The 72,089-nt window shown below is 38.4% G+C and overlaps 2 protein-coding genes and 1 pseudogene across 2 annotated transcripts in view; all 3 read right to left on the reverse strand.

Annotated features, from left to right (window-relative positions):
* Nucleotides 1–13,823: 13,823 nt before the first annotated feature.
* AMBN (ameloblastin) lies at nucleotides 13,824–30,131 on the reverse strand. Its single transcript, XM_047857605.1, has 12 exons — nucleotides 30,054–30,131; nucleotides 29,277–29,282; nucleotides 25,136–25,204; nucleotides 22,579–22,629; nucleotides 21,001–21,048; nucleotides 20,390–20,500; nucleotides 18,746–18,982; nucleotides 17,810–17,848; nucleotides 17,255–17,314; nucleotides 17,115–17,159; nucleotides 16,622–16,666; nucleotides 13,824–14,377 (listed from the first exon to the last, which is right to left on the reverse strand). Exons 1-12 carry the CDS (start codon nucleotides 30,129–30,131, stop codon nucleotides 13,841–13,843), a joined length of 1,326 nt encoding a protein of 441 aa, XP_047713561.1. The 3' UTR covers nucleotides 13,824–13,840.
* Nucleotides 30,132–34,703: 4,572 nt separating this feature from the next.
* Nucleotides 34,704–53,759, reverse strand: LOC125164866 (glycine cleavage system H protein, mitochondrial-like; annotated as a pseudogene).
* An 11,771-nt stretch (nucleotides 53,760–65,530) lies between these two features.
* The window catches only part of AMTN (amelotin), a 13,921-nt gene continuing 7,362 nt past the window's right edge, over nucleotides 65,531–72,089 (reverse strand). The window contains exons 5-7 of the mRNA XM_047857606.1: nucleotides 69,730–69,765; nucleotides 68,576–68,602; nucleotides 65,531–65,884 (exon numbers count right to left, since the gene is read on the reverse strand). Of these exons, the coding sequence (XP_047713562.1) occupies nucleotides 65,531–65,884; nucleotides 68,576–68,602; nucleotides 69,730–69,765 (417 nt within the window). The remainder of the gene's footprint in view (nucleotides 65,885–68,575; nucleotides 68,603–69,729; nucleotides 69,766–72,089) is intronic.

Consider the following 72,089-nt stretch of genomic DNA (forward strand, 5'->3'; position numbering starts at 1 on the left):
GAGGGTCTCACCGAGCAATGGCCGAATGAGCAATGACTGAATGTCAGCTGCACCCAGGAATGCCCCTTGGACCCTGCTGCTGCTGGTGCCCTGAGACTGCGGCCAGGTGCCATCCTGCCCCAGAAAAATTTCATGAGATAGTGTAGCAGCAGCTTTTCAGGGATTATGGAAAATAACAACACACATATGGCACCAGGCTTCACCCTTAACCACGTTGTTCCAGCACCAGCGAATGTGGCCGTGTTCTGGGGTCTGCTGGGACCAGGTGGCTTCAACGGTCTCTACCAAATGTCCTTCCAGCAGTGGAGCTGCTTTTCCCCGTGTGGCCCGAGAACCTCCAGACCCCACTCTGTTCCTGGGGATTCGCCTTTCCCACCAGAACACCGCCAGGTATCTAGCTGTGGGGTTGCAGACTTTGCGCTGCCCTTGTTTACAGTCTTAATGGAATTTAAACCCTCTTCTTTCTCCCTTTTAGGTTTAGTCCCTGCGGCTGTTTCCAATTTTCCACTTTCTCTCCAGCTGCTTTTGGGGAGGGGTGTTTTTCCCGTATTCTCCCCCACCCCAGTCTCTGTCCTGTCTCCACCTGCAAAGGCAGCTCCTTGCCCACCGCCAGCTTCCCTCTCCCCAGGTTCACCTCTCCGTGCCATGTACCTGGTGAATTCTGTGGTGCAGATTATTGTGTTAATCCTCCAATCAGTTTTCTAGGTGTGTAGGATGGTTTAGTCTGGCTGTATTTGATCTTGCTGTATTTCATGGACATGAGACACACAAAAAACTTCCATGCTGTTCTGCCATCTTGGCTCCTCCCCTTTCCTTCATGATTTTTAAAGAAAGTTTCTGTCATAGATTTTTCTTTTATTGTAAGGCTTTCTGAGGAGAGAAAATAATTTAAAAGAGATATCATACATTTTCAATTTTTTAAGAACTAGTTTCCCATTCAGGGGAAGTTTCCACCATGGAAAAAAGAGAAAAAAACATCTCCAAATCATAGAGTTTCAGAGTCAGATGATACTTTATTTAAAAAAAAAATTTTTAACGTTTATTTATTATTGAGAGACAGAGAGAGACAGAACATGAGCATGGGAGGGGCAGAGAGAGGAGGAGACACAGAATCCGAAGCAGGCTCCAGGCTCTGAGCTGTCAGCACAGAGCCTGACGCGGGGCTAGAACCCACAAACTGCGAGATCATGACCTGAGTCGAAGTCGGACACTTAGCTGACTGAGCCACCCAGGTGCCCCAGAAGATACTTTAGAATCACCTAAAGGGATGTGTCTGTCTTTCTGGTTTCACATACCTAAAATCTTGGGGTTCTTTGACCCTTCTCCAATTCCTGGACGAATCCTGCCAGCTTTACCTTCAAAACAGATCCAAAATCAGACGTTTTGCACCAAGTCCATCCACTGTGGTCCAATGTTACCATCTTAGTAGTTGCTCTGCTTGCTTCTTGCTCCTCTTCAGTTTATTCTGAAATCAGCAGCCAAAGTGATACATTATATATAGGTCAGATCATGACTCTCCATCTCAGTCTGCATCAAAGATGGTCCTTACATGGTCACAAGGCCATATGTGATCTGACCTCAGCTCTCTGATGTCCATCTCTTCCTACTTTCTATCCTTCCTCTGCTCCAGCCATACTGGTATTGTTACTTCATCATGATACCAGGTGTGCTTCTGCCTTAGGACCTTTGCACTGGCAGTGCCCTTTGGTTGGAATACTTTTTCCCAGAATTGACATAGCTCACTCTCTTGCTTCCTTTAGATCTTTACTCAAATGCTACCTTCTCAGTGATGCTTAACCTGATGAAAATGGTCACCCCATCATCTTCTCTAATTCCCATTCTGCTTTTTTTTCTGTTGTACTTATCATCAATTTACACATATTTTTCTAATTTAGATTTTGTTGTCTATCTTTCCTTTACAGTAAAAGTAGGAGCTTTTGTCTGTTTTTCCATTACTAAATCCCTAGTACTTAGATCATACTAGGCACTCAGTACATTCTTGTGGAATTAAATAAAATCATCCCCTTTATGGGGCAGATGAGGGAACTAAGGCCTAGAGAGATTAGGTGATTTTTCCAGGGTTTCATTGCTGGTTAGGCTCAGTGTTGGAGGCACTGACTTTCAATGTAGAGTCTATTTTGCCACGTGATATTTTGTTTTGAGCAATTCTTGGCAACTGTTAGTGTATTCCATGTTTGAGACTCAATACATTAAGTAATGATAGTGGGAGAGGCAAAGAGAGAGAGATAGAAAGCAGAGAGCCAAAGAGAAACAGAGAGGAAGAGAGGTATACACCCCAGGGTTTGTACATGCACGCACACACGCGTGCACACACGCACACACACACGTGTGCACACATTAGGAAGACAAAACAGAGACAGGAAGAAACACTCAGAGGACAGAGACAGCCCTAACAGGGTTCATGCCTCTAGCCATTCCCCATCCAAGGACACCCTCCAGCCCACCACACTGCTATCAGGGTTAATTTCACTCACAGCCGTTCGTGTCATAGAACACTCTTCCCTGGGAGCTACAGAACAAATGTGAACTCCTCAGCCTGGCATACAAGCCATCATCTGTCTTTTCCTGTTTTTATCCCTGACATCATGACACTTTTGCCATATTGTTCCATTTCCCCTCCCTAGATTTGCCAGATCTTCCCTCGTATTTGTCCATCTGCACGTGTGGTTTACTGAGCCTAGAGTTCTTGCTTTCCTTCCTCCACTTGGAAACGGAATCTCTGAAACTTCCTTCTTCTTTCTCGGCAGAGGCAGCTTTCTGTCCTTTGAATGCTTATCTAGATAGGAGCGTTTGCCACAGCATCTGAGTGACCTATTCGTCTTGGTGCTGTTGTGTTTCTAGGGACTAAACACAGTGCCAGAGCCTAGCAGGTGCTCAAAATGTGTTAGCTGAATTAAGAACATTGCAGCAGCTTAACTAAGCTTTTTATTTTAAGTTTATTTTTTTTATTTTGAGAGAGAGAGAGAGAGAGAGAGAGAGAGAGAGAGAGAGATGCAGAGAGAGAATCCCAAGCAGACTCTGTGCTATCAGTGCTGAGCCCAGTGTGGGGCTTGAACTCATGAACTGTGAGATCATGACCTGAGCCCAAATCAAGAGTCAGACACTTAACCAACTGAGCCACTCAGGTGCTCCTAAGCTTGCCTCTTACGATAAGTGGTATGAAGTAGGGGCCACATAGATGAAGCTGCTTCTATTAAGTAAAGCCAGGTATTGGCTTACTTAGAGCCCTCACTTGTGACAACAAATAGCAAGTTCTAGATTAAAGCCTCATTAAGTCAAAGTAGGCATTGGCAGTTTTTACCAGCAAAAAGTCTCCTTAGCTTTGCTTCCTTTCCAATGACTATGGTAATTATGCATTTTAAATACACTAATTTATTTGGTATATACTTACCGAGTACACACTCTGAGTCAGTTACTGTTCCAGGGTCTGGGAGCCCTGAGGTAAACAAGACAAACATATTCCTGCCATCAGAGAGCTTAGCTAGCAGAGGGCTGGTGGGGGAGACAGATTGTAAACAAATAGGAAACAAATAATTGCTATAGTTGTAATATAGATGATATTATCTACATCAGCAGTTCTAAAAGGATACCTAGCATTTACTGAGTGCTTAGTATGCAAGTCATTACCTCTCTTAGCGTTGAGTGTTTTATTTTGTTTTCAGATAAGGAAGTTGTGACACACACAGGTTAAGTAATGGGCTCATAGCCAGAAAGGGCAGAATTGGGATTTGAATAAGTTATACTGCTGTGTGGTATTTATTTATTTTCTTATTTAAATATTTATTTATTTTGGGGAGAGCACATGTGGGGAAGGGGCAGAAAGAGGGGGACAGACGACCCCAAGAGGGTTCTACCCTGATAGGCTGATGGCAGTGCGCTGAGCCGGATGTGGGGCTTGAACTCACAAACCAGGAGATCATGACCTGAGCTGAAGTCTTAACCGACTGAGCCAACCAGGCGCCCCTGGTGTGTAGTATTTATGCATGAAAGGATGTTCTCAAGTTCTAATGAAATCCAGGCACGGAGTCAGGGTTAATTTATGTGTTTTCTTTTATCTGTATAACACCAAAACCAAGAAGATGCCTCAGTCTGTGAAAGAAGGTGGCAGAGAATAGCAGACTAGAAATGTTGCATCCAGGCTGGCTTCCAATTGTGGTTGCAATTGTGCAACCTTGAGCAAGTTATGTAGCTTAATTAGCATTCAGCGTTTTATTTTAAAAAATTTACAAGTGTGTGCATGAGTAGTTTTTCTCTAAGGACATTTTAGTTTTGAAATCATTGCATTCAAATGTCACCTCCTCAGGGAGCCCTCCGTGACCACCCCATCGTTCCTTCTTTCTCTTTCTTTCCTCACCCTGCTTTAGTGTTCTTCACAGGGCTTATGATCACTTGATGCTGTATCACAGATTTGACACTCTGTTCAGTGCTGTTTTCCTAATGCCTAGAACAGTGTTTAATGCATGGTGTTCACTCGGATCTTTGTTGAACAAGTGTGTTTTCCAGGGGACTGACTAGGTGACAGTCCTTAGAATCAGGATGGAATCTTCCATAAAAATGTATGCTTTGTGCTAACGTCTCTAAAACCGCAAAAAAAAAAAAAAAAAAGAGAGACAAATGATATGTTTTTAAGAATCTGCTGTTAAAGGAAAAACTACATTTCATAAACTTGGCTTGAAAGTAGCTTGCTTGGCATATTTGGGCACTGGGTGTATATGAAAGAAAGCCTTAGAAATCCAAGACAGAGAGACAGTCTCAATCAGGATTCCTTCCTTCCTTCCTTCCTTCCCTCCCTCCCTCCTTCCTTCCTTCCTTCCTTCCTTCCTTCCTTCCTTCTGTTCTTTCTTCCTTCTTCCCTCCCTCCCTACTCCCCTTCCTTCCTCTCTCCCTCCCTTCCTCCCCCTCTCTTTCTTTCTTTTTCTTTTTTATATTAAAAAATTTTTTAAGGTGTATTCATTTTTCAGAGACAGAGCATGAGTGGTGGAGGGGCAAAGAGAGAGGGAGACACAGAATCCAAAGCAGGCTCCAGGCTCTTAGCTGTCAGCACAGAGCCTGACGAGGGGCTGGAACTCACAGGGCTGCAAGATCATGACCTGAGCTGAAGTCAGATGCTTACCGACTGAGCCACCCAGGTGCCCCTCTTTCTTTCTTTCTTTCTTTCTTTCTTTCTTTCTTTCTTTCTTTCTTTCTTTCTTTCTCTTTCCTCCCTCCCTCCCTCTTTCTTCCTTCCCTCCTTCTTTCCCTCCTTCCTTCCCTCCTTTCTTTTTTCCCTCCCTTCCTCCTTCCTTCCTTCCTTCCTTCCTTCTTTCCTTCTTTCCTTCCTCCCTCCCTCCCTCTCTCCCTCCCTCTTTCTCTTTCTTTCTTTCTTTCTTTCTTTCTTTCTCTCTTTCTTCTCTCTCCCTCCCTCTTTCTTCCTTCCCTCCTTTCTTCTTTCCCTCCTTTCTTCCTTCCTTCCTTCCTTCCTTCCTTCCTTCCTTTATTCTTTTCCTCCCTCCCTCCCTCCTTCCTGCCTTCTTTCCTTCCTCCCTCCCTCTTTCTCTTTCTTTCTTTCTTTCTTTCTTTCTTTCTCTTTCCTCCCTCCCTCCCTCTTTCTTCCTTCCCTCCTTTCTTCTTTCCTTCCTTCCTTCCTTCCTTCCTTCCTTCTTTCCTCCCTCCCTCTCACTCTTTCTTTCTTTCTTTCTTTCTTTCTTTCTTTCTTTCTTTCTTTCCTAGGTTGTTGCCTGTATTCTGTTATCTGGGACTCAGTCCTCCTTGCTTCGCAGGGATAGACTAGTCCTAGATAGACAGTCCTAGATAGACAGTCATATTGGAGTGATGTTCAAAGTATGCTAGACACTTAACTCTAGGGTTGACCTCTTTTATGTCAGTTTTTTCAAACACATCTTTAAATATCACCTGCGCATTTCTAGTTTGTGAATAAATTAGAATGTAAATCCCCATCCACTCTGGAAAAACCCACAGTCATTTCCTTCCCTGTGCTCACTACAGCTTATCTTTAAGTCATTATCAAACCGGTTGTTAGGCAGGTCTCTGGGTGGAAAGCTGCTGACCCCCGGGGAAAGATGAAAGTACAGGAGAGTGCTGGAGGCATCAGCAAAAGTATTATGACCAACAGCCTCATAATGACAGTTTCTCAGAGCTGGGGTTTGTTTCTAATGTCTGCCTTCTGTGCAGGGTGCTTGCCAGTGCTTCTACTTTCCCTCCTGTCTCTCATGTTTATGGAAGAAAGGAATTGTCTAAACTTTTAGTTTGGTCTCGTCTGCAAAATGCAGCATAGTCTGTCTGTGAATGTCATTTGGCTGCTCGCACAGGCTGTCTCTACAAGTCAACCCTTCAGTGCTGAGTTCTATGGATGGAAGCGGAACACAATTAGGGAGTCAGAGCTTCTATGTGTTTGAGACTTATTTTCCCAAAGAGAGTATATTCAAGTCCTAATGAAATTCAGATTGTGACTCGGGGTCAGTTTGGATATTTGCTTCAGCTCATGCATTACCATATACTGGTGTGTATTTGAATGATTAGACTTTTAGGCCGTCTGAGTAAGCACTGAAAATTTTTGGCAGAATTTTCTGTGTTCTCTCCACTTACTTTTTTCTCTTTCTTTCTTTCTTTCTTTTTCTTCCTAAGGAAAGATGACTCCTAGCTTTTGCTAGATTCTCAAATGGAAGTTCAACTGCTATGAAGGGTCCATGTGGGAGAGCATTGAGTGGGGCATCTGAAGGCCTCGGTTTTTCGGCCTCTGACAGCAACTAGAACTTGAAGAACAAATTGCTCTCTGGGCATTGAATCTTCTCATCCATAAATGAGAAGATCGAATTAAATCAGTGTCTTCCTAAACTTCATTCATCGACATAGTCATTTATACTGCCCCTGTGATTATCATATCTTACTATAACCTGTACTATTTACTTAATATTTTTATTTAAACACGAAAAGACATTTATTTTAAAAGGAAACTTGGGGCACCTGGGTGGCTCAGTCTGTTGAGTGTCTGATTTTGGCTCAGGTCATCTTGTGATTTGTGGGTTCAAGCTTCACATGGGGCTCACTGCTGTCAGTGCAGAGCCTGCTTTGGATCCTCTGTCCCTGCCTCCCTCTGCCTCTCCCCTGCTCATGCTAGCGCTCTCTCTCTCTCTCCTCTCAAAAATAAATACACTCTTAAAAATAAAAAGAACCGGGACGCCTGGGTGGTGCAGTCAGTTAAGCGTTCGACTTCAGCCAGGTCACGATCTCGCGGTCGGGGAGTTCGAGCCCCGCGTCAGGCTCTGGGCTGATGGCTCAGAGCCTGGAGCCTGTTTCCGATTCTGTGTCTCCCTCTCTCTCTGCCCCTCCCCCGTTCATGCTCTGTCTCTCTCTGTCCCAAAAATAAATAAACGTTGAAAAAAAAATTTAAAAAAAAAATAAAAAGAACCTCTGGGGTGTTTGGGTGGCTCAGTTGGTTAAGTGTTTGATTTCATTTCAGGTGATGATCTCATGGCTTCTGAGTTTGAGCCCCGTGATCGGCTCTGTGCTGACAGCTCAGAGCCTGGAGCCTGCTTCAGATTCTGTGTCTCCCTCTCTCTCTGCACCTCCCTTGCTCATGCTCTGTCTCTCTCTCTCTCTCAAAGATAAACATTAAAAAAATTTTAAAAAATAGAATAAAAGGAACTTCACTTTTGCATCTGTTAGTGGGAAACCAGAATCACTCAATATACATAAAAATAAAATTATTCCTGTACTACATAAAAATTATTGAATTTATTTATTTATTTCTCTAAGAGCGAGAGTGTTCATACATGTGTGTGGGAGGAGCAGAGGGAGAGAATCTTTTTTTTAAATTTTTATTTGTTTTTTTAAAATTTTTATTTGTTTTTGAGAGAGAGAGAGAGAGAGAGAGAGAGAGAGTGAGAGAGCATAAGCAGGGGAGGTGTAGAGAGAGATGGGACAGAGGATCCAAAGCAGGCTCCTGGCTGACAGCAGAGAGCCAGATGTGGGGCTCAAAGGCACAAACGAAGAGATCATGACCTGAGCCAAAGTCAGATGCTCAACCAAATGAGTGCGGTGCTCCTGGGTGCCCCAAGGGAGAGAGAATCTTAAGTAGGCTCCACACCCAGTGTGGAGCCCGATGTGGGGCTCGATTCCACAACTGTGAGATCATGACCTGAACTGAAATCAAGATTCAGTTTCTCAGTGAGCCACCCAGGCACCCCAAGTTTTTCAAAGTTTATTTTTGAAAGAGAAAGAGAGAGAGCATGAGCGGGGGAGGGATGGAGGTGGGGGGGGGGCGGACAGGGGATCTGAAGCAGGCTCTGTGCTGACAGCAGAGAGCCTGATGTGGGGCTTGAACTCACAAAACGTGAGGTCATGACCTGAGCCAAAGTAAGAGGCTTAAACAACTGAGCCACCCAGGCGCCCCTAGACATTATTATTATTGTTTTACATTGAATGTTTGTTTAACAATATCTGCCATTATCAGTTTTACTATTCATTCTTTCTGTACCTCAGACCTTCCTTCTGGGAGATAATTTAAAGCATAATGTAGTGTTTTAAAGTATACACTTAGAATTTTGTTTAATAAGAGCTTGCTTACAGTAAAAATAAAAAAAGATGCAGCTGCTCAATGACAGTAAAAGTAAAAAAAAAAGATTCAGCTGCTCAGTGAGCTGAGCCACCCAGACACCCCCAAACTATTGTCTTTATACTGGTGGCAGATGTGCTACTCCTGAGACACATGGGCATAATAGGTCTGTTATGTTTACTGCTCCAGATTAGCTCTCCACCCTCCTGTCTCCAGAAAGGTCCAGAAAATACTTTCTTCACTAGGGCATAATGAGCTCTGGGGTTTTCTCCTCTGTAGGGCAGATATGATGATGGGGTCTCAATGGGAAACATAGGATTCTGTGACAGGAGAGGCCCGATGGTGGTATTTATCCCTCAGATAAAGAGGATGTGATTACCATGGTAGGCCACAAGATGGAATAATAATCACAGTGCTTTGACCAGCAAGGATCTGTGATGATGCCTAGTAGATCATGGGTTTCTCGATAAAAATAGATGGACATTCTGTTAAGATGTGGCCTGACATGAGAAGACAAAAAGAATCTAGGTTCATTGAGCCTAACTCAAGTCACCTAGTGGGACTCACAGTGTCTTATCCAGTTCCCAGACCTACAGCCCCCCAGTCAAGGGGACATCGGGTTCCTGTGAGAAAAGACTACATGTGTATGCCGTAGTGTCCCTAAACCTTCTCCAGAAGAAACTGACACAGTGTTCTAGGGCATGTGGGAGGGAGTGGGGGAAGGGAAATACCCAGACTTCCAGCAGGTTGTTAGATGGTGGTCCTGAACAGGCAAAGCCTTCACAGTTTACCAATTAAAGCTTATAGAAATCAGATGAGAGATGGAATCTTGGTCCATGTCCATCTGACAGTGGAGCCAATGGATTTATCTTGTAATTCATTTTCCAGTCACAGAATGTATAGTGAGAATAGATGTATCTTATAACTGGCAGAATCCCACATAGATTCCTACACCAATGGAACACAAGCTGTAACGGTAGGAAGGAAGCTCCTGGAGCTGTGTCTCTTCTTGCAATTTCTCCTCCCCTCCCCTCCCCTCTCCCCCCCCCCCCCCACCAGATGGTAAGTCTTGTAGGGGGAATTGCAGAGATTAGTGTCACTACTGAAGTCTCGAGGGATACAGGGAAGGTGTCTTTCCACATCCTCATTTAACTCACTTGTTTGGCTGATGCAAAAGCTGGATGGGTCCTGGGAAATCATGGTAGATTACTGCAAATCAGTCAGCTGATGGTGCCAGTTGTAGCTGTAGTTCTAGGTGTGGCACCCTTATTGGAGCCAATCAGCATAACTCCTGGTGCCTATTATGTAGTTATTGATCCACCATATACTTGCATCCTATTCCAATCAGTAAGAAAAACCAGAAGCAGTTTGCTTTTAAAAGACAGGGACACTACAAACCTCAACTGTCTTGCCCCAGGGCTGTGTCACTTTTCCTACTGTCATAATACAGTCCTAAGGGTGCTGGATCACCTTCATATCACATAAGAAACCATGCCAGTCCATTACGCTGACGACACAGTGCAACAGGTTTTGATTAGCACGAATAGCAAGCCAGAAGGTGGAAGATAAATACTGCAAAAGTCCACAGGGCTGCTGACATTTCTAGACGTTTGGTAGTCCTGGGCATGTCAGGATAGCTAAAGTGAAAGGCAAACTGTGGCAGCTCCCAGTACCCCACAAGAAGAGAAAAGCACAATACATGTGGGGCTTCTTTGTGTTTTGAAGATAACATGTAGCACAAACTGTTATCACTTGAATGGCTGTCAGTGTTAAGTGAAACGTAGGGCAAGAAAGGTGTCTATTCAGTAACAGAAGCTTCCCTGTCACTTGTGCATTAGGACGCAGGGACTCAAATGGATGGGAAGTATCTGTGGCTGCAGGGAACCTCTGGCAAGCGCTGGCAGAATAACAGCACAGAGCTTTAGGGTTTTCTTTGTGAAAAGAAGTTCTTGCCTTGCTACTGGACCCTGGTAGAGACAGCATGCCGGGCTATGCGAGCCAAGTGATTATGCTGAGTTGCCTATCTTGAACTAGGTGGTATAGGATCCGCTGAAACCATAAAACTGAGTATAAACAGCAGCATTCCACTGTAAGTGGGAACGATATATATGACGCCAGGTTTCAGCAGGTCTGGAGGGCTCAAGTAACTTGCACAAGTGATTGGTTCAGACGTCCACGTACTTTCTCTTTATGACTCTGATGCCTTTCCTCAATCCACACAGTTAGCCTCATGGGGAGTTCCATATGACCAAAAAAGCCAAAAACAAAATACCCCCCCCCCCCAAACCAGATGTCCAGGTTTGCCCTAGCTAGTATTGGTTTATACCTGTTGTGAACATTCATTTATCATTCATGACACCACTTTTTGTTGCCAAAAGTGTCCCAGTTTGGGGAATCAGTCCTGTGACCACCCATCTATGATCAATTAATGGAGAGGAAAGAATGTTTGCCGGTTTGTGCATTTCTGTACTGTATTCCAGCATCAGCTGGAAGTACACGGTTAGTGCACCACAATGCCACTCGGTGGGCAGGACCTTAAGAGGTGTGTCTGGTCGTCTATTTTGTTTGGAAGAGGAGATGGCTCGAGTTACAGATTTACACTGACTCAGCACAGCACCAGATTGGTCAGCTGGTCCGGGACTTAAAGATAATAAAATTGGAAAATTAGTATTAAGGAGGTCTAGAAGGCAGGCTATTTGGATAGGACTCTCAGGATGGGCTATAGTATGAACATACTTGTTTCTCATGTAAATGCCCAATAGAGGGAAGCCACGGCAGAGGAAATTCTCAATAATGAAGATGGTTCTTCCTGTGGGTGACATTTAGCCTCTTTGGCCACTTTGGTGTTTGCTCACTGGAGCAGTGTTTGAAGTGGATATGGTGGCAGGGAAAGAGGTTATTCAAGGGCTCAACAACACTGTATCCCCGCCTTGTCAAACTGATCTAACTATTAACACTGTTCAGTGCCCAGGCTACAAATGGAGAGGCCACCTCTGAGCCCTTGATATGATTCACCAGGGAAACCAGCATATGTGATGTCACAAATGCATGCTCTGGGGACACCTGGGTGGCTCAGTCGGTTGGTTAAGCGTCTAACTTCAGCTCAAGTCACGGTCTCACAGTTTGTGAGTTCAAGCCCCATGTCGGGCTCTGTGCTGACAGCTCAGAGCCTGGAGCCTGCTTTGGATTCTGTCTCCCTCTCTCTCTGCTCCTCCCCCACTCATGCTCTGTCTCTCTCAAAAATAAAAAAAAACATTAAAAAATAAAAACAAACAAATGCATGCTATGAATTATAAGGAAGAAGTCAAAAGGCTAGCTGTGGAGTGTGAATGGAAAAGCACACATTCAGATAATGGGAACAATTCCATTCTATTCTTTACTGATTGTTTTGCAGGGTTCTCTTTCTGGAAAGAATCAGCAGGAAAAGGTGGAAACCACTATGACTCAGCAATTTTATCCCACCGCTATCCATCTCATATAGACCTCACAACAACCATGTGGGGTGAGTTGGCTTGCAGCTCCATGATGGAGATGAAAACTCAGGTTCGGGGAGATTGGGTCTCATTCCCAAAGACTCAAAGATGACAACATGTGGTGTCTGTCTGGACGTGTTTTACTATCCTGCTTTTTAGGAGACTGTCTGGCTTGCTAAGGTGGGACTCAGTGGGCACCTGTTGGCTACGGTGGGGCTCATTTTCCAACCCTCGCACCTTTGCCAGAGCCGCTACAGGACACAGTTTTAATCTCCTGCAGGTCTCCTCGGGCTCTAGCCATAGGGTAGGGGTGAGCGGAGCTCTGCCTGAAAAGGGGGAGATGTTAGGGATGGCTGCACGGTCCTGCTGTGGTTCCTGGAGTATCCCAGGTCCGGAGGCATCAGAGCTCATCTCCTGGGCTGTATCCCCAGAATCTCCACCGGGGAGGGACGGGAATCTAGATCCTGGAGAGGCTAAGGCCTGGCTGGGCCACCTGGGAGGGGGTGGACAGAATGGGGTGGGAGGCTACTTTTCACAGGTGACCAGAACTGGCCTCGGAACCTGTCAAGTTAGGCAAATAGCCCTGACTGAATACCTAGCTTTGGTGACAAGTAGCAATCATTTGCTGATTCCCTTTTTTACCACAGTGTACTTCACAGGAATGAGCTAAATCTCACGTGGCACCCACATGACTCTTCTTGTGTTTCTTCCTCTTGGCGGCCTTATTCTGCAAACGGTTCTGAGAAAACTTGTCTGATCCCTCCCAGCCCCCTCCAATGCCTCTCCGGCTGGGTGAGGCCATCTCCTCTGTGGCTTCGGTGGCACCCTGTGCTTGGCATTTTCTTTCTTTTTTTTTTTCCTCCCCCCTCCCCCCCCGTGCTTGGCATTTTCATAGCACTTTTCATGTATGTTGTGGGTTTTGCAGTATTGTTGTGAGATAATGTATGTAAAATACTTGAGTTGGTTCAGAATGGCTGTTTTTGTCATAAAAACAAAAACTGTGGTTGTCTGTCTTCTTGTCAGTCATGCCCAGTGTAAGCTGTGAGGGAAGGGACTGTGTGCCCGTTGCCTAGCACAGTGCCTAGGACATTGGTAGATACTCAATAAACTTTCAATGAAAGAATGAACAAATTATATAAAATGGGTTAAAGAATAGCAAAGGTAGGGAATGAGCATGCCTTTCTTAACCATTTGAATATACGTAAATAATAAACATATAATTCCTGATATTTTCAACGAGAAAAATTCTTTATTTAAAATAAGCTAAGTGTTTTTACTAGATTAAATAAAATACTCTACAATGAGAATTTTAAATCCAATATTACCAAACCCACTAATACCAGTCAGGGATTGTTCACCCATCCCTGTTTAATAATGTTTGAATGGTGTCTCTCATAATTCTGAGAATATGTGCCTTTGCTTGGAGAAAAATTTCCAAAGCAATGTCGCATTTCCTGGATATGACGGTGTCATGCTGGAGAGAGAAATTCTATAGTTGCCAAGACAGCTAAGAAACAGTGATTTTCACATGCAGAGACCCTTAAACTTGCTCTGATGACATTAATAGTATTTCTAAATCACAGAGAAAGCCAACACATTTTATTTCAATAAGAGAATGAAAGCACGAAGGGGACCTACACTATTTCTAGCCACTTGTATTTATTAATATATGCTCAGCATTTTTAACGCCTTTGCTGCGGCAGGGTAGTAAGTGTTTCAGTAAAGAGATATACTATAGGGACAAAGCTGGGGAGCTTGTGCATACAGAAAGTAGCTGATAATCTCAAAGCTCTCAGGGCTCTTGGAAATGCCACACATCATGCATGATCTGGGGCTGCTGGGCCTTGTTTTCTGGCATGGATGTTTGCTGAGTGTCTGGGATGGCTGTGGTATCCGTGGGCGTTTCTTCCAGGGGTGTGGTCACATCGGCACCATAGGTCTCATAAATATCTGCTAATCCAGGGGTCATCAGTGGGTCAGCTTCTGCTGGGGTGACCCTGGGGGGTCCCCCACTCTGCCCTGCAGGACCTCTTGCCAGGCTGGGGTCGTTGCCCTTTGGGTGAGCAAGAAGCCCTCCCAGGGCACCAGGTGCTACCTCTGGAAGGAGAGCTGGGTTTTCCGGATCGGCCGGGTTGACATCCGGCCTAGGGGAGCCTTGTGCACCTCCTTCGCCCTTCTCAGGGCCTTTGGTTCCGGCGACTGGGGTGTCAAATTCCAGAGTAAAATCCCCACCCATGGCTGGATTGTGGGGTATCCCGCCAAGGTTAGGCCTCATGCCTCCAAATCCTGGGAACATGGCTCCATAGGCCATGGGGCCTCCTCTGCCTCCCTGGAAATAGACCATTTACCAAAGGTACCGTTATCACCTACCAGTAAGTATACCACGCAATCACAATTGGTCAGATTCACCTAGAAATCATAAAAAACTGTTAGGGAACAAAGAATGAGTTGACAGCTTTGGGTAAGCACATTTCTCACTAAACTGGCTTTGAAATATAAAGGAGAGGATTTTGCACTTTTCTGGAAAGGTGGAAGGCAGGTGGAGACCCTTTGCCAAGTCTGAATGAAAGCAGGAAGGAGAGGAGTGGGGAAGCAGGGCAGAACCAAGTCTACAGGCAAATGGAAGTTCAAATTTAATGTTAAGAAAACAATAAGCAGCCAAAATAGGCAATGCCATCATAAAACAAATGAACAAACAAACAAAAACTGGTCCATTGCTGAGTTTGTTGAGGGATATTTTAGAAAACCACCTCAACATCATTTCTCAAATGAACAAAGCCCTCTCTAAGATTTTCCTTTTCTTTTTCTTTCTTTTTATTTTTAGAACATGTGTCAGAAAAAGAAGCTTGATCTCTCTGGAGGAACTGAAATATTTTCTTTCTGTGGACGGTTAGAATTGTAGAACTTACCAGGTCTCTTTTTTTCTGCCTTTGCTGCCCCAAAATATCCAACCTCCAATTTTGGGCTACTTACAATGTTTGTATGGCTTTGTAATTTGCATGTTAGTAATATCATTTAATTAATTGCTTACAGTTTTTACTCATTTTAAATTCTATCTTCAATTTTTTGGTGACCTTTATTGGGGGCTTTTCATAAGCTACTACAAAATCTTTTAAGCATGAGGCAGAATATAAATAATTAAAATGATAAGATGATAATTAACGCTTACTTGAATTTTCAGCCAGTTGTGTTGGTAGTATGTGGATACCGCATTCTTTTCTCCTACCTTCTCTTGGCTCTCCACTCTCTAAATCTCAGCTTCTCACATCATCTCCTTGAGGGATGGCACTGCGAACCCCTTGCCGGGGCTAACTGCCTCTCCCCTTTACCTCTCTTATAGGTCTGTTTGCCCTTATCACAACATTTTGACACTATCTGCCCTTGTATCTAACTTTCCCATTGATTAGAGAGTAAACTCCTTGAGAACAGAAATCTTATATAATTTGTCTTGCCTCTATAGTGTCTTCCTATGCATCTAGTTCATAGAAGGCACTCAAGAATGTTGGGATGAGAAAGGCACCTGGGTGGCTCAGTCAGTTAAACATCTGACTTTGACTCAGGTCATGATCTCGCAGTTTGTGAGCTTGAGCCCCATGTCTGGCTCTGTGCTGACAGCTCACAGCCTGGAGCCTGCTTTGGATTCCGTGTCTTTCTCTCTGCCCCTCCCCTGCTCTCACTCTGCCTCTCTTTTTCCCTCAAAAATAGATAAACATTAAAAAAAAAAAGAATGTTGGGATGAGAGTTTTCTTTCGGTGATAGCATATTTATAGTATTTATTCATTTGATAGGATCTATAGTTGATAACAATTTAATTTAGTATGGTATTTGTTTTCTTTTGTTTTGTCCTCTAACAGAGGTAACAGGTGGAAGTTTCTGGGGGAAAATATGAAATTGTGCAAGTCTACTGGTCTCAAAATTTAAAGTTGTCATATGCATGGATAATAGAAAAAGAATATGCTCAAATTAACTTATTAACGCACTTTGAATTTTACACTAATCACCTTTTAAACTTGGTTAGTTTTCTTTTTCTTATCTGAATATAGTTGACACACAACGTCACGTTAGGTTCATGTATACATTGTAACAGTGTTGTGCGGTGACAGATGGTGGCTACACTTGGGGTGAGGATAACATAATACATAGAGTTGTTTTCTTTTTCTTTTTTATCTCTCAATGTCGAGGTCTAAATTATTTGCAAAGCTGTTGAATTTGTTGTTTTGAATTTATTTGGTCCGAGAAGAAATGGGAACTCTGTACAAATCATGCGTGTCTTTTTTTTGGTTTGAAGCATTCAATGATAATGGCCTTTCAGGACAGGTTTCTCCTCTGCTCATATTCGAGAAACAGGGCAAAATCTTATGTTCTAGAATGGTCATGACTCAAATGACTGATGGAAATGTGGCGAAATCTTTGCATGTTGCCTAAGAATCAAGGTTTTGGTTTCTGAGTGGAACAATCTGAGTCCTGTGCTGTATATTCAGTGACATTTATGGCCAATGCCTCTTGCAGCAAGTCTTTTGTGACTGTTCTGCCCTGACCACTATTTTCATAACAGTTTGAGGACATTACTCACCGCCATTTCTTCTGAGCTCATGATGCCAAGTCTGGCAGGAGCATTCTGTTCAAAAAGAAACAGTGCATCTTATTACCAGTCAGTAGGTTCCTATTATCCCATTAGCTACTCAAGACAAAGTTAAAAGTAAAGTAAAAAGTTAACTTTTTCCTTAAACCTTAAAGTTAATGCCATGTCCAACGGCAGGGTAAAGTGTAGAGGTGAGTCATTATTAAATGCATGGAGCCAAGTTGGATAATTCAGATAGAAAATTTAACTTTCCTAAATGCTGTTGTATATATGCGTGTGTGTGTGTGTGTGTGTGTGTGTGTGTGTGTGTGTGTGTGTCTGGCTAGAGTTACTCAAATAGAAAGTGTGCCTCCTTGACATTTCAGTTGCTATTAGGCACTCAGAGAATATGGAATCTTTTGTGTGAAGCCTAGATTTTTATAATTATAGCTCTTAAGATAATATTTAATTTAAAATGATATTTTTTTGTAGGTTACAGACTTACCAATTGATTTGCTCCATAGGACATGTAAAATATTCCTGGATAAAGCTAAATATAAATACAATAATCATCATAAAATGCATTTTCCAAGGAAAAATGTTCAAGTAAATTATAAGCAGAGGCATATTTTTTAAAAAGCTTACTGGAGAAGGTTTATTTTGTGGCATTGGTCCCCGAGATATCAAACGAGCTATTTGGAACACCTTTAAGTGATAGAAAAACAGAATTAGTAATTCATTTTTGCTATAATACAGGCAAACCTCCCATTACAGCCATTTCTAAGTGATATATGAAATGCATTTTCAGGTGGATTAGTCTAACAAATAAGTATTTAATATTTAAGAAAACAAAGGAACCCATTATACTTCATATTCATGAATGAATGGGGCAATTAAACATTTTCACTCTTCTTTTTTTTTATTTTTAAAATGTTTATTTTTAAGAGAGAGAGAGAGAGAGAGACAGAGTGCAAGTGGGGAAGGGCCAGGAAGAGAGAGGGAGACACAGAATCTGAAGCAGGCTCCAGGCTCTGAGCTGTCAGCACAGAGCCTGACACAGGGCTTGAACCCACAAACCGTGAGATCATGACCTGAGCTGAAGTCAGACGCTTAACCCAGTGAGCCACCCAGGCACCCCTCTTCTTTCTTGAAGTATAGATATTTTTCTTAATAAAGTATCTCATTGAGATCTGTACTTACTGATGGGCCTTGTGGATCAGCAAAATCCATTCCTGGTAGCTGCATCATAGATGAATATTAAAATTACTAAACTATAAAAGTAGAACTGGACATACTCTTAACTTATTTGTGACTATAATAAGCAATCTAAAATGAATTTCCTGATTTTCGCTTTCATTTAGTCAGGCAGGACACAAAGTCTGTCTTCTCTTTTTAATTTTTTTAACGTTTATTTATATTGAGAGACAGAGAAGGACAGAGCATGAGCATGGGAAGGACAGAGCATGAGCATGGGAGGGAGACACAGAATCCGAAACAGGCTCTAGGCTCTGAGCTGTCAGCACAGAGCCTGATGCGGGGCTCAAACTCACGAGCCGCAAGATCATGACCTGAGCCGAAGTTGGACGCTTAACTGAATGAGCCACCCAGGTGCCCCAGTCTGTCTTCTTTTTAAAAAGGATGATAATATCTATCTTTATAGGATTTTAATCAGGGTGACATGGGGGAATGTCAAATGCCTGCAGCATGCTAGTTACATGGTAGCTTCCTTTTCTTATTACTGCTCTTTTCTCTACATTATTGCATGATTGTTTTTTCTCCACCAGATAGAAAAATAATAATCCAAAATACTACATGCAATGCTGTGGGATAATCAGTCTTCTCAGTCCTTCCAACGCTGAAAAAGATCCTGATGATAGGAAGCATAGACTTCTCTGGGCTGTCCTATTTCCCCTGAAAGCTTTCATCTTATGTGACTAAGAAACTAAGAGGCACAGGATCTTTTTAGAATCCATGCCTTGTTTCTGATGGCAAAGGACAGATATGTCAGCTGCTTAAAAACATATTTGTATTGTCATAAATTATGCCTGAAAATTCCGATTATTTAAATATGCTCTGCAAATCAGTTTTCCTTCCAGTTAGTGGGCAATCCTGATTGGACTTTTGAGAAAGAATTACCTCGGCCTTTGGTGGCTTATCTGATGGTGCCACCTGCTGTTCAAGCATTGGCCCCTCTGCTTGCTGCAAGGGCGGTTGTCCCTGGTAAACTGGAGGCTGAGGTCCTCCCTTCTGGGCTGCGTCCTGGATGGCGGTTACAATAGTAGGCTGGAGGAAAGGTTTCTGTCCTGGCTGTTGAGGCTGCAGGGATGGCTGCGATGGGAGAGGTGGGGGATGTACAGGCAAAGAATATTCATACTGCAGAGAAATTTGAAAGGAGTGTCAGGAAGCAATAGCTCACTGAACTGTGGTGTCTAGAATTTCTAAAACAAAAGGGCTTGGGAAGCTTTCTACTTGCAAGAGAGTCTGGGGGAATTGGCCTGAAGCTTATGTTCATTTAGGAAGCACCAGTTTATGTAAAGTCAATGTTTTTGGGGCAGTCTTTTGTGTGGCTGTCTCCTCCACTTCCTTTGGAACTATCTGTGCTGAAGAATATGGAAAACTATTGGACTTCCTGGTAGAATGGTTGTTTCCTCCTCTGAGTTCCCAAAGCTGCCTCTAGGTATGTCTCTTTTACCACTTTTTCACTGGATTACAATGGTATCTTTGCCCACCATCAACTGAGAGACAATAATATGTCTTCTTTGACTTTATAGCCCTAACACTTAACATGGTTCCTAACACGTGCCTGGCACTTGGTAAATAATATATGTTTTGAGTTAATGAAAGGAGAGAAGTGATAATTAAGTAAAATACCAATCAAATTCCTGCATCATGGAGTCCATTTTGGAAATAATCAAGTGGAGAAATAGTCACTACTAACATTATTTATTGTCCCACTAAATGTGGCTTGGTGAATAACGTTACTTGTGAGCACTGGAATCAAAAATTCCTATTAAAACAACCATGTTTATTTGCTCCTTTTTGAAATTAACTGTGGTGGATGGCTTCCTGTTATTTTTAAATCATTTGCAAGCTCCTCAAAGTGGTATGGAAATCTCACAACAATCTGGCTCTGCTTTGCCTCTTCAACTACTGCCCATCTCTAAACTCTATGGCTTTTTATTACCGATACCTCATAATTTAACACCTTGTAATACATTGTCTTATCTTATCTCCCAATCAGATCTGAAACTTCATGAACCTTGGAGCCATTTTTAAATGTTTTCATTTTCACTCCCAATCTATAATTTGGCTTATGCATTTATTAGGCACCAAAAAAATAATGGTTAACTGATTGATGTATTTATTGATTACTGTAGGGTTCATGATATTTTAACCAGGACTTTGGCATCATTTTAAATGTGACTTTGAATAATTATTTGGGACTCTTGACTAAGATGAGAATTGTCCAGGATATAGCCTGCTTCCATCTTGAAGATAGTTTCTCTCTTGTTATGACTCATGTCATTAACATAGGCCTCTTATATTTTGGAGGCCATATCTTCCTATTTGAAATAAATATACAAATAAGTTGAAAGTTTGGACCACTTTATTTTAATTTTTCCTAAGTACTAAAAACAATTATAGGTTTTGACTTGCTAATACTTGGATAATTTTTTATTCATTATTATTATTATCTGTCTGTAGCTAGTATATGATAAGTTAGAGAAGGCAAATATTGTTCAGCATGAAGTTTCAAGCACATTGATGCAATTAACCTACCTGTTGAGTTTCATGTTCCCTTGGTCTCATCCATGGGAAAGAAGAATGTGGTGGCAGGAGACCATGCATCCACAAAGAATTAAATGACTTCCCAAAACCAAATCTTGAATACTAAAGACATGTAGGGGGGAAAAAAGAAAAAAAAACACATGCTTTTATTTCAGTAGTGGCTTAAACTTGGTTTTCATTTTCTACAAAATCCATAGAAAGTGTGGAGACAGCAAAAGTGTGACATCGGTGAATTTAATGTGGACAGGTAAATGCTCTCTTCCAATAGACTTACTTTCCATCCTAAGATAGACTGCAAGATTCCCATAAACTTACTTGAGATTTAGCTTTTTAAGCACTCATATTTTGGGCTGTTCAATAAAATTGAAGTGCTAGAAAGGATTTTTTTCTTACTCAAGAACATTAAATATTGTTTTACCTACCATCCCATCCAAGGGTCTTATTTTGTTTTAGGTTATCTCAATTACTCATTTATTCTTTCAATACTTAGGATAATATCTATTCACAAACAAATTTTATGAATTACAATGTTGCTATTAATAATATCACTACCACCACCACCATTAATTCTTGCAATAAGAAATATTTGAAAATAAGGTTACCTGAGAAAGCATATTTAATCCCTGCAAACTTCCCAACTGTCTCATTGTCTATCAAGAAAAAAGGTGGGTTAGTGTTTGCCACATATATTCCTTTTCATATGGTATAACCATTTTCTTTCTTTAAAAAAAATTTTTTTTTTTTTTTAGAGACAGAGACAGAGAGAGACAGAGCATGAATGGGGGAGGGTCAGAGAGAGAGGGAGACACAGAATCTGAAGCAGGATCCAGGCTCTGAGCTGTCAGCACAGAGCCTGACGCGGGGCTCGAACTCACGGACCGTGAGATCATGACCTGAGCCGAAGTCGGACGCTTAACCGACTGAGCCACCCAGGCGCCCCTGGTACAACCATTTTCTAAATATATGGTATTAGCACAAAGTTTCCAGTGGGTCAGCTGAATAAAATAAAATAGACACAATCATCACTGAAGAGTGGAAATGTTAAATGTGGTTGTGCCATTGTTGTTATTGCTATTAAAATAGTGAGTTTGCTTTTTATCATTAATCAAATAAGAGAAAAAGGTATCATTTAAAGGTCACATTAAAACATTGGAAAATAGCTCATTCAATTGAAATAGAAACTTAATCATGAGAACATTGTTTCATTGACGCTTTCCTCCCTTCCCCATTTAATTTACTTTGCCTTTTATAAATCCATCCCCAAACAGGCAAACAAAACAAAAACACGACAAAACAAAGCACCCTTACCTCCTTCCCAAATAAAAAAGGGCTCAAAATAGTAAATGTAAAACACACTGGGGAAAATGGTGAGTATCTGGATAGATGGTCAAGAATGCTGCCAATTCAACAGAAAGTCAATTTCAATTTAATGGGAAGAGGTTTAGCGTGCTTTGAGTTGTTTTTAAGCTAGAAAATGAGAAAAAAGTAACTCTGTGAGCTTCTGTTTGAAATAAACTTCTAGCCTATTGCCCCCAGATTATCATGATATGAATAAACTTTGCAAGGTCTTATGAAAAATTTATAATCTCATAAATGTTTTTTTATTCATAACTGTTAATATTTTCTTTTGACATGGTCAAATGTTTCCAGTGTGCTGAGATTTTCTAAACAGAGTATTATTAGTTACGAGAACTTCAGCAAGACAAACAGGCTATGAAGCAGGTGCCACAAAACCAGGTTAATGTTATTTACAGGAGTTCTTATAAACAACCACATTTTGTGGGGTAAATTCTCTTCAGGGGAACATTGTCATATAAAATACTATAAGGTGATGGAATTAAATGTAAACCATTTGTGGCTTCAGAACAATGTGTTTTAATTAATGTAGTAGTTATATTAATATAGAAATTATATAATGTATACATAATATATTAGATATTAAATATTAGTATTGATCTGATTCACACACAGATGACATTCTGAAGAGTAAAATATCTGAGAGTTTAAAATTGCAGTAAAATGAGAAGATGAGGTTCTAATAAACGTCATATGCTTCTCTGGAACTTCTCTAGAAAGCCACTGACTTCTGACTAGGAAAACAGAACCTGCCCATGGTGTTTCTCTCTTACCAAGACCATACAAATGTAAAGACTACATGTAAATACTCTGACGATACATACCTCCAGGCTCAAACTAGCCATGCCTGGTGTTCCAGGTTGCTGAGGAAACATCTAGACGGAAATAAGAATAATTTTGAGATATCTGGTGAGAACCTTCCCTAACTGCATACTGGAAATAGAAAGCCTAGCCCAGTGCATAAAGGCCAGCTGAGGGATTTTGACTTGAGTTTTTAAGCAGAATAAAGAAAAATTTAAATTAATTGGGGGAATTAACATCATATTTAATGGCTTTGCTCCCACATGAATCATCTACCCTTTGTACCTTAATGCAGAAATTTTTGTTTAACTTTGAGATTACATTGAGCACAAATACAATGTAGGATAAAGCTACAAAATAGAAAACCAAGAATACTTTGTATTCTTAAAGAAATTATCCTATAGGTAAGCAAAAGGGACAAACTTAAGGTCAATTTTCTTGTGGTTTTGCCAAGCTTACGTGTTTCTGGTTCATGGAATGTGGCATGGAATCATGGCATTCAGCAAAGAGCACATGCAAAACCTAACCTCCCATCCATTCAAGGGGTTTCAACAAATGCTCCATCATCATTTATGAAAAATTATTTTATGTATAAATCTATTGATCTGTGTTTATATTTTTTGATCATATCCAAAATATACACTTTAAAAAAATTCAAGTTTTATTATACTTAATGTATTCATTTAAAAGTTGTTAAAAATATAGTTATACTTACAACTAGATTTTTAAAGTGTAAGATATCTTTCTTTCTAAAGCAATCTTTGTTAATATGCATAAATACCAGTAGAAAAAAAATGGAGAATGGAAGAGTAAGAATTAGAGTACTTCGGATTTTGAGGGTCTTTGGTTCTTTGGAAATCCTTACTTTCCAGGGTCCCAGGTTCTCAATGCCTTCTTTCCTTCATTTATACACAAATATTTATGGAGCGTCCACTAAATATATTGGGATTTTTTTTTCATGAGTAAGAAGTTGAGGAATAGTTTCCTGAGTGCGTTATCTACCTTCCACTTTCCGCTTTTTTATACAAGTAAAATCTTGCCCTCTTAGTCATGGTGCAAATTGCTCCAAATAGTTCAGTTTTGGAAATGGATAGCAGAAAAAGAGTTATAAATGTGTAGCAAATACTCTAAGCAGAGAAAAAGATCAGTTGTGTAGACAGGAAGACTGGTGTGTGTGTGTGTGTGTGTGTGTGTGTGTGTGTGTGTGTGTGTGTGTGTAGTGAGCAGATTGTTCAGCATTTTGGGGGACTGTGAGAATAAAGCCTTCCTTCCTCCCAGTGGCCAGTACACAAATAAGGTATCTTGGACAGATTCAACTACAAAGTATACTTTCCTTTCCATTTACTCCAAGTCATGAATTAACAACAAATTTACATGAATGTAAATGGACAGAGGGTACATTTCCAAGGAGGGAGTAAAAGTAGAACATCTAACTTGACAGGCAGTCAGTCAGCAATCCTAAACAATTGTCATGTCCTTCAGGGTGGACCTGATTGACACAGGTGTGGGCCAGCATAAGTTCCAGGAGTGTCAAGGTATTAGACAGTGGATGGCTGAGGCTGACCCCAGGGTAAGTATTATACAAAAGTAAGCTAGGGTGGCAGCTTCACTTTTTCTTTCACTTAAAGTTCTTGTTGAGTAATGGAATAGAAACTCTTTTTATTCGCAGAGTTGAGGCTTTCATCCTTGTAGCCAGTTTTTATCCCCTTTCTCCCAAACATTTAACTTTAAGAAACCCAAGTAGCTAATCTTTTTTTTTTTTGTCAGAGAACTGAAATATTTGAAAGTTTATTTAAGTCCAACTATGAGTTCCTCAAGACAAGAGATCATGTCAAACTTATGGCTCCAATGCCCAGCACGTTGCTGGATACATGTCAGGTGTTCGGTCAATATTTGCCAAATGCATATGGCAGCAGAACAAAGTCTCCATGAAAATAGAAACACATACTATTGGCTGGTAGAGTTCAGTACCCAGAGGATTGTATTCATGAGATCATATCAACATATGTTAGAATGAACCAGGTATAGGACTATAACATACAATTAGCCCCATTGCCATAGCATGTTTTGATTTAAGAAACTTCAACTCTCAGTCATATAATATCTCCCCCATGAGGCAAATCTGTTGGTTAATTACTTAATTACTAGCTTCAAATGGAATTACTTAGCTCTGTTTTGTAACCACCATAATTTGGCTAATATTATTCTTTTAAAAATGAAGAAAATGGACTTTACTTTTTTGGAGAAATTTCTTCTCCATTTCAATTGCACAACGGCAGCAAGTGGTTATAATAAAACTGTGCCATGGCATTGCAGAGGGTACATAAGTCTATATTTGAATGAATGGAATAAGACTTCAAAATTTTCTTCAGAATATTTTAATATCTTTTTGAATAAAAAAATTACATTGACCTACTGCTTTCAGATGGTAAGCTGATGTCTGGACACCTATGACCTTTGACTCAGTAGGAACTCTACCACTGGATTAATTCAAATGAGTCCATGCATGAACTTCAGACCATGTCCTTCCGTACTGCTTAGCATCCAAGAATCTAGAATATCTAGAAAACTATGACTTACCGGCACTGCGGAACTCATTTCCAGGAGGCAAAAGATCAGTATTAGGTCCTTCATTTTAGAAAGTGGGATCTGAAACAGAATTGGGTTGGAGAATTAAATCAGATGAATTTTTATTTCAGAATGGTTAAAAGGCAATATTTTAAATGAGCCACATCTCTGTTCTTCCAAAACAATCAGTTTCAAGAAAACAAAAATAAAAATAAAACACAATTAAATGTTTCTAAACTTATTTATGCTTACTAGTTTTTGGAATGAATTGACAATCAATTAAAAAAAATCTAAGTGATTTTTTTTTTATGGAGTTACAACCTAAATGAACATATAGGAACAACCTTTGTGCTGTGTTCTTTAACTGCTGTGTTTCATTTCATAAGATGAATTATGAATTTGAAAATCTGTTCCATTATGTGAAATTTTGGTCTATTAAGTATCATTCACAGGATGTTATACTTTCTCTCCAGAGTACATTTTGAAATGCATTTGAAGTATAATACAATGATTATTTTATAGCAAACCTTTATTTGCAGATATATTAGAATGTATCACTCTATGTTTCAGTTATCCAGATAAACATAACAAAACTTATCTTTTAAAAAACAAGAATGAGGGATGCCTGGGTGGCTTAGTTGGTTGAGTGTCTGACTTCGGCTCAGGTCATGATCTTCCAGGTGAAGCCCCACACCAGGCTCACTGCTGTCAGTGAAGAGTCTGCTTCAGATCCTCTGTCCCCCTTTTTCTCTGCCCCTCCCCCACTTGTGCTCTCCCCCCAAATAAATAAATATTAAAAAAGTAAGAATGAACTGAATATTTTAAATGCCTTTGATATTAGTGGGAAATATGTCTCAAAACTGAGTTTTCCTTTTTCTAAAATGAATTATCTCTTTAAGTTTATTCTAGAAGTTGAAAAGCCTCTTTACTCTTATATGAACAGAAATCTGCCTACCCAAGAAATTTGCTTGTCTTCTAATGCCTTTCTAAATTAGGCGCTGTCACTAATAATCACAAATAGTAACAAAAAAAAAAAAAGAAAGAAAAAAAGAAAAAGAAAAAGAAAAAAAGTCTATAGATTAGTCTTTTTTCTTAGCTGGTAAGATATTAGGCATGTCTTCTCTGGAACATGCTAATGGTTTACAATAAACTATTATTCAGCTTCTGGTGACAAACAAAAATCCTCTGTATAAAAGCTACTTGGAGATAGGAAAAAAGAACTTATAGGAATCACATGGAAATCATAAAATCACATTTTACCTTCAATGTTGACATGCACTGTGTTCTCAGGGCCTGGTGATGCCAACCAAGACAGTTCTAAGAAAAGAAGATTAAAATTTTTTCTGGTCTGTGCCTAGGACTCGCTCTGTATCTCTCATTCAGGGAAGACCAGAAACCTTTATTTAAAGCGCCAATCCACCAATCAAAGTGAAGCAAAACGGGGAAAAAAACCAAACTCTGCTCCTGTAATTTAGCCCACACCCTTTTATTGCATGCAAGGACATTGGCCCAGTAGAGTCTCATTATTTTTAATTGTAAACCAACCCTTGTATTTATTCAGAGAACTCAATTGCAGGGAGGACAGTAAAGGAATAATGGACATAAGCTCTGAAGACAATCATTTTGGTGAGCTGAAGGAAATATATGTAAAATAGGTGCAAAATTAACCATTATCTATTTTGTTCAGGTTTTTATCTGCAGATAAACTAGTGACCCAGTGCCAACATTCTCAAGATTTTCACCCTCATACTTGTTATAGTAAATGTATCTTCCCTCCCTTACCCCAACACTCTAGAAGGAAACATAACAATGTTCTGAGATTGAAAGAGAAAATGAAAATATTAGATGGATAATGAGTACATTATAATGTTTTCCTCAGAATTTCCTAGATAGTTTTTTATCTGAAGATAATAGACTAGAGTTAGCCAAGCTTTTGTTAAGAAATTTTAATTGGACCCTCTGAGAGAATCATTTCAGGTAAACCTTTGGTGCATGTTCTTTGGGGAAAGAGGGACATAAGTCAAAACATTCTCCGTGAACCAATCAGGTCAATGGGCACTAGTTTCATTTCACTCTTTATTTTATTTTTTTTTTAAGATTAAAAAGATGCTTATTTATTTTTGAGAGAGAGAGAGAGAGGAGGAAGGGGAGAGAGAAAGAGAGAGAGAGAGAGAGAGGAGCACAGGATCTAAAGTGGACTCTGTACTGACAGCAGAGAGCCTGATGCAGGGGTCAAACTCATGAACTGTGAGATCATGACCTGAGCTGAAGTCAGATGCTTAGCAGATTGAGCCACTCAAGCACCCTTATCTCAATCTTTAGATAGACTTATTTTCAGGCATTTAGTACCAAGCCAGGTTAGTCATATCTGTGTCACTTAAAAGGCTAATGTCAACATGGATGAGTTTTTCTCCAGGAACAGATAAAGATGTCTTGGATGTGGATTGGACTTAAACTGATTTTGTTATTTCTCTGCCCCTCCTTATCTTTCCAAAGGTGTGATTTCAGATGTGGTAGGGGTAAGAATTTAAGATTGGTTTCCTAAGAAGGGATGAGTCAGTATACTCTTTAGGGGAATAGGGATCTTACCAATTACAGGGAACACCGAGGAAGCTGGTATTTTGGAGAAAAGATGTCTTCATACCTAAGTGTAGGCTTAACATCTTCAAATAATGATATCCAAGAAATTGTTCCTGATAAAACCCATTTCCTATTGATAACAGAATTATTTTTAGGATGTAAAGAAATAAGGAATGTAAATATGTTTTGTAAATAGTAAAATGTTTTTGCAAAAAAAGTATTATTTTTGACCCCACCTTTCCCATTTGTCTCTATTCCAGTTCTGGTGGTTGATCAAGTCCTCTAATCTCTCTGAGCCCTAGTTCCTTCCTTTGTTATATAAGGATGATCATTTACGACCATAGGTTTGTTTTGAAGATTTGGTGAGATGATAAAGATACAGCGGCTGCCATATAGTGGGTGTTCAGTAAGTGGGTGATTTGTTCTTTGAGTGGGAGAAGCTACATGAAACACCACAGAGACACTGTGTGTGTGTGTGTGTGTGTGTGTGTGTGTGTGTGTGTCTGTGTGTGTGTGTCTGTGTGTGTGTATATGTGTGTGTGTGTGTGTTAAAAAAGAGGAGCAGTGGCAGTTAGGTGTATGAGTTCCAAAGAGGGTAGAGAAGGGACTTGATGGAAGGCATTTCGTCTGCATAGAAATTGATGCTGAATCCATGGGATTAAGCTTCCTAGTTGACTGTTAACCAGGAAAATGGGATGTGTGTGAATATGTCTTTTACAGTTTATGAGCATGATCATGATAGGCTAATGATGATGTTTTCATAGAATTCATATATTCTGCCTTTCTCTTAAGCCAAATACTTAATATACTATAAATGATGTTGCTTCTACCCTTTAAAAATGACCTTCACACTCAGTCCTGGATTACTGTCTTCCAGATGTTTGCGTTAGTTTCTTTCTCCTCCACTTTCCTGCATACCCACATCAATTTATCTTCCTAAAATATTGGTTTCAGCATTTCACAGCTCCACTCAAAAACTTTTTAAGGACCCCTAAAGCTATAATGTAAATTTCACCCTCTATAACTAGACAGTCAAATTAACATGTCCATTCACCTTTCCGATTTCATCTCCCATTTTATGCAAGACTGTACATTGGGATAGTAATCATGATTGTTGTAATCAGTTGAAGTAAACATTTTGCATCTGGTCAACAGCTTTTAAAAAAAATCTTTTAATGTTTATTTTTGAGACAGAAGAGAGAGACAGAATGAGAGCGGAGGGGGCGGGCAGAGAGAGAGGGAATCAGAATCAGAAGCAGGCTCCAGGCTCTGAGCTGTCAGCACAGCTGACATGCAGGGCTCAAATTCATGGACTACGAGATCATGACCTGAGCCAAAGTCGGACCCTTAACTGACAGAGTCACCCAGGCGCCCCAAGTCAACAGCTTTCTATTTTTGATTTATGTTACTGGGAAAGTTAGCAAACATAATCCTAATACATCCTGATTAAAAGGAATTTAATTACAAAGAAATCTGTAAATTAGCCTGAGCATATCAATGTGTAGCAGTGATGATAGACATTAAGGAAGTACTACAGCTGATGGCTACTATGTCATGTTGATCAAGACCATACCTTTACCTAAAAAAAAATGAGAGTAACAAATTAAAAAAAATGCTGTGTCCGGAGTATAGCAAAAATAAAAAAGCTCAGAATGGCAGAAGATCTGAGATACATGAGGGGACATGTACAGAAAAACTTATAAAGAAAAAGCTAGATAAAGAAGATGCTGTGGAAAATGTCAGTACAGTAGCTGGAGCACAGCTTTTGAAAACCCTTCCACGACATTAATCATGTGATACTGGGTGAGCCACTCAACTTGAATATATACAGTATTTTTGTATAATTATTTAATCTGTGAAATGTGGTCTACCATAGGATGGCATTAATTTAATTTTATTTAAGTTAAGCATATTAATGAATATTAAGTGCTCAGCACACTATTTGGTATGCAGAAAATATTCAGTGATCATGAGTTATTGTTCTTGTTGAAATAAAGAAATCTATGGTGCATATCTACTTCATATTGGACTATAGGCCTTGGCTGTGACTATTCTAGCCACCAAAGGCAGTTATGTTAGTTATAACAATGAACTAAAATATATCATTCTTATGATTTTAATTGCTAATGAGCATGTTGATTGCATGGGACAAAACATGGACTTTGATTTTTGCTTTGTTCTCACACATGGTCCCTTTCAACCTTCTACTCCAGCCAGACTTGTTTACTCAGTCTCTCCAGAATGTGCCATGGTTTGTCTCTTCTTGAGGCTTTTATTGAATCTTTCTCTCTGCCTAAACTCTTTTCTTATCTCTTCACAGCTTGTTTTCAAAGTTCCAGTCCATTTTTACCTCTTTGGTGACTCTTTCCCCCACCATTCCACTCCACTGTGATGTTCTCTTCTCTGACTCCAAATATTTGTCAGTCATTCGACAACCATTCATACACTACATTGTGGCAAATTGCTTGTTATAGATCTTCACGTTTTACTTTGCACATGATCTTCTAATTTTTTGGATAGATTATCATATTTTTTCAAACACATAAAATTTTCCTGCGGGAACAGAAATCACTCATTCCACTAAGTTGTATCCTTTGACGTTATATTCACATTATAATTGGTAATATTTGGATAGTATATACTGTGGGCAGGCATTATTTTAGTGTTCTACATATATTAATTTATTTAATCCTCCAAATGACTTTTTGAAGAAGATACTATTCTCCCCTTTTTATACAAAGAGAAAACTGATCTACAGAGAGGTGAACTAAATTACCCAAAATGACAGTTAGTGAGCAGTGGGACCAGAATTTAGACACAGGCATCTTGCTCTTATGCACCATGCCAGAACGAATGAGTCATTCAATAGTAGATGACATTGATCAATCAATCATTGCTAGATACAAAGGAGTATAATACAGTACACCTACTTGTCAGAAATTTATCAGCAAATAACTCAAGAGAAATACACAAAAATAGTCAATGAGACAGATAACAAACCAACAATAATTTAATTAAAAAGCCTATATAATATCAAAAAGGATAGTCCCACATGGATTAACTGCTAAAATAATAATGCTATATAACAGTGATTCTCAATTAGGGATGATTTTGCCCCAACATGGAACATGTCTGCGGGACAAGAGGCTACTTCTGGTGGTTACAGTTTGCTGGCAGGAAGAGGGGGTGGAATTTGTTAGTGGCATCTAGTGAGTAGAGACCAGAGATGCTGCTAAACATCCTGAAATGTACAGGAAAGCCCCTCACAAAAACAAGTATACAGCTTGAGATGTCAATAGTTGTGAGGTTGGGAAACTGCTAATAGAAGAATGCTCTAAACTTTTTGAGGTTGGAGAAATCCTTTGAGGCTTTGGGGTCAGGTATGAGGAGGATAGGTTCATGCTGAGCCTTGAGGGAAGGCTATTTGTCAAAATGCCCAATCAGTAGCTGATGACTGAATCAATTGATAAGTATTAAGTTTTCCAGGGAAAGAATCTGATGGAGTGTCATGCATTAAGCTGGAATGGAAGAAGAGTGGAGAGTATGGTCATGTCAAGGAAGGCCAAGTTTTAAAGTTGATTTTGTATGTTGGCATAATAAAAGGAATAATAAAATTTTCATGGATCTTACACTAATGTCTACTGTATATAATATTAATAGGTTATTTTATTGACCACTTAACATGTACCACATGCTGTGCTTTACATTTTTTCTTAGTTCGTCTTCATAATGCACTTCATTTTATCCTGAGATAAATACTGTGATGACTGGATTTAGAAAGGATAGAATGTCCTTCGGGAGTCAATCTCCAAAGACCATATTCTTGACTGCTAGGCCACCGCATTGACTGTTATTATTTAGGGTTTTATAGAGCCCATTATCATGTTGGTTTGGGATAATGTTTATATCTGATTTTTTTAATTTAATTTTTTATTTTTTAAAATTTACATACAAATTAGTTAGCATATAGTGCAACAATGATTTCAGGAGTAGATTGCTTAGTGCCCATGACCCATTTAGCTCATATCCCTTCCCACAACCCCTCTCATAACTCTCAGTTTGTTCTCCATATTTATGAGTCTCTTCTGTTTTGTCCCCCTCCCTGTGTTTATATGATTTTTGTTTCCCTTCCCTTATGTTCATCTGTTTTGTCTCTTAAAGTCGTCATGAGTGAAGTCATGATTTTTGTCTTTCTCTGACTAATTTCACTTAGCATAATATCCTCCAGTTCCATCCACGTAGTTGCAAATGGCAAGATTTCATTCTTTTTGATTGCCACGTAATACTCCAGTGTGTGTGTGTGTGTGTGTGTGTGTGTGTGTGTGTGTGTGTGTATATATGCCACATCTTCTTTATCCATTCATCCATCAATGGACATTTGGGATCTTTCCATACTTTGGCTATTGTTGATGGTGCTGCTATAAACGTTGGGGTGCATGTGTCCCTTCAAAAGAGCACACCTGTATCCCTCGGATAAATGCCTAGTAGTGCAATTGCTGGGTCGTAGGGTAGTTCTATTTTTAGTTTTTTGAGGAACCTCCATACTGTTTTCCAGAGTGGCTGCACCAGCTTGCATTCCCAGGTCTGATTTTTAATCTTACAAAATATGGAAAATAAATTTTTGTGAAATCTATTAATACTTGTTACCATATAGTCTTATAGCATTGGAATCAAATTTGAATTATTTTCCCTCTAATAATATAGTGAAAGTTATTTTGAAAACTGCAGACAATATCAGAAATTAGTATTTTTATTGGCTTCTATTTGTTTCATAATCAAGAGCAATAACCAGAAAAATAACATGGTGATGGTAATAATTATATGAATATAAAAGAAAGACGTATTAGATAGGATTTTACTACCTTATCAAATGATTTCATTTTTTTCTCTGACAGTACTTACACATGTTAGATTCATATTCAGCATAGTTATGATGATAGTGTAGGTATAATTTTATATTAGGCTTTACGCTCTATGAATATTAATTAGCTACAGGGATAAATCTTATATTTTAAATTATGTGAGTAATAGCTCCTCAGACTGATGCTCAAGACTCCTTTTTATTTTTTTAATTTTTTTCCATGTAAACTTCATGCCTAGCACAGAACCCAGACATGAATTCATAACCCTGAGATCAATACCTGAGCTGAGATCAAGAGTCAGATGCTTAACCTACTAAGCCACCCAGGTGTCTCAAGACTCTTATTTTTTTTTTTTAAGATTTTTAAAAAATGTTTATTTTTGAGAGAGAGAGAGAGAGAGAGAGTGAGTAAGTATGAGCAGGGGAGGGGCAGAGAGAGGGAGACACAGAATCTGAAGCAGGGTCCAGGCTCTGAGCTGTCAGCACAGAGCCCCATGTGGGGCTTGAACTCATGAACCACAAGATCATGACCTGAGCTGAAGTCGCACGCTTAACTGACTGAGCCACCCAGGTGCTCCAAGACTCTAATTTTTTGATCTTTGATTGTTTCTCATTTTTCACCATAGATATTTTGGTTAGTAAATATTTTAAAAAATTATATTTTGGATTATTTTCTTAGTATAATTTACCATGAATATGATTCCTTGTTCAAAGCATGCATAATTGTATGACTTTTTTTAAATTTTATTTTTAATGTTTATTTTTGAGAGAGAGAGAGAGAGAGAGAGAGAGAGAGAGACAGCATGAGTAGGGGAGGCACAGAGAGAGGGAGACACAGAATCCGAAGCAGGCTCCAGGCTATGAGCTGTCAACACAGAGCCTGATGCGGGGCTTGAAACCACAGAGATGTGAGATCATGACCTGAGCCGAAGTCTGCCGCTTAACTGACTGAGCCACCCAGGCACCCCTTGACTCTTGATAAGTATTGCTGAATTATCTAAGTTGATATGCTACCAACAACGTATGTATAGCAATTCACTTGTCAGAATTTGTTCACCTAATTAATATTTTTCCATCATTTAATAGGTGTAATACAGTGTTTTGTGGTGGGTTTTGTTGTTGTTTTTGCTTTATATTTTTATTGATTGAAGTATAATTGACATGAGACATTATATTAGTTTCAGGTGTACAATGTAATGATTTGACATTTGCATATATTGCAAATGATCACCATGAGAAATTTAGTTAATATCTGTCACCATAGTTACATTTTTTTCTTGTGATGATAACTTGGTGCTTTCTTTTTTTTAACAAAGAAGCTGAATGTTTTATTATTAAACTATTTATCTTCCTGCAAGACTGTTGCTTCACCATATAAAAATAGTACCAGCAAGCACAGTATATTGCACAGTCAAGATAGTATCATTCTTTTTTTTTTTTTTTTTAACATTTATTTATTTTTGAGACAGAGACAGCATGAACGGGGGAGGGTCAGAGAGAGAGGGAGACACAGAATCGGAAGCGGGCTCCAGGCTCTGGGCCATCATCAGCCCAGAGCCCGACGCGGGGCTCGAACTCACGGACCGTGAGATCGTTACCTGAGCTGAAGTTGGACGCTTAACCGACTGAGCCACCCAGGCGCCCCGATAGCATCATTCTTTATCTGATACTATACAACTAACAAACCTTTCTCCACTGCCAGTTACTTCCAATGGACTGGTCATTTAAGTATTTTGACCCTAATCCAAGGTTTGATGTAAGCAAGTTACAATATTCCCTAAGGCTTAAAAGTCATCCTTGAATTACAAAATTTTTATTCTTTTTATTTTTTGAATTACATAATTTTTATAACTAGTTTTTGACCACAGGCAATTTCAGGATTCTGAATATTATAACTGGAGCCTAGCCTAAAAATCATAGGGTGTTGCAAAAAAGATGCATATTGTGTTTATCTGCAATCATAAGTTAAGGGGTGTTTCCTTTCATTAGCATTGTTGCAAGTAGTTTCTTTTTCCACTGGTACTGCTAAAAATTGCTATTTTAAATCCTCTATGCACCACTAATTTAAAACAACTATGCTAGATTAAGTTGTTTGATGCTAGTTTATTTAGGGGTTCCATTTTCACTACTCAATAGATTTTACATGTGTCTCACCAGTTCTGTAGGATTACTGAGTGTTATCTTGATCAGTCAGACATCTTGATAGCAAAATTTGTTGACAAGTGCTGGATTTTCCTCAAGAGCTTCATTAATTTCAGTTACTTCTCCTGATGGAGGAGAATAGAGTTCACTAGCAGCTTTCACACATTCCAATGCACCACACTCATCTTGTTCGTTCAGTGTGGTCCCAGCTTCAGGCAGGCTACAGTAAACAACCTCTCCCAAAGCTTCCTGTGCAAAATTGCTGATTCCCACTGTTCTGATACCATTTTTCTGTTGTTATCCATTCATGTCTGTCTGTCAATTTACGCGGGGAGAGCAGAGCTTGCAGCGTCCTCGGAAAGCGCCGACCCTCAGCCCCCAGGGCCAGGGCAAGAAAGGGTGTGGTGGTGCAGAGGCTGCGCCCTGGAGGCAGGCTTGGGCCTGCACGCCCAGCACCGCTCCCCCTGTTCGCAGAGGTGTTTTAATTTACATTTCTTTGATCGCTATCAACTTTAAATATTTTCCTCACCTATTTATTTACCACCATATTTCCACTTTTTGTATTCATGTTTTTGCTTATTAGCCACAGGAAATTGATGTTATTAACTTGTATTTCTATATATCAAGAAACATTTATTTCTTTAATTATTTTTTAAATTTTGTAACATAATTTATCGTCAAATTGGCTTCCATACAACACCCAGTGCAAGGAGCATTTATTATGCAACACTTTATATAGCATACAGATTAATTTCTTGCCATGTTTGATGTAAATTCTTTTGATAGACATTAAAAAATATGTAAGTTAAGATGTCTTTCATATAAAGGCTTTATATTTCACAGTGATTTCTTGCTGTTATACTTTGTATACACGTAGAATCACGCTGAGCTCATTTTCTATCCCTTTTGCCTTCTCTGCATGGTGGATTCCAAAGTCACATACCTGGACTGACCGTGAATAAATTTGCATTGATCCTTTGCAAACATGGGAGTTTATAGCAGAAGTATGTGCAACGGATACAGCAGTTCTTGGCAGCTTGCCAAGTAACACCAGCTTGCTTTGTATATGAAAATGATGATTCATTTGTTTCTCTTCTGGATTATTACCTGCCAGGTGATAGCCATTATAAACCCACTTCACAAGGACTTTTGGAAGAATGGGAGAGTTGACCACAAGTCAATACAGAATGACTTCAGGTCTTCACACATTGACCTTATGTAATGACATCAGAGTCAGTTTTACTGTAGAAATGGCAATTTTTCTCCCTGCTCAGAAGAAGTCTCTGGTGTATATAATTAGAAAGCAAGTCAGGAAACATATCCCGTGCTAGTCAGTTACTCAGTTTGTTGAAGAAGATTTATTAAAGGCTTACTGCAAACAGAATATCATATTAAATTTAATGACAATAAAGAGATACCCAAGCTCCTGTTCCTCAAAAATGTCATAGTCTAGTTAAAGACACCATACTTGACACTGATACATGAATTAGCCTTATTATGAAAAGGCTTATCATGTAAAAGAAGATAAGGTACAGAGTGCTTAATTGCTAACAACGTGGGCTCTGGGGTCAGCATGGTCAGGCTAGGATAGAGATTCATAATTCTCTAGCTGTGTGTCTTGGGCAATTCCAATAAAGGAATCTACATAGGAGTAAATGAACAGTGTCTGGTACATTGCAAGCATGCAAATAATGCAAATTATTGGTGTAGCATAAATGTTAAAGGGATGTCATATAAGGAGGTTATTAGAATGGGAGAGAATTATAGAAGCAGTCTTGCAGAGAGTGAGTTTTAAAACTAGGATTGCAGGGGTACCTGGGTGGCTCAGTCTGTAAAGCGTCTGACTCTGGGTTTCAGCTCAGGTCATGATCTCACAGTTCATGTGTTGGGGGCTCTGCACTGACGGTGGGGAGCCTGCTTGGGCTTCTCTGTCTTCTTCTCTCTCTGCCCCTCCCCCCCTCAAAAATAAATAAACATTAAAAAACCTCTAAGATTGCAGATAAAGAATACAGACTGACAGTAATAAGGTGAAAGACCTTTCCATATTGAAGGAATGACCAGTGAAAAGAAATGAACTGGTTGCATTGAAGGTGAGAGACAAGCAGATTGGCAGAAGTTAAGTGATACTTGGGAATCTAGTGAAAAATGTATCCAATTGATAGGATGTGATATGATCATGATGCCAAACATACTGAACCTTGGTTTTTCCTTTAAGAAAATGAATAAGGTAATAACTGCCTAGGAGAACAGTGAGGCAAATTAGCTCCTTTTCTTTTTCTTTTTTCTTTCTTTCTTTCTTTTTTTTTTGTTTGCATATAAGTTACTTATAGCCAAAGGCTGATACCATGAAAATGAAAACTTTTATCCTAGCTTTTGAATCTTTTTTTTTCTCGAAGGTGTAAAAATCCTATACTTGGATACATACATTAAAAAACTAATGTATATGAGAAGAATAGATTGTATTTATTAAGTCTTTTCTATGTTCAAGGCCCTGGATGTTTATTTCATTTTTACTTATAACAACTCCATAAGGCAGATACTATTATTGTCAACATTTTATAGATGAAGAAACTGAGTTCAGTGGGATTGAGTAATTTGCCCAAAGTCACACAGCTAGTAAGTGGCAATCTGGATTTAATGCTGATCTGTCTGAAGCTGGAGCCAAATTGTACCAAACATTTAACATTTCTCTATGAAAAGGAGCTGAACATAAAAAATGAATTATTATTAACTGGATGTTTGAATTTCATTGCAGCCTAAATGAGAGGTTGAAATTGCTCACGCATTCAACAATTGAGCATCTAATGTGTACCAGGCACTGTTCTAGGCACTGAGGTACCAAAGTGACCAAATCTGACAAAACCCCCTCATGGAGCTCACCTACTAGTGGGGGAGAGAGTCAGTAAACAAGGTGGATAGGTAACATGTGTAGTCTGGTAAGTGCCAAGGAGAAAGAATTAAGCAGGAAAGGGGCATAGAAATTGTTAGGAGTGTGTGTTGAAACTTTAGGTAGGGTGGCCATGGAAGGACTCATTGTGAAGAGACCACATGAGAAAGAAATGAGGGAGAAGTCCATTCTAGGAAGAGGAACAGCCTGTGCACAGACAGAATGTTCCAGATGTGTGTAAAGATTGGTGAATGAACCCAGTGAGGGCTGAATGACAGAGTTGTGAGAGATGAAATCAGGTAGGATCTCATAGGTCACGGTCAGGGCTTTGGCTTTTACTCCAAGTGAAGTAGGAAACCAGGGAGAGGTTTTGAGCAGAGGAGGGACGTGATCTGATCTTGTAATGGGACAATTCTGGCCAGGTTCAAGAGACTGAAAGGGGCCAAAGGCAGGAGCACAGAGACAAGTTAGGAGAGACTACAGTAATCCAGGCAAGAGATGGTGGTGTCTTGGATCATAATAGTAGCAGTGAAAGCGGTGAAACATGGCTAGACTCTGATATTTTTCGAGGTAAACCTTATAGAATTTACAGAGTAGATGTAGGATGTGAGAGAATTAAAGGGATCAAGCAAAGGGTAGCATAATATTTATCCAGTGGATTTATACCTCACTAGTTCAAGTGTCATTTATCTTTATTTCTTAAAAACTTTTTTTAGCGTTTATTTAATTTTGAGAGAGTGTGAGCAGGGGAGGGGCAGAGAGAGAGGGAGACACAGAATCTGAAGCAGACTCCAGGCTCTGAGCAGTCAGTGCAAGGCCCTATGTGGGGCTCCAACTCATGAGCCGTGATATCATGATCCGAGCTGAAGTCAGACGCTTAATCGCTTAACTGACTTAGCCACCCAGGCACCCTAAGTGTCATTATCTTTAAATGCAGCTATTTATAGCATATTCAAGAACTCAGAAATAAGCAAAAAATTCTTCAAAGCCACCCAGACAGCACATAGTGCTAAAGCTCATGTCCTTCCAAGAGATACTTTTAGTTCCTTTTTATTCTAATTTGAGTTACAGTTCAAATAAACATCATCATTTTATCATTTTTAGATCATAAGAAATTCAGAAGGAATGGAGAGATTATTTCCAGTTTTAGAAACCTTTATAGTGACCAGAAATAATAGCTGAGAACAAGAACAAAGGTAAAATACAAACAAAGCCAAAACATAAAAAACATAGCCTGAGGACAGAGAATCTAATGTTTCATAATGCTTGAGAAGCCGCTGTTAAAATAGGAATGCACATTTGTAATGGTCATTGTACCATTATAATTAGGTCAGGTAATGTTTTTATCTTTTCATCTAGAGAGGTCAAATTACAGATGTTTTGCCTCTAAAATAATGGAATGTGTTGGGGTTCTTTATCCTTATCACTTTCGAGGGCACGCACAGCAATATTCTGGTAGATAAAAAGAGCTCTGGGCTTGAATTATGATCTCCTTTCCTTCCCTGCAGAGCTGGCTTAACAAACCAGAAGAAAATGATGAGGCCTTTTTTTACTCCCCCATCCTTTAAAATTGGAACCTAGAGCAAGCATGTCGGCAAATTCCCTGTTTTCTTTGTTCTGAGTCCCTTACTGATACATTCTATTTTTTATTTTATTTTATTTTATTTTATTTTATTTTATTTTATTTTATTTTATTTTATTTATTTCATTTCATTTCATTTATTTTATTTTATTTTTTATTTTTTAATTTTTTTAATTTGTTTTAGAGAGGAGAGTGAACACAAGCAGAGGAGAGGGCAGAAGGAGAGAGAGGGAGAGAGAGAACCTGAAGCAGGCTCCATGCTCGGCTCAGAGCCCGACGTTGGGCTTGATCCCATGACTCTGGGATCATGACCTGAGCCAAAATCAAGACCTGGGTGCTCAACTGAGTCACCCAGGTGTACTATCTTATTAGCTCATTCTAAAGGCTCACACGTGCCCTGGAGACTCCTAAGACCAAATTCTTTAAAATCTTTCAGTTTTAGGTCAATAACTATAGACTAATAAGCCACAAAAATTTCTAGCTCAAAAGCCTATCCACACTGCTTTGAATTTGAAAGGTGGAACTTTGCCCCTTCTTCACATTTCTCCATTTTCCAAAACTCATTTCTCAATTAGTTGAGATGAGTAGAGCAGGAAGTGGATCCACCTGAAAATTCACTTGTGTGGAGGAGCTCATTCTCTGATAAGCCCAAGGAATGGAGCATTATGGATTACATAATGGATATGAAGACTTATGGCGCACACAACTACTTATTTCAGATTTAATTTTAATTTGGGTTACAGAGAAGTAAATTTCTGAGAAGTGATTTCAACTGTTTCTAGGCAGATGTGGTTTACAGCAGGAATTGAGGAATCTTACTGTGACACTGAGACCCTGTGTTTCACAGGGTGTATGAGAATGTTGGGTCACATAATTAAATTTTTTTCAAAAGTTTCCTGACCATAGGAGTCTTCATAGGGATGAAGAGTTTGGAGAATTTTACTGAGTTTTAGATGGATCAAGGTAATGTTTGGTTGATGTTGGCCTCTAAACCGACTGATCTGCAAGTGTAAGAACGACTTTTTCCAGAAAGCAGCTAGGATTTCTTATTTAGACAAGACAAAGATCCTGTTGCTCTCCTTCTGTTGTCTCAGCATTTCTGGCTGAAACACAGAAGTGCAAAGAGATACATAACTGCAGGCAAAAATAATAGAGGAAGTACACATGATGAATCACAGGTTATTTGCTCCTCTAACCAGCAGGATGTATTTATCCTTGACTGGTTGTGCTGTGCTTTCCAGGATGTAATAAAATCTAGCACAGAATGAGGGGGGCAGGGGACAACAATCTATTAGATTCTACTTTTACTCTATGCCTTGTACTTTTCCATATTACTATATTTATTCTTCGCAAGAACCCCAGAAGGCAGGTATTGTTATGATCCCTGTTGTTTGGATATAGAAATAAGCATCAAGGAGCTCATGGCCATGCAGGTAAACTGTAGAATCAAATTTCCAGTTTAGTCTGGGTCCAAAACCCACAGCTCTCCCACTGTAGACATGTAGCTTGACTTAATAGGGTTTGCTTCAATATTTGTTAAAAAAATGACTTTTTGAATAAATGAACTAATATCCAGCCACTCTGGCCACTGCAGACAGATCTGTCTGAGATGAAGGGAAAGGATAGACCTGCATTTACTCAAGGCATAGGGCAAAGATCCTTCGTCCTCAGTATCGTGTCTAAGTACATTCGAGTCACCTCTCCTTGTATCTTCTCATATCTGTGTGCAACCAGATTGATCCTTCCATCCCCCTAGGAGAAGATGGGGTGGAAACAAGAAAGTAACATTTTATTAAATGTCTGCTAAACGATAGACAATGGACAGACACTTTTCTATGTTATTTCATGTAATACTCATATCAGCTTTATAAAGTAAGCGTTATTGTCATCATCTTTAGAAATGATAACACAGGCTCGGAAAGGCTAAGGAACATTCCAAAGATACATATCTGAAAAGCATGTCAGAATTTGAATCCAGGTCAGTCTGATTCCCAAATTCACACATGCTATTATCACACTGCTCCTCCACAGGAAATTAGGCCTGAATGGGTTATATTAATACAACATTAGTTACTTTGACATTTTAATGTGCTTTGGATGTTGATTCATACTATTAATTCACAATATTAATTCATAGTAGTTGTTAAAACATAAGGAAGCCTAGACCCTTGCCTTAATTACTTTGATTTTGGTAATGGGTTCCTCTACAATTTTTTGAGAAAACAGAACAAAACAAGACAGTTTCTACTGCACTAAAGTGTGGAGTTGTAAGTATTGGTGTAAGTGTTCTGCACATGTGTGTGTTGTGTTGCCAAACTGCTTTTTTCAGTATGGTCTTCTCACTCATTTCTTAGCTGAACTTCATTATTTTTCCAATCCTTCAAGGCAACAAAACTTACTGATTTGTTTTGGAAGGGCTGGTTAGACTGGCAGTCTCTGATTAAAGACTCAGAGAAAATCACATTATGTTCAATCTACATTTATGTCTGATAGGCAATTTCTGAAGGTGTCTCTGGGGGTAATTACCCAGGGAAAATATAGGCTAGAAAAACCAAGAAATGGGTAGGCCATCTTTCCCCAAAAACCAAAGAAATGAGCATTAACAGAAAGTAAACCAGTAGAGTCAGCGTACCTTAAATTTTAGGGTTCTTGTGATTTAATTAAAACTGGCACTGTGTTTTAAAGAGCATGACCTAAAAATATTTGTTAGATAAATATATATTAAGGAATTATAAAATGTAAAGTTGCCACGTGGTTTCATTTCTCCAGATGATGTCTGTGGAAGTTGACTGTTGATAATGATTATAAATGATATAAACCAATAATAATGAATATTAATGGGCTCTTGAGATGTGCTAGGTGGACATGCATTGTTGGAAGTTCTAGCAAATAGCATCTATCCTTCCAAATGATAACAGTGACCAAAACTGGGGTGCATCAGAGCAAGTATCTCCTTATCGTCTATACCTGGCTGTCTTCCCTAGTGTATGTTATCTGCCTTGCTTGGGTAGGCCTTGTGGCTTTTGATGCCTGCTCTAACTCTTAAGAGCGTTTCACTGTAGTGTGTTGGATAAGTGGCTGAATTGTCTTTCTGCTCTGTCCCAGAGCTTACTACAGTGTAAAGTCTGTGGCTCTCACTGTCATAAACCATAAGAATGAAATATGCTTCTTAATCAATGAAAGCAAAAGAGGAACAGATGCATTTTCAGGGCTCATGGAGATGGGATGTCATCCTGTACCTTGTAATTGCTCTGGCATCTGCTGGCAGCTTCAAGACTTTTAGGGCACTCTAGCTCTCTCTTTTAGTGGCAGTCACCTGTAGGGAGACACAGCTATTGCCTGTGCTGCACTGAATGATTCAGCTGTTACTAACTGCGTCTCCTAAGTGTCCAGGGTAGATTTCCTGGGAGGACCTGATTCAACTAGTCATCTCTACATATAGGAGGTCTTCATTGGGCAGAGCTTTTGACTCAAGTCACTTTCATAGACTCTGGCCAGAAAAAAGAACCCACCCCTAGTCCAATAAGTGGTGTCCAGGGAAGGAAGCAAGGTGAAAGGAGTAAAGCATGATTAAGGAAGACTTTGGAAGGGGATATAGGCCTGGTAGGCATTTTGAAGCTCCCAGAAGGGGTTATGACTGTCAGAATAAACTTGTTCAGACATTTAGGATTATTTTTAACACTACAAAATTTAGTCCCACCAAAACTCTACAAAATACAATTCCTCTCATATTCAAATGAGGAGAAAAGCTTTCCAACCTGGGGATGGGCTTTATCCTTTTCTTTGCCTCTCTTTTCTTTCAGATTTCTTTCAAAGAATTCCCTTGTAGAGAAAACTCCTGCTGAGGAAAGGATTGAAAACTAGACATGATATCTTGACAAAATGGTACTGTGAATATGAAGATAAAATTCTGGGAAGCTCCATTCTAGGATTTCCTTTATGGCAGTCACCTTAATTGCATTCATTCTCATTCAGTTGTTTCCACATAATCTACAGTTAGTTACACCAGAATCCGTTTCATGGATTCAATTAAAGCATCATCTGGTCATTCACAAACGCTCACTGGATGGTTTCTGTGAACTAGTCAGTGTGTTCTGATGCTGAGATTATGAAGCTGGCTAATCACAGTCCCTTTCTGCAAGGAGCTAACGGTTTGTGAGAGAGTCAAACATAAAGAACTAATTTGGTTTTATAAGTGTTATAGCAGAGGGATATGCCAAGAACTATGCTACCATGTACAGTTTAGAAGTTAGTTTATTTATTCTACCAGAATTTATTGAGTTCCAACTCTGTGCTAAATATAGTGCTAGGGGGGTGTAGGGCATGACAAATAATTTTGCCTTCTATAAGCTAAGAGTCTAGTTGGAGAGAATAATGCACACATGTACACACACCAATGATCAGCAGTGGTGGTTCAAGACAGTGTGAGATTAAAATCCAACTATTTATAGTAAATAGAGCCGTAGTATTTCAGAGAAGAGATCTTCACAGGCAAGAGAAGTTTCAAAAACCGAATTTCAAATCCCCTTGAATGAGCCCTGAAGGGCAGATGGGACCACAGGACAGAGAGGAGGGATAGGTGTCTAATAAGGGTCGGCAGTGGCAACCAGTGTAAACCTGTTGTTCTTTTCAGACCTGAAGCCCTCTTCTTATAACACATATTTCCTTTTCTGAAATTAAATTCATTCCATAATGTACATGCACAAGCAATTTAAAAATGAAATTACTTTAAATATAAATATAATGTTCTTACCATAATTTAAAGGAGAAAGAAAGATATAATAAGCAGTGCATTTCAATACATAATCCTTCAGCACGACTACACAAGTAGCCAAAATGAAGTAGTCAGATGTTTAACCACTTGTAACAACTAAGATAGAAGTTCGAGGAAGTAAGATTAGAAGCCACGTTGAACAAGAAGTAGAGGAAAATGAAAGAGCAGAGGTACAGTGAACATAGAATAAAAACTAGTGCTAGGGTGAGTAATGGCAGACTAGACCTGTCTATATGTGATGAGAGAAGGAGGGAAATCACCTTAATTGCAGCACAGATAACATGGCAGACAAATTATAGATTGTTGATGTGAGAAAATGAGGAAGTATGGTATTCTTGCAAATGAGCTGGATCTTACCTATCAGTGTGTGTCGAGGTAATTCCCTGTGTTGCCTGGGATGGACGAGACAGAATATTGCAGTAAATAAATTCTATCTTGAAACCACAAGTTGAGGTGTACATTCTGTCTTGAATATCCACAGGGACTACAGAGACCATCTGCTTTGATAATCAACAGGAAATTAGAGATCTATTGAAAAAAAGAAATAGCAATTCAAGGGACAATACAGAAGTTTTGTGGCAAATCTCTGGGGGATGAAGGGTTGGATAGAAAGTGAGATTGAAGAATAGCAAGCAGTTTCAAGAAAAAGTTTCAAGTTTAATTTTCATAACATACGTAACAAGAAACCATTACACCACAAAATTAAAGTAATATGATTATTAATACAATGTGATGAGATGTTTACATTTCATGTATATCAATTAATATTAATATTTGTCTCAAATCTTCACTGTAAAATATTTGTAAGCACCAAATATTTGCAGCTACAAATGCAGATGGTACAAGTGTGGAACATGGGTTTGCATGCTTGCATTTCGAGACAAGATTTTCTACAATGGTTAGCAACTTTTGAAAAAATTTGAACAAAACCAAAGCATACTATTTTCTTTAAAGCATGATATTTTCATGATTAAGAGGAAGGTGCTGGCCTAAAATATTCTGTGTATATTAACATTGTGCAAAAAACACGTTATGTTATATATCAAAAAGAGTTGAATCCTAGGCTCAGATATACAAATTATTTTATTTACTTCCATGAAAATCTGGTGGGATGTTAGGAAGTCATGTAGGATGTGAGCCCAATCTTCCTTGTTTGGCACATGCTCATGTGTTGCACAACATTTAGCAGGACTGTCCCTTGACACTACACATCAATAGCAGTTTCAATCATATGACAGTTAAAAATGCCTGAAAAAAATTGCCAAAATACCCCCATAGGGTTTTCCCATCTCCATTACAAGATTCTGTTACCATACAATGTTGCGACAATCACCGAGGTCAGGGTCCTGAGGGTAGGGGAATGCAAGAAAAAAAGAGAGAAGAGAAAGTTTGGGAACAGGAGGGTCCCCTGGGCTGATGGCCCAAGTGACGGCTTTATTGTTGCTGTGCACAATCTTTTATAATATAAGACTCTTATGGATCAGGTCATTCTAAGAATAAACAGGTTTCACATGATCACTGCCAGCCAAAACATTTAGTTCTGTATACCTTGCGAACTTTGTGAACGGGTCACAAGACCTTGTTGATAGATTGCTAGCAAAACACAGTTCCCATGTTTGTTTCTATCTGACTCGGGGTAGAAAAAGGGAGGTAGCATTACTGCCAACACCTGCAGACCACAGGCTTCAGGAATTAACTTTCTCAGCCTTGACAAGGCTTTCGTATGCCCTTGAAAGTGAGGGAATGGGAGGGGGAACCACCGGGTTGGCTTGAGTCAACAGGGAACGTTGCTCGACCCGGTCTCAGCCTGGCACCGGGGCCCAGCCCCCCACAATACAACAACAACAAAAAGGCTTAGGCCAAGTAAAGTTATACTTAAAACTAATGCAGTACAGTGGGTTTGAAGGAGAATGAGGCCTTCTGTTGGGCAGAACCAATTAGCAGAGACTTTAAAAAAAAATTATTTGTTTCTGGGAGAGAGCAAACTGGGGGGGGGGGCAGAGAGAGGAGGACAGAGGATTCTAAGCAGGCTCTGCACTGACACACTAACAGCAGCGAGCCTGATGTGGGGCTCGAGTTCATGAACCATGAGATCATGACCTGAGCTGAAGTCAGATGCTCAGCTAACTGAGCCACCCAGGTGGCCTAGTAGAGACTTTTAAATCCAAGGCCAAAGATTTTATTCAAAAAGTCGTGACGGGGCGCCTGGGTGGCTCAGTCGGTTAAGCATCTGACTTCGGCCCAGGTCATGATCTCGCGGTCCATGAGTTCGAGCCCCGTGTCAGGCTCTGTGCTGACAGCTCAGAGCCTGAAGCCTGTTTCGGATTCTGTGTCTCCCTCTCTCTCTGACCCTCTCCCTTTCATGCTGTCTCTCCCTGTCTCAAAAATAAATAAACGTTAAAAAAAAAATTAAAAAAAAAAGTCGTGACAAGTTATTGGAGTTTTTTAAAACTTTTTTTTGGTAATATTTGTTTATTTTTCAGAGACAGAGAGAGACAGAGTGTGAGTGGGGCAAGGGCAGAGAGAGGGAGACACAGAATCCGAAGCAGGCTCCAGGCCCTGAGCTGTCAGCACAGAGCCTGAGGCGGGGCTCAAACTCACGAGGTGTGAGATCATGACCTGAGCCGAAGTCAGAGGCTTAACCTACTGAGCCACCCAGGTGCCCCAGTTGGAGTTTTGTTTTTAAATAAAAACACCAGAAATTTAGTTCTCACAGTTCTGGAGGTGGGAAATCTGAGATCATGGGGCCAGCATGGTTGCCTTTTCTGATAAGGGCCCTCTTCCTGGTTCACAGCTGGCATCTTCTCATTGTGTCCTCACAGGTGGAGGGGTAGGGAACTCTCTGGGACCTCTTTTATAAGAGCACTCATCTCTTTTATTTTTTTATTTTTAATTTATTTTATTTAAATCCAAGTTAGTTACATATAGTGTAATCATTGTTCCAGGAGTAGAATTTATTGAGTCATCACATATAACACCAAGTGCTCATTGTTATTGAAATGTTTTAATACCTTTAGTTAGTCTAAAATTCATTCATCTGTAGTTTTTCATGTTTTTGTAATTGTTATACTATCACAGCTCTAAAGGGTCAAACTCCTTGGATGAAAAACAGTGAGTTTGCAACTTGTATTCACTCACTAGTAGGTGTTTAAGCAGAGTTTGCTGTGGGCATTTGTGGCTAAAATGTCAATTGTAAGGAATGTTCATTTCAGGAATGTGATTCCTGGAATATCATGTATGTGCACCCCAAACTTCAAATCAGTAACTAGTGGTCATGTAATGAAGGGGGTACGAATTTTCATTTTGTGAAAGTTTTTAGTCTTGCAACGATGCAAATCTTTGTGTCTAAGTTAAGAAAAATAGAATGTACCCAAGTTTTTGGGACAACTGACCACTTTTTTACTCCAAACTTCAAATCAGTAACTAGTGGTCATGTAATGAAGGGGGTAAGAATTTTAGTTGTGTGAATTTTTTTAGTCTTGCAACGATGCAAATCTTTATGTCTAAGTTAAGAAAAAAAGAATGTACCCAAGTTTTTCTTGGGACGACCGACCGCATTTTACCCCAAACTTCTCATGGCTTTGTTTCACTTTTCTCCTCTAGTGTCTAGGTCTCTTACTTCATGCTGACTGCCATTATTTAGGGAAATTGAAGAATAAATATTTCAGTATCTTCTAGAGGGTATTGTGGAAGGATTTCCCTGATTTTCGCAAAGATGTAAGTTATTGTCATAGCCCAGCATGAATACATACCAATCATCTTTCTAGGCAGAGAGTGGATGCTTTTTCTTGAGCCTTGTCCAAGAAATCTGGGATTGGTAATTTCCTGAAGAAAAGTATAGGAGAATTTCAAGGACAGGTATAGTATCTTATTTCTTTGGTTTTTTCCAGTACCTAGCCAGTACATAATAGGCATTCAGTAAGTGTGCTTGGATTGAGTGAATGAGGGAGAAGTGCATTCAGAGGTTACTGCCCTTTTGTGATTTTCCAGGATTGTTCTCCATTCAGTCTTCTCTGATACCATTTGGTCAGCAGAGGGAGTCCAAGATCCATGTCAGTATCAGAATAAACTAGGGAAATGAGAAAATTTCTAGCCATAGAAAAGCAATCATCAAAAAAAGGAAGCATGAGTTTGAAATCGTCGAGAAGGCTTAATTTAACTCTTTCAATAAACTGTTACTCTTAGAATGCTAAATAATCTTGATCTCATGTGGATAATATATTAAAGGGAAATGCCTATTTTTATCTGATTTGAAACATGAAGCTTCCAGAATGTTTAAAGGAGAAAAAGATTGTTTACAACTAATTTTTACTCACATTTCACTGTCTCTACTTTTATCTTTGTATACATAATACATAGAATGTAGGATTCTTAAGGAAAAGGATTTTTGTATTATTTACCAGATTATTCCAAGTACCTGCTCTGGGGCACCTGGGTGGCTCAGTCAGTTAAGCATCTGGCTCTTGATTTTGGCTCAGGTCATGATCTCACAGTTCATGGGATGGAGCCCCCCATCGGGGCTCTGTGCTGACAGTGCTGAGTCTGCTTGGGATTCTCTCTCTTCCTCTCTCTCTGTCCCTTCTGCCCTCACTCTTCCATTCCCTCTCTGTCTCAAAATAAATAAACAAACATTAAAAAAAAACCCTTAATTAAAAAAAAAGAATAGCACCTGGCACATATAGGCATTAAATAATGAAGCTGTTGAATTAATCAATAATTAATATTATACTACCATATAGTTTGTGTCATTTAGCATTATATTGTCTATCAATGGATGGATGAATAAAGAATATGTGAGCTACACACACACACACACACACACACACACACACACACACTGGACTATTATTCAGCCATGAGAAATAAAGAAATCCTTCTCTCCTTCCACTGGCAACATGGATGAACAGGAGGGCATTATGCTAAGTGAAATAAGTCAGACAGAGAAAGACAAATCCTGCATGGTATCACTTACATGTGGAGTTTAAAAAAAAGTCAAACTCATATACAGAGTAGAAAAGTAGTTGCCAGGGCCTGGGGGTTGGGGAAAATAAGATCGTTTAGTAAAAGTGTTCTAATTTTCAGCTCTAAAGGTGGATAAGATCTGATCAACTAATGTAAAACATGGTGATTATAGTTAATAACACTATATTATATAGTTGAAATTTGCTAAGAGAGTAACACTTAACCATTCTCAAGAAAGAAAGAAAGAAGGCAGTAAAGAAAGAAAGAAAGAAAGAGAGAAAGAAAGAAAGAAAAAGATAAATATGCGAGGTAATGGATGTAATTAACTAGATGGGGGGAATTTTTTCAAAATGTATATGTCTACTAAATTACCAGTGTACACTCTAAATATCTTACAATTCTATAGGTTAATTAACCTCCATAAAGATGAAAAAAAATTCAGTATTATATTGTAAGCATTTTCTTACATTGTATTTTTAACACTTCCTTTTATATTTCATTATTTCATTAAATATCCACATAATCACAATTTTATCTATTCAGTAAAATATTCATTTTCCTTTGAATGAAAATACTCACTACTAGGCCCCGCTCCCAGAGATGTTGATTTAATTAGTCTGGAATGGGATCTGGGCATAGATACCTTGTAAAGTTCACCAGGAAATTTTAATATACAGCCAGGGCCAGCAAGCATTGGTGTAAGTTACATAGCCAGACTACTTTGCAAAACGGTTGCACTGATTTACAGCAGAATCAGTTACACGCAGCACCAGATATTTTCACCAATACTTATCATTATGGTTGGAGATTGCCTGAGTATTGGAAGTGTGGTCCCCAGCTTCAGCAACACTGGCATCACTTGGAGATAATAAGAAATGTAGCCTCTCTGACTCTTTTTGTGCCCTAGTGAATCAGGATCTAAGCTTTAACAAGATCTTCTGGTCATCTGAACACACATTAAAGCTTGAGATGTACTGATATAATGTCTTTTCTTAATCTGATAAGGCAAAAACAGTAGCTTGTTTTTATTTGAACCTGCTGAAGTTCAATTTTTGAGGTTAAACTTTCTCTTTCATGCATTTATTGTCTGTTTCTGGCTCATCTTTTTAAATTGTCCATTTTCATCCTTCACCTGTTTTAAAATTAGGGTGATTTTCTCAGATGTTTGGATATATGAAGAAGCTCTGATGGCTTAACAAGGGACATGAATGAATTATGAAGTAGAGATCTATTGGCATTGAAATTTAAATCTATCTAGAAGCAAAAGACACAAGAGAGAGATAGGGAAGAATGTCATGAACTAGGGAAGAATATTTAAACTGATTCTTATTTAAAGCCCTTAACATTTGTATCTCTCCTCTTAGCATTCATCAAATACCCAATCACCCATTCATTTAATGCATTTTTAGATTGTCTTTATACGGTATATGGTACTAGTGCTGTGAGTCTGTGTGACCATGTGGAAATCTATTTGCTCATCTTGGGGCCTTATAGTCTATTTGGTCTGGTTACACGTATGCAAAGTTAATAATAAAAAGTTTTGTTTATTATGGCTGACTGAGTGCCAACTGGATGGCTAAGACATTGGAGTCATCTAGGAATTAAGCAATGGGTAGTGGAAGAGAAGGAACTCATATCCATTGCGTCTTATCCTGTATATGTTCTATCTTACTCAATTCTCATGATAACTCCATAACATGGTCAGGATATTTGGATCATAAACCATGTGAAAAGTTGAAGAATGATTGCTATTGGTGACATAGCAAATAAAGTTTATTTGGGGGAGAAAAGAATTATGTAAGAATTCCAATTAAAAAATGGAGAAGAAATGGGGGAAATAGAAATTCTCCATTAGAATCCCACAGTAATTGTTACTGTAGGAGAGATCCACAGATAAATGCTAAAATTAGTGGGTCAAACTTTTACAGAAAAAGATGATATTTGGATAGCCTAAAATCATCTCCCCCCAATATTTGGTAAGGGAAAAATAGTATATTTATGGTGGAGAAACCTAACAGACACCAGTTCAACATTACATGAGACATACTAATTTCATTTACCCCCTGAAAGATGCACTGAGAGGGGCATATCACTTCTGTGGTATTCTTCCTCAAAATTATAACCTCAATCTGATTCCTTAAAAAGTTAAAAAATAGAATTACCATATGATCCAGTGATTTCAGTACTGTGTATTTACCCAAAGAATACAAAAACACTAATTTGAAAAGATACATGCACCCCTATGTTTATTGCACCATTATTTGCAATAGCCAAATTATGGAAGCAAACCAGGTGTCCATCAATAGATGAATGGATAAAAAAGATGCGATATATATCACACACACACACACATATATATATATTTATATATATATGATATATATTTATATATATGATATATATTTATATATATGATATATATTTTTATATATATGATATATATATGATATACATTTATATATATGATATATATATTTATATATATATATGAAATGGAGTATTATTCAGCCATAAAAAGAATGAAATCTTACCAATTGCAGCAATATGGATGAAGCTAGAAGGTGTAATGCCAAGTGAAATAAGTGATTCAGAGAAATACAAATGCCATATGATTTCACTCGTGTGTGGAGTTTAAGAAACAAAATAAACGAACAAAGGAAAAAAGGGGGCAAACAGGACAACAGACTCTTAAATATAGAGGACAAACTGGCACCTACCAGAGGCAAAGTGCGTTGGGGGATGGGTAAAATAGGTGAAGGGGACTAAGAGTACATTTACAGTGATGAGCACTGACTGTATAGAAATTGTTGAATCACTGTATTGAATACCTAAAACTAATATAAAGCTGTATGTTAACTATACTGGAATTAAAAAAAAAACTTAAAAAATTATAACCTCAATCTAATCACAAGAAAACATCAGAAAAAACCGAGTTGAAGGATAGTCTACAAAATACCTACCAATACACTTCAAAGGGTTATTAAAGACAAGGAGAGCCTAAGGAATTGCCCCTATAGGAAGAAGCTAAGGAAACATGACAACGAAATGAAATGTGGGATTTGAATTAGATCTTGGAACAGAAGAAGAACAGTAGTGGAAAAACTGATAAAGCCCAAATAGTCTGTAGTTTAGTTAATAATATTGTACTAATGTTAATTTCTTAGTTTTAAAATCATACCATAGGTGTGTAAGATGTTATATGAACCTGGTTGAAGAATATATGGAAACTCACTCTGTGATTCTTCTCTAAGTCTAAATTTTTTTCCAAAACATTTTAAAACATGAAAAAACCTGTTTATACTGAAAAAGAAAAAGTTTAATTCTTCCTCTTCATCTTGATTCAGTTCTCAACATATGGCTGCAACCAAAACCTTCTTTACAAAAAAGAGGAAATGAAAAAAATAAATGTGATTAGGTTTTCCTTTTGTGAAGAGTGATCATTTCTACTATGGAACAGAGTTCTTGGCTGTTTATAGTCACTCCTTCATTGTCAGGTCTGCAAAGCATTGTTCCTGTGAAATGAAAATTGTGCAATATACTGAATCTCTCTTGGCATAAGCATTTCTGGAACATCTTTTCACAATCATTACAGTTTCATCTTGGACATCAGCTAGTCCAGCCTGCTTATTTTCATTTCATAGTTAGGATGGAAATAATACTACATGTTTATATGTTACTTTATACTTTTAAAAACAGTTTTATATTTATATCTCACTTTATGCACACCAGCTGTAAGTGATAGGGCAATCATAACTGGCATCCCTGTTTTATAGATTTCAAAATACAGGCTGTAGGATGTTCACCAAATTCTAAGGCCACAGTTAATTATTGGCTGGCACTCTTTTCCACCTTCCTGAAACTTTCCTATTCTCTCTGAAAGTGAAAGTGGACAGTCAAATTCTCTTTCCCTTGCAGGTCAGAAAACAGGGTAATCCTTATGTAATACTAATAATTAATAATTAATAGTTAATAATAATATCCAGCCTTTATTGCATTCTTACAATATGCTAGAGGGTTTGCTGAATGTTTTTAAATAGATAATCTCATGCAATTTTCTTTATGATTTTACAAGCAGGTGGAAGCAGATGTGGAGGTGATTGGCCTCGGATTGGATATGATTAGCAGGAGAAGAGGGAAACATAAAGGGTCATGATGGTTATAAGCTTTGGCGATATGGAATATGGTGGTACCATTAACAAAAACAGGGTGCAGAAAGAAGAATATGAAGTAAGATGACTTCTTTTTTTGTATATGCCACGTGTATACTCTGAACTTACAGTGTGCCCCTTACTTGGCTTCTTTAAAGTACTTAGAATAATTTGTTATGATTTAAAAAATTTACATGTGCATGCTATTGTAATGGAACAGAGACTGAGATTTGATTAGACAAGAGAATGTAAACTCATAACTTTCAGCAGATCCATCTAATAGCCACTTGCCTGGCATGGTGTGAAATCTTCCCTAAGATGTTTCTGAGGATTGCATTGGTGCAACTAGCTTCAATTAGCGTGGGGAGACATTCCTTTGAAAAGCAAATCAGACTGCAATTACAGTGTGTGGGGCAGACGGGGCGTGGAGGGGGTAAATGATTGATAATTAACTAGGAGAAGCTTGCTGACACAAAGTCTGATTTGAACAATGATAAAGAAACATGTCTATAGTTATTACAGAATATGAGTTTTCTCTCTCTGTAACCCCACAACTATATCCCTCAGAGTGGGAGAGGGTGGGGAGAGATAGTATGTTACTGAGCAATCTTACATCAGCTGATGAAGCACATACACAGTACCCACAAGAATGTACAGAACAGTCCTTCAGGTCAGAGTCAAGTCCTACAACAAGGGCCATGGGTACAGTCAACCCTGTCTGTTACTCACAGATAAGAGTCCCTCCATCTCTCATGGAAATAACCGTTTATGATTCCATATTGCTTTATACTAGGAGAAAAACCTATTTGGACTTAAATATATCCTATGGCCTTCAGGCTCCTTTAGTCTGGGGTTCCACCTTTTTTTTTGTTCTAAGTTTCCAGAGCCAGTTGTTAGTTCCACCTGATTCCCCACTGGATGGGGCTAACTGAGGAGGGTTTCATCTCATGGTGAGGGTCTATGAGCCAGCTAGACCTTTCACACTGTCAAAAAGGACCACACCTTAGTCTTTCAGTTGACAATATTCCTAAAAACTCTCTCCTCTGTTTCCTTCCTTCTCTTACCAAATCCCTCTTCTGTTACCCTTGGTATATATCATGTCACAGACATGGGGAGGGAGGAAGGAAAAAAAGGCCAAATATCATCCCACTGATACCAGTTTTCAGGTGGGGAGAAGGAGGAAAAGAAGGTCACAGTGATAGGGAATTCTATTTTCACTTTTTATAGTGGTAACAGAGATAATTAAAGATTTTCTTAAGGTGCAAAATCCCTTTAAGAATGTTAAAGGATTGATTACATAAGTTATGGTTAATTGGTAAGGTGGAATACAATTTAGACATTAAAAATATGGAGTTTTTGGCAAAATAATGACAGGGAAATATTTATGATATATAGTTGAGGGGAAAAAGCATGTTATATCATACAATATGTTACTGTGGAGATAATTCAGCTTTGTGAAAAAAATACACAAAATATGCACAGAAAAAAGCGACTAGAAAATATTCATGAAAGTGTTAATGGTAGTATTACATAAATGGTAAAATTTGGGTAACTGATTTTCCTAGAATTTTCTGCATTTAGAAAATTTTCTGTTTGCTTCTTCTCTAAGATAAAGTCACAAGAATCAGCTGGTGACTGGCTGAAAGTCTCTTTATTGGAAAGTGCACAAGCTCCAAATTACAGTGGATATTTTGACAGTCCTGGTGTAATTTTGTTTACTTTTAAAATGAAAACTAATGTACGCATTCAAAGTACACAGAATAACTACTGTAATATTTAGAGTTCATTTTGTACATATACAAATTCACACACCCTCCTTATCAAAGTCTTGTTAGTTTTTTTCTGATTGAGGACCAGAAGGGACCATTAATGCTTAATATTTGAGATACCAGATGTATCATATTTCTAATGAATAATCACTTCTCATTTGATATTGGATGAGGTACCACGTGGAATTGTTCCCACTTGATCAGAATTAGCAACTGAGCCTCAGATTAGAAGAATAGGGGCTGAGCATTCACATTCTTCATTTCAAGGAACCATCAGGTATCAGGACTAGCCGCTTCCTTGAACACTATACACCTTTTGATTGTTAGTAGATCTCCCTCCCTGCCCTCCCTGCCAAAGATACCGTGGAGTGGGTTAGGAATAAACACCAGAAATGGATTTCTGGTTTCCATAATGATAGATTAAGTCGTTTGGACAGATTCTGTCTGCTGGAGAAAACTGAACATGTGAATGATACATTGAAAAAAGTTTAAACCATCAAAGAGTTAATGTCCTAGTGAGGAATTACTAGGCCAAGATCCAGAAGGGGAATGGAAATCTAGAGAGGAGAGTCCAACATTTGGAATCATTTTTGCCCTGGAGCTGGTGGCTAATCTGGAAGTGACCAACCTGCACGTTCAATAGGGCTGCTAGGTTTGAGGGGCAACAGTCAGAGTCTAGGGCCCACCAAAAGTGGGAGCCCTAGAGAGCTACCATCTGCTATTGTTAGGGCCCAGTAAGGGTGAGCCAGAAGGAAGTCAGTTCTGGAGAAATTGAAGCCCAACTTTCCATTATCTGAGTAGACCAGAAAAATCTCAAACTCTAAAATTGGGTTAAGATGATCCAAACTGACGTTCCCCTGGGCTCCTGGCAGAGGCAAACAAAAATGCTCTCTGACTTTAATTGTTTCTGCACAAATTTTTAGAAACAACATCTGACGTGCTATCCAAGATAACTTGATTCAATAGGGGGCAAGATCTCATGAGTAAGAAAGAGAAGAAAAACCAAATAGGAGAGACCAAAGTTGAAACAAGATTACTAGGATTATACTTTGCTTTGAAAAAAACAAAGTTCAAAAAACTTATCAGGAAACAAGAAACTATAAGTATGGTATAGCAGATTTCAAAAAGAGCCAAACAGAAATTTGGAATTGAAAATGTCAGTCAACAAAATTATAAAACAATAGATGGGTTTAACTGCAGATTAGCTACAGCTGTAAAAAAACCACAACAATCTAAGAAGTGAAACGTAGGTCAGAAGGTTAGAATGTAGGGTGACAATGAAGGGTTTTAGAAATACATATTGACAGGGGCACCTGGGTGGCTCAGTTGATTAAGTGTCTGACTTCAGCTCAGGTCATGATCTCACGCCTAGTGAGTTCAAGCCCTGTGTCAGGCTCTGTGCTGACAGCTCAGAGCCTGGAGCCTGCTTCAGATTCTGTGTCTCCCTCTCTTTCTGCCCCTCTCCCACTCACACGTGTGTGTGTGTGTGTGTGTGTGTGTGTGTGTGTGTGTGTGTCTGTAAAAAATAAATAAACTTCAAAAAAATTAAAAAAAAAAAGAAATACATATTGACATTCAGCAGTTACCCCCAGGGTATTGAGGATACAATTTGTAACATGAATGTGTCCACCCAAACCAGTGATGGCTATCCACCTTGAATGGTAGTAGGGAAGGAGCAGGATTATCTGTGCAGAAGGTGATGTGTGTTAGCACACAGAAAGTGTGCTAACTTCCTTCCATGATTGCCTTCTATGACTTTTCACATTGTTCTATTCTCAGATGCACAAGGACACTAAAATAGACTGGTAGGCTCTTTGGGTTCTAAAAATGTTTACTAAGATTCTGGAAAGGACATAAGTATACTACTTGTTGAGATGTTCTTATATGTGATGTTTTCTTGTGGCTATAAATTTAAAGGAAGTTTAATTCAAACTAGTTCTTTTCTTTCTTTTTAAAGTTAAAAAAATTTTTAAAAAGTTTTTATTTAAATTCCAGTTAGTTACCATGCAGGTAATAATAATTAGTGTACAAAATAGTGATCAACCCTTCCATATAACACCCAGTGCTCATTACAAGTGCACTCCTTCATCCTTATCGCCTATTTAACTGGTGCCCCCACCTACCTCCCCTCTGGTAACCATTAGTTTGTTCTCTATAGTTAAGGGTCTGTTTCTTGGTTTGCTTCTCTCAAATTTTACTCTGAAATGAATACTTCTTGCAATTATTTGTCCTATGTGTGGGTCTAAAATCTGTCACACAGTCGTTTCATGCTAGGTATGTGATTTTAGTTTTACAAATTTAAAGTTTTAATTATGTTAATAATAATAAAAGTTCAACTTCTGTTTCCTTAGTTCCATTGAGTTTCTTGAATGTGGCTCCTAATGTCTTAGGTTAGATGTTTACTGGTGAGGTCTGTCAATATCTCACTGGGAGAATGAGCCTGCATTTTTACAGCTCTTTTCCAGGATGATTTCTTTTCCTGACCCGCAGAGGTCTTCCTACCCAAGGGATACTTAGTTGGAGGAGTTATGGAATATTGTTTCCTCCTTTCCAAATCACTCCCATTGTAGAAGGCATCAATCACTTATTTATTTTGCTCATATGTTCTCTGATTTTCCTTAAGTGTTGTCCTTCCTCAACCTTCTTCCTGAGTTCATGGGTTCTAACTTGGATTTTATGAATAGCTATCAGATTTGAGACTAAATTTATTTCTAAAAGTGCCCTGTTCCCCTGAAACAGCTATTGCTCTCTTTTCCTTAGATTGAGTTGGTTCACTACACTTAACTAGTTTTTCTGTCTCTGGACCACCAGGGGGAGGTATTTTCTATCCCTTGGCCTGATAATTTCTAGCAAATCATATCAATTGCAAATATCGTGGGCTAATAATTTTTTATTTTTTTGAGAGATATGGAAAAAGTGAGAGTGGGGCAGAGAGGCAGAGGGAGAGAATCTTAAGCAGACTCCACGCCCAGTGCAAAGCCTTACATGGGGCTTGATTTCATGACCCTGGGATCATGACCTAAGGCGAAATCAAGAGTCAGAAGCTTAACTTAGTGAACTACCCAGGTACCCCTGGGCTAATATTTTAAAATACCAACAAATGTTTAGGAATCTTTAAAAAAATTGATAGACCCTTAAAAAAAGGTCTTAGGTTTAAAGAAAAATTGAACAGAAAGTAAGGAAATTTCCCCTTTGTCCTCTTTCCCACCCCAACCATTGATCTCATAACTAATATCTTACATTGCTGTGGTGCATTTGTTACAATTGATCCAATACTGATACATTTTTATTAACAGTTTTCCATAGTTTACATTAGGGTTCACTTTTTATGTTGTAGATTCCATGAGTTTTGATGAACAAATGTCTAATGACATGTTATCTATCATCTCAGTATGATACAGGATAGTTTCATTGACCCTCTGTGCTCCACCTAGTAATCCCTCCCTCCCTCTGAACCTCTGGCCACCCTGATCTTTTTACTATCTCATGGTTTTGCCTATTTCAAAATGTCATCTGGCAGGGATCATATAGTATGTATTATGCACAGATAGGCTTCTTTCACTTTGCAATACGCACTTAAGTTTCCTTCAAAAGGTGGATTTTTCATGGCTTGATAGCTGAATAATACTTCACTGTTTGGATGTCCCATAGTTTGTTAATCAGTCTTCTACTGAAGGACATCTTGGTTGCTTCCAAATTTAACAATAATGAATAAAGCTGCTATAAACATTTGTATGACGATTCTTCAGTTTTCAACTCACTTAGGTAAATACCAAGAAGTGCAATTGCTGGATCATTTATTTAAGAGTATGTTAAGTTTTGGAAGAAACCACAAACCTGTCTTCCAAAGTTGGTGATACCATTTTGCACACCCACCAGCAACAAATAAGAGTTCCTGTTGCTTCACATACTCCCCAGCATTTGGTATTATCAGTGTTGTGGATTTTAGCCTTTCTAATAGGCATGTAAAGGTATTCAGTTTTTTCTTAAATTTGTAATTTCATGCATATGATGTTGAACTTTTTATCTTTTTCATATATTTATTTGCCATCTATATATCTTCTTTGGTGAGATGTCTGTTCATATTTTTGTCCATGGAAAAAAAATGTATTGTTGTCTTATTGTTGAATTATATAAGTAGTTTGTATATTTTGGATAATAATGCTTTATCAATTTTGCTACTATTTTCTCCCAGTCTGTGGCTTTTTTTTTTTTCATTTTTCTAACATTATCTTTTGCAGAGCAGAAATTTTTAATTTTAATTAAAAAATTGTTAATGTTTATTTATTTTTCAGAGGGAGAGAGGGAACAGGGGGCAGGCAGAGAGAGAGTGAGACGTAGAATCTGAAGCAGGTTTCAGGCTCTGAGCTGTCAGCATAGAGCCCGATGCAGGGCTTGAACCCATGAACCATGAGATCATGTCCTGAGTTGAAGTCAGATGCTTAACCAACTGAACCACCCAGGGACCCCTTTAATTTTAATTTTAATTTTAATTTTAATTTTAATTTTAATGGACTTTGGGTTTTCTTCTTCTTCTTCTTCTTTTTTTTTTTTTTTTTTTTTTTTTTTTTTTTTTTTTTTGGTGTTGTATCTAAAAAATCATCCCTATACCCAAGGTCACCTAGATTTTATGCTCTGTTATATTCTGGGTAAATTTAGGTATATAAGTCATTTTGAGTTAACTTGTGTGAAAGTTGTATGATCAGGGTCTAGATTTGTTTTCCTTTTCTTTTCTATTTTTACTTATTTATTTTTTGCATATGAATGTCTAGTTTTCCCAGCACCATTTGTTGAGAGGATCATCCTTACTTATTTCTGACATTTTTTGTATCTTATATGACAATGACTTTATAGTATCTTTTTTTTTAATGTATAGAGAATAAAAAGATAGAAAAGAATAGAAAGATGATTTGGTCTTTCCTGTAGCATTATTGATAAAATTTTATCTTTGGAAATTTAAAAAAGTTTCTTCCAACTTTATAACTTATGCAAACCCAAGTTCAAATGCTAGGTTCTCTGTGACCTTGGACATGTGACTTATACTAAGCTTTAGATTTCCCATAGGTTAAAAGGAATTTTACTTTAAAACCTGTGGCTCTTCTTAAATCTAGACTTGCACTGTCCAATGTGGTAGCTACTCATCACCTGAGGCTATTGAGCCCTTGATGTGTAACTAGTTTAAATTGAGATGTAAATGGAAATACTCATTTGATTCCAAAGGTTTAGAAACCAAAAAAAAAAAAAAAAAAAACCAAAAAATCAAAACCAAAACCAAAGCAAACCAAACCAAAGCAAACCAAAAGCAAAAACAAAAACAAAACTGAAGAGTTTTTTGTTTGAGTCTAAAATAGACTATTAATTTTTTATGTTGCATATATGTCAAAATATGCTATTACATATATATGTTGTGTTAAATAAAATGCATTATCAAAAATTTTTTAAATTTTTAAATTTTAAATTTTTTAATGTTTTATTTATTTTTGAGAAAGAGAGAGAGACAGAGAGACAGAGAGACAAAGCATGAGCAGGGGAGGGGCGAGAGACAGGGAGACACCGAATCTGAAGCAGACTCCAGGCTCTGAGCTGTCAGCACAGAGCCCAACAGGGGGCTCAAACTCACAAACCCTGAAATCATGACCTGAGCTGAAGTCAGGTGCTTAACCGACTGAGCCATCCAGGTGCCCCAGAATGCATTATCAAAATTAATTTTACCTACTTCTTTTTACCTCTTTTATGTGGTTACTAGAAAATTCAAAGTGACCTATATGGCTCATTTTATATTTTTATTGGATGGCATTTCTTTAGACTTTGGTATCCATTATCATGTCAAGAGTAAATTAGAATTCAGTTTTCTAAAAATATTCTGTTTTGTACTTCCTAAATAGAATGCCCTAAGTATATATTATTTCCCTCTTCTTTGGGCTCCAAGAAGAATTTGTCATCAAAAAAAATTTTTTTTTGACGTTTATTGATTTTTGAGACAGAGAGAGACAGAGCATGAACAGGGGGACAGAATCTGAAACAGGATCCAGGCTCTCAGCTGTCAGCACAGAGCCCGATGTGGGGCTCGAATCCACAAACCGCGAGATCATGACCTGAGCAGAAGTCGGATGTTTAACCAACTGAGCCACCCAGGCACCCCTTGTCATCTAGAATAAAGTAGATATTATTACATTTTGCCTTTTAATGAGGACATAAAAAGGATTAATGTAAACATAACACAAAGGACAGGGGAAGGAGGGCAAAGTACATGTCTAGATCTAGGAGGCAGAGGTGGGTTTATAATGAAGCTAATGAAGTTCAAGTTCACGCTTTAGTGCTCTTCACTTGTATGGGTTCCTTCCCAGCTCCTGAGAGGAGAGGAGGCTAATAATGTGCTCACAGAGTCTTATGTTTTGCAGCTCTTGAAATAGTAAGATATTTTAACCACAACCAGTGAAAACATTTGACTCTCTCACCTTGACTTTCCTTTCATCTTACTCTATCTTGTGTAAAATAGCATTGGGGTGATCACAGGAATTTTGGGGACGGGCCTAAGGAAGGTTGATTTAGGGACATATTGAATTTGGGTTTAGTGGGGTATATTTATATGGGTTGTGAATAATTAAGTTGCTCTGGTTGTTTCATTTCGCACATGGCTCTTGGGAATACTCCTAACTGTCCTCCCCACCCCCGCCCCAGCGACTCAACCCACCAAATTTTGGGACACCAAAGTGAAGGCAGTATGAACTTGTCTTGTCGTGCTTGGAAGCAGAAGTACGTGGTAAGGGAAGAAAAAAAAAGTTTTGTATGGTGTTTAAAGACAGAGACTGGTCTGAGGAAAATTTTACCAATCAGACTGTAAAGTTGACAGCAGGTTTCAGCTTTCACTGGTGTTTTGTTGAATGGGAAGATCTCAATTGCCAAGAATAGATTTAATACTGCAGCACATACAATTACATATTTACTATAGTTTTTTTTCTTCTTTGGTGGGAATTGAATGAAATTGATTGTATCAAAACTACTGTGTTTGTAGAATAAGAATGAGAAGACCTGTGTGTGAAGTCACACACCTGTGATAGGTCACCATATATTTTCAATATAATTCCAGGGAGAAGATTAAAAAAGAATGGATGCTACAATGCTCAAAGTTGTTCTCAAAGTTTGGTGATGATCCTTGGGGGTCCCTGGTATCCTTTTGGTACATCAGTGAGTTAAAATACTTTTGTAGTGATACACAGATTATATTTTGCCTTTCCATTCTCATTTTCTCAAGAGTATTCAGTGGAATTTTGAGCAGTTATGTATGTGATATTACGACAGATACATACAGATTGAATGCAGAAGTAGGTATGAGAATCCTATCTTTTTTTTTTTTTTTTTTAAGTAGTCTCCACACCCAGCATGGGACTTGAACTCACAACCCCTGGAATCAAGAGTCGGATGCTTTACTGACTGGGCCAGCCAGATGCTCTGAGAATTGTATCTTTTGTTAAGTCAGACATGAGAGAAATTTCAAAGATAAATCCACTCTTCTCACTACATTTTGTTAATTAAATAAGGCTTTCTCATTAATAAAACAGTATTTTCATTATTTTTATTTTTTTAAGTTTATTTTGAGAGAGAGAGAGAGAGAAAGAGAGAGGGAGAGGCAGAGAGATGGGGGGGGGGGGGAGAGAGAGAATCCCATCCTCACTGTCCGTGCAGGGCCTGATGTGGGGCTCAGACTCACGAACTGTGAGATCATGACTTGAACCAAAGTCAGATGCTTTGGGCACCCCAAAAACAGTATTTTTCATGTAAAAATATGTTATTTGTACCAACATGTAATTTATTTATTACTGATGTCTTTAAGTGAATGGATAACTAAACATTTTTAATTTCATATATTCTTAATCTCTACTGTCAGGAGCACACTGTATACACTGTATGTTAGCCAAGTTGACAATAAATTATATTTAAAAAAATAAAAAAGAAAAAAAAGAAAAGATGTAGAGAAATATTGGTAGAAGTACATCCACATGGCCATTTTAGAGAATAATTTTCCAATATCTATCAAAATTTTAAACATTAAAAATCATATCCTTTTATCCAGTAATTCACTTTCAGGAATCCATCCTCTAGAAATTCTGGCTCTGGGGTGCCTGGGTGGCTCAGTTGCTTAAGCATCTGATTCTTGATTTCGGCTCAGGTCACAAACTCAGTTTGTGAGTTTGAGCCCCACGTTGGGCTCTGTGGGGACAGGGTGGAGCCTGCTTGGGATTCTTTCTCTCTCCCTCTCTCTCTGCCTTTCCCCTGCTTGTGCACTCTCTGTCTCTGTCTCAAAATAAATAAACTTAAAAAAAAAGTTTTCAATGATCAATTACATGATAATTCCATTAGGTCCTCATTTAATTTTGTTGAAAGCTAAGAACAAGAAACTACTGAGTTGCAAAAGGTTATTTTCATTCTCAACATCAGCACCAATATTTGAAATTCTTTGTTATGTATCTTGGAGGTGTTCTATGACAGAGCAATTTCCCACAGTGAGATTGGTGGTAGGTAAGACATAGTCCTTTTTTGGGTAATGTTGGGAAAGAGACTATGTAAGGAGAGAAGGAGAGAAGGAAGAGGAGACATGTTCTTGATCAAGGTCAGTCTTTGCAAAAGACACATGTGGGGGTTAAGAATGGAGATGTCACCCTCAAAACCATCTGTTTGTAGCCCTTGGAAAGTCTTCATGTTCCTGCAGGAGTAGCATGCTCCAGGAAGACACCCAGTCTAGATTGTCTAACTGGTAATCATACAACTAAACTGATAATTAAAGCACAGAGAGGAAGGATAGGGACAAAGGGTGGATCTCAAAGGACAGATAATTTCAAGTGGTTACAAGGCTACTAAAAGTTTATAGTGGTGTGGAGTTCGCAGAGCACTTTTATGCACTATCTACTTGTGTAAACCTTGTGGGACATTTATAGCAGGGTTTTTTGCTCCCATTTTACAGATGAGAAAAATGAGGCTAAGAGAGAATGTGTTCTTTTTTTTTTTTTTTTTGATAATGGGTCATCCAGGAAACCATTTGATAGCTCTTTTAATTAGTATCACATGGCACTAATGGAAAAATAGTTTTGGAAAATTCGGTCTTGATTTACTCAATTTGGCTATGAAAACTTTGACAGTTTGTAAGTATATTATTCATACTCTGCAAATCTGAAATATTGTGGCTAGTAAATGGTCAGCCATTAGTAAATCTTTAACCACCTGAAAAGCTTATCATGGCATGTATATTTGGATTTGTTCCATACTGATGGGGCTGAGTCAAACATAGTGAGAGATGTTATGAAACCTATCCATGTTTTCCCTTTGTGGGGCTCTATTGTGGTTTCTGTGAATCCTTTCCATTCCTTCCCACTCTGAATGAACTGTGGTGGTCTGAGTTATAAACTCATTCAGACTAAATTCTACCTTTTAGATGTGTGGAGCAAGAGAATCACTTTTAGTGATTACTTCATGTCATTTCTCACTTTTAGATATACCAAAATAAAGCACTAAATGCCAAAATCCCTAACTCTGTATTTAAGCAACTTGTGGACAGGCAGTGTGATTTACAATTCTTTCTTTCCACTTCATATTTTTGGAGTGCTTGTAGAAAATTAAAGCTGTGGCTCTTATGGGAGAGAGTGGGTAATAAGTTGGTTGTGAGGAAATCAGAAATTATCTTTACATTGCTCAATATCCACTCCGTGACTGCAGTGCCTCCTACTCCAAAGAAAGCCCTCCATCTGGAACATCATCTAGGTTCTGATGTAATGCAGTTTCTGAAAGGGTCCCATTTTCTTCTCTCCCCAAAGAAGAAAAAAATTCAGTTTCAAAATACATTTAATACGTATACTTTCCAAGTCCAAGGTGGCATAACATTACATTTCAAAAAAACATTTATCCATTTGTTTTCAGAAGTCATTATTCTCCAGGAAGAATATATTTTCTGAAATTTCAAGAAAGTTAGGTAAACTAAGAGTTTCTTCTGATACTCTCTAGTGTGTCTCCATCTATTCCATGATATGATCAGTGAAAAAGATTTGCATTTGAGGCGGCTTAGTTGAAAAAAAATTGAAACCGCTTACTGATTTCCTGGAAGAAAACAAAACACTTTTTAAATGTAGGTAAAAGCATATTGGATTGAAACATTTTTACTTGAGATCAAAATTTCTTTTCTAGGAGTATCCATCTCAAATCATTCTTTTGTTCTTTCCAAGGACATTTGGTTCCAGAGATCTGTACATGCTAAATGATTATTTCTGCTTGTTGGTACTTAAAGAGCTTAGTTTTGCAACATTTCTTAAGTCCCATCTCAAGATAATGGCACATATGTTCACCTACTGTGCTAAATCCTATCTATTACTATGACTATTACTATAGACAGGAAGTATTACTGCTTCCAACACTAGGTTAAGAAGGTTCTGTGTCTCATCCATGATGGGTGAGTGGACAAAAGTATCATGATTGATTAACTGTGACTGCTGCGGGCCTGCATGTGTTTGGGAGTCAGAGGGAGGTGAGAAAGGGAAAGGACAGTCTGTTTCCAAATACTCCCAGATCAGACCTAAGATAGAAAGTATGTTATGCCAGCAACTAAATGTCTCCTTTCTGGGTTGATACAATAGAATTGGTGGCCCAATAAAAATACTCCCTCACAGTACTGGAATCAACTGTGAGTGTTAGGTATAGGGGATCCCTGGTTTTATTAGGATCTGTATTTGTCGAGGCAAGACAACTCTGCTCCCACCCTGCAGATGACTTTCACAAGGCATTTTCCTGGCTCAGAGTATTTACCATTTGGCGGCCCTGTGGTGGTTTCCTGAGTAGTGTGCATGCCCCTTCGGATGCCTGCAGGGGCCGTCACTTCAAAGTCATCATCTGTGTCACTAGGAGTTGGAGAGAAGCCTTCTGAGGTTCCCTGGATGGCAGGATTCATTCCTGCTTGCCCTGCAGGAAGGATTCCATTCTGGGCATCTGGATTAGCTTGACTGTTGGGCAGGATGGATCCTGGGAACAGGGGCTGGAAAATGAGGCCTGTGAAGATTTGTGGGGCCATTGGCTGGAATGAGGAAGGGAAAATGCAAACAAAGTCAAAAGACACATTTTAATGCTGATCAACCAGCCTTTTCTCCTTTGAGGTTAGCAAGTTGAGGTAGGAAATGCAGGACCAGAAGGGTAGAGTCAGGCAAGATAATCAGGATTGGGCATTCCTTAGAGGAAATGCCTCCTTCTTTTGAGCAAGGCTGATGCAGGTTTTGTGACTACAATTCCATGTTGTATCAGAAAGGACACATCAGAATCAAGCCAGTCATGGGAAAAGGAATAATGAAAAATTTGCTTATCTCAGGTGTATGTGGAGATAGAACTAAGGCAGAAAATCCATACTATTATGCTGGGCTTTCTCTCTGCTCTTAACCTAAATTATAGTCTCTCTTTTGCCCAAAAGTTTTTAAAGTAATTTAAGATACTGAACATTAATGGAAAAATTAATCCAAGTAGTCAATCAATCCTCATCTCATGGTTGGCATCTCTTCAGGTTTCTTTTGATTTATTTTTCAAAGGCATTGGAATATTCAGTTAGAAATATTTCTCTTGTCATTTCAACCACTTCTTTATTCCTTGAGGTTACTCAACGGAATTCCTCTGGATAGGTCTGTCAATGATTTGCACACTGAAAATAAATGTTGGTGCCTGCATTTATTTTTTTTCCCCCAGAAAAAATTACTGTAAGAAATTCCTCCTAAGAAAAAATAATTTAGTATAAACTGGATTTGGAGAGAATTCAGGCGGGACTTGTTCTCTGAAACCCCTTAGCTCTGATAATGTTGACATTGAGTAAGAGGGGTTGAGGGCAAATAATTAAGATACAGGTCATTTTCTTTGAGCATAGTTCTTAATTGTAAGTTTGTGTAAGAATGGCCTGAGGGGGTGCCTGGGTGGCTCAGTCGGTTAAGCATTTGACTTCAGCTCAGGTCATGATCTCACAATTCATGAGTTTGAGCCCTGCGTCAGGCTATGGGCTGACAGCTTAGAGCCTGGAGCCTGCTTTGGATTCTCTGTCTCCCTCTATCTCTGTCCCTCCCCCACTCACATTCTGTCTCTCTCCCTCTCAAAAATAAACAAACATTAAAAAAAAAAAAAAAGAATGGCCTGAGAAGTTTATTTAAAAGGTAATTCCTAGGCTCTATTGTTAGAGAGATTCTGATTGAGCTATTTTAGGGGAGAATCCAGGAGTCTGCATTTTTTTTTATCAACACCCTGAGTTGTTTGATTTGTGAGCCAACACTAAAGTTTTTGAAAACACTGTCTTAGATTTACCAGGTACTGAAACCAGAATTAGACTTACGGCAGATGAGAGACAGGAATAGAACACAGATGTTTTCAAGCTGGGGGTCATGGCCTCCATAGATTTGAAATAAAGAAGGCAGTAATGCCCATCATTAAAAAACAAGATAAAAAGAATAGACTATAAATTACCAAGTGCATTCTCTATAGTAAGGGTAAATACTATTTCATGAAGTGTGTCTGTGTGTGTGCATGTGTGTATGTGTGTGTGTTAGCTGCATGAAAAATATAGCTGTTACCATGAGTTTTACTGAAAAGAAGTTTGAAAACCACTGGTATAATGGATCGAAAAATGGCTTTTGATCCGAATATACTGTTTCTTGACCTTGGGACCTAAGGTGCTTGGGTTCTCTGAGCCTCAGTCTTGTTACCTATAAAGTTGGGTTACAACTCTGTTCTTTGTGTTCTTGTGGACTGGCTGGCTCAGTCCGTAGAGCATGCAACTCTTGATCTTGGGGTTGTGAGTTCAAGCCCCACTTTGGGCATAGTTTACTTAAAAATCTGTACTTTGTCACCTGGTGAGAATTAAAGGCAATGTATGTAAAAGATCTACCAAGGTACCTGTTACACAGAATTGGCTTAATGACTGGTAGATGTGGATGTTCATATACCATTGTTGCAGAAAAGCCCCATTACTTAATTTTATTTGTGAACAATCTAGCAAATCTCTACCTTTTTCATAATAGAAAGATTTCAAAGAAAGCTGTCTTCCAAGATACTGCCTCAACTCTTAACTTCAGTGTCATGTTTAGATACTGCATTAATTCAAGTCATTTTTTTTCTGACATGACTTAAGGGGAAATGTATAGAAGTGTCTAATAATGGCAAGATGAGTTTCATTTAGGTCAGCCCTCTAGTTATTTCTGTGTATAGGGAAGAGTTCATCCATCACTATAAGATGCTAGAAAAAACATATTTTCATAAAATTAAAAATTTAAGCCAAGAAAATGAATCTTTCTTTCAATAAATATCAATATGTATATTATTATACATTGTATGACTTTTGATAATTTAGAATCCTAGATTTTAATCTATGCATTTTAAAAATATGCATTGGATTTTTGGATAGAATTGAATTTGATATCAATATAGAGAAAACAAAAGCTAAGTCAAATGAATGGAAAAGTATCTGGAGAAGGATAGTGAAATCTTCAGCTAGACAAAGGATAACTTAATACAAGGACCTATAAAAATGTTCGGTTTATAGAAGCATGCACGAGGGTTAGCGGGTGTGGTCAAAAGAGATTGTGTGGGGACAGAAAGAAGGATTGTGATAGCAGGGAAAAGAATTTGAAATGCTAGTAATTTTATATATATATATATTTTTTTTTATATACATTTTATATAATTATATATGTGTGTGTGTGTGTGTGTGTGTATATATATATATATGTATATATTTTACCAATTCTTCTGAGCTTAGGATGGTACCCTAAAAGGACAATAATAACACAAGTTATTAGACAAATTTTAATATATTTGAAGCAAGATATGTATAACATAACTTAAAAACTTAAGATACTTATAAAATTTGTAAAGAGACATTTAAAAATTTTCAACAATATTTTAACTGCCTCTGTGACTTGTGTCATATAATTCAAGCTGGCATATGATATTGGACTGCTAACACTTATTATCTGAATGATGTGAAGTCTTCTGCATTTAAAAAATTATAAATGTTTCTATTATTAAGTAATACATGCACATTGGAGGAAACTTGGAAAATGTAGAAAGCAACAAAGAAAAAAAGTATAATGCCATTGTACACAGTTGGATGGATTTTCTTCCAGATGTTTTTCACACATGTCTTTTTTCCATAATAGAAGTTCTGTCATTTATATAATTTGGGTCTTACTTTTTCTTTTAATACTACATCAATAATCATTTAACCTTACTAGTGACAAAATCGAATAAATAAATATCCTTTTTGGATGGTCACAAAGTATTTGCTCTATGTTGTACCATTTACTCAAACATTTCCTTTTTGTTTAAATTTAAATTGCATCCAATGTTTTTCTCCACTACAAATATTATTATTTTGATGGATATGTTTGTAAATAAACTTTTGCTGTATTTCAGATTATTTCATTTGAATGTGTTCCTAGATGTGGAATTAAGAATTGATATGAACCAGGGGCTTGGTTAAGCATCTATCATCTCATGTCATGATCTTGTGGTTCACGGGTTCAAGCCCTGCATTGGGTTCTGTGCTGACAGCTCAGAGCCTGGAGCCTGCTTTGGGTTCTGTGTCTCCCTCTCTCTCCCTGCCCCTCCCCTGCTCCTGCTCTGCCTGTCTCTCTCTCTCTCTCTCTCAAAAAAAAGATTGTCTTTAAAAGGTTGTTTTGAATACTGAGATAGTATATAACAAATAACTAGATGCCTAGAACAGTGCCTGGTGTGTAGTAAATGCTCAATAAGTGTTAGCTCATTACTATCAGTGTTCGTACAGTGCAAAGTAAACAGGAAACTTGGCAACTATCTGCTGAATTGAGGCAGGATGACATATTTCACACTAAACTGATTTAAAGTAAAAATCACATTGCTCCAAGGTGTGCTTACCTGGGCTCCAAGGTGTGCTACAATAACTGGCAACATCTGAAAAAAGAGTGAAAAATTCAATAAAAAATATGCTCAAAGCAGATGATATAAATATAGGGACTTTCTTAAGAGTATACAATATGCCTTGAACAAATATTTATTACCAATGTATCAGCTAATCATAGAGGCCCATCGAGTTGGATGGGAACTGGAACTCATCTGATGTGTAAAAAGCAGATTCAACCCAGAGGGATTTGGAAACTAGTCCAAGGCAGCACATTAAGGAGGTAGAAGTTACTAAATTGGATGAGCAAAAACTAATTTTGGTCTCAAGCTATCTCCAAACTGAAAGTTATTACAAGTAATTATGAGGATAAAATGCATGTATTTCTTTTATATGGCATCTCAGAAGATACACTAAAAAACAGATTTCTAAAATACAAAGATTTATTGAAGCAAATATATTTAGTCTCATGATGGTTACCTGGATATTTTGCTGTTAAAATAGAGCACTGGTAGAAAATGATGGATGATGTTGTTCTGTTATAATCTTGATACTGGCAGTTCTTAGAACTGAGTGAGAAATACTTTACTGGTCACTCACAATCACACGAGTGTTATTGATATGGAGAACAAAGGCAAAAGAAATGTAGATAAAATTAAATTTCCACATAACCTGCAGCCCACTGACAAATACTTGAGGCTGGCAGAGTATGACATTCCTATAGGAACTCCCAATCTTAATGTTAATGCTTTGCTAGAGGAAAAAACAACCTTAGCTTGACAATAGTTAGGCCTCCAGGATCCTATAAGTCTTCTTTAACATATGAAAACCTTTTGTGAACTTTTCTTTTTCTCTGCCCCTCCCAACTTAAAAGTATATAAACCAACAGCTTCTTACAATCCCCAGGACAGCCCTTTCTGCCCTCAGTCCTGTGTCCCGGTGCTTTAAATATAACCACTTTTTTGCACCAAAAATGTCTCAAGAATTCTTTCTTGGCTATTCACTCTCAGACCCCCACTTCAAATCACATCATTATGAAGTTTTAGTTGAAAAGATTTTGGTGAGGGGGTTGGCATTCTCTAGTACTTTAAGAGTTAACCTAGAGTTTGTCCAAGAGAACTAGGCTTTTAAAGTTTATTTTAATCTCTATAGAAATTCACATAGTGTCACGAAAGTTATCAAAATGGGGATTTTAATACTAACCACACCAAAGATGCAAAAGTCTTATGAAATGGACTCTTAACTTTGTAATTTCCCAAGATTGCACAGTAATACCCATAATGCCAAAAGGTACATGCATTTAAGTATATACATTTAGAAAAAGTTTTACTGTCAATCAGATTCTTGATTACTGACAAAACAACTGAGTAATCTTCAGAATGGCAATGGGAAAGTGGGTTGAGGGGAAGGGGTGCTCAGGATTTGGAAAAAAAGCATAATTAAATTTCTTCTTTAAAGGCCAATTTGAAGGAACGAAAAGATACAAACAGGAAACCACAGATGTGTAAATAAAAAGTTTAACAAAAAATAACTTAGTTATTAACCAGTGTAACAATAAGGAGAAAAAATTTTTATAAGTTTTTTGGTAGAGAAATTGTTTGAAATAAAAATAGCTAACACTTCTGAGTGTTTACTGTGTGGTAGGCACTGTTCTAAGTGTTTTATGTTTATTTGCTCATTTAATTCTTATAATAGCCCTAGGGGTAGGTTCAACTATAATTCCTATTTTAAATCATGAGGAAAGTGCACCACAGAGTGGTGAAGTAACTTGACCATACATGTAGTGACTAGGGAGCTGGGATTTGACCAAAGTTTTATGGTTCAGGAGTTCACTCTTTTTTTTTTTTTTAATGTTTACTTATTTATTTTGAAAGAAAGAGTGTGCATGCAAGCAGGGGAGGGAAAGAGAGAATCCCAAGTAAGTTCTGTGCTGCCAGCATGAAGCCTGATATCAGGTTAGAACCCATGAACCCTGAGATTATGACCTGAGCCGAAATCAAGAGTCAGATGTTTAACTGACTAAGCCACCCAGGCACCCCTAGCGTTCTTAACCATGTTGGCTTTGGGTTGATAAATGAGAGCTGTGGACATGTGCCCAGGTTTCTGGCAGAGGATATAAGCTACTCTGCATAGGGAGAGGCAGGTCCAAGGAGCTGGGGCAGCACAGGAAGTCAGGTATGGGGACCCTTGGTGGTGGCATATCCTGGAGACACTGAAGAATCCCTACTGAGAATGGGGATTGATTTATATTATTGCATGTTGGGAGCATGAAGTGTCAAACCCAGTCTACTGAATCTTTAGTAACTTCTGTGGTGCCAGTAATGCTTTTGACTCCAGTGGATGTTTGTTGGTGAATTTGAAGATGTACTAAATTTGA

The sequence above is a fragment of the Prionailurus viverrinus genome, chromosome B1 (genome assembly GCF_022837055.1).
Source record: "Prionailurus viverrinus isolate Anna chromosome B1, UM_Priviv_1.0, whole genome shotgun sequence".
Classification (NCBI taxonomy): domain Eukaryota; kingdom Metazoa; phylum Chordata; class Mammalia; order Carnivora; family Felidae; genus Prionailurus; species Prionailurus viverrinus.

Bases quoted from the DNA above. Each gene is read 5' to 3' on its own strand.
- AMBN (XM_047857605.1), bottom strand. From the start codon at position 30,131: ATGACTGACAAATATTTGGAGTCAGAGAAGAGAACATCACAGTGGAGT. The intron at 22,630-25,135 runs GTAAGTCATAGT...ATTTCCGTCTAG, and splicing joins AAATGAGTTCCGCAGTGCCG to ATGTTTCCTCAGCAACCTGG. The intron at 14,378-16,621 runs GTGAGTAATGTC...GTCTATTTCCAG, and splicing joins TGAGCTCAGAAGAAATGGCG to GGAGGCAGAGGAGGCCCCAT.